The sequence below is a fragment of the Capsicum annuum genome, chromosome 10, assembly GCF_002878395.1.
Source record: "Capsicum annuum cultivar UCD-10X-F1 chromosome 10, UCD10Xv1.1, whole genome shotgun sequence".
NCBI lineage: Eukaryota > Viridiplantae > Streptophyta > Magnoliopsida > Solanales > Solanaceae > Capsicum > Capsicum annuum.
This window is the reverse complement of record NC_061120.1, coordinates 198,062,407-198,134,495: the sequence shown is the minus strand read 5'-3', so window position 1 is coordinate 198,134,495 and position 72,089 is coordinate 198,062,407. Positions and strand designations below refer to the sequence as shown.

Here is a 72,089-nt window from a genome sequence, read left to right as displayed (position 1 = left end):
GCTGATTCAGCCGATTGCATGCTACTTGATTCTAATTGGGTTGTAATTAATGATCTTGTTAAGTTTTTGAAAAAAATTTATGTAGCTACGGTTGAATTTTCTGGAGCTTATTATCCTACTGTTTGTAATATTTTGGGATATATAACTGATATTTCTGGTTTGCTCAAAGAATATAAAAATAAAGAAGGTTATGAAAATGTTGTTGGTGCCATGTTTACTAAATTTAAAAAATATTTTTTCTCGATTCCCCCTATTTCTTGGTTGGTGCTATGCTAAATTCGTGAATTAAATATCATACTATGTGCCACTTTAATACTCTTATTTATCGTAACTTAGAAATAAATACTAACAATGATTCTGAACAAGTACAACCTGATTTGTGGATGGCTACGTCTGATGCGAATGCTTACATAGATAAATTATATAATCACTATGTTGATTTAGTCGATTTAGCTGTACCGACACATATCAGTCCAACTGTCGCTCCTCATCCTCCTGAGGTGCCATCATTTTCTAAAAGGCCGACACATTGTGGTTTGCCTGATTCCTTTTATGATTTATCCTATTGGAACAGTGTCGACAGGGAGCTTACACATCAACTTATCGGGAAGAGCTTAAGTATTATCTTCGGTCGCCGCCAGAGGATTGCAGACGATGGATCAACACATTGGATTGGTGGAGGAATAATGAATCACAATATCCTGTGCTTTCATGATTAGCTAGAGATATCTTGAACATTGCAATGTCAACCGTTGCATCAGAGAGCGCCTTTAGTCAAGGGCGATAACAACTTGGAGACAACCGACACTCATTGGGAAGCAATGCAATGAATGTTCTAGTTTTCCTCAGAGATTGGATTAGAGCAGAAAGAGGAAATCAAGGAATGGAACCATAGCCGAATGACGAGCAGAAACTTGAAGAAATTATGACTTCGCGGGAGAACTCAGCAAAATCAAGTCCAATGCATGAGTTTGTCCCCACTGACTTTGACTATCCTATGCAAGTTCCCGTTAATATTAACATGGATGAGTCGAAAAAAATGATGCATAGTTTGTAGATTTTTTATTTATGTAAATTATAAATTTTGGATCATTTTGTAATTCATTAATTAACTATCAAGTATTATTAATTTATTATATTAAGTAGTATATGTTTTGTATATTATTGTATATATCTTCTATACACATGTATATTTAACATATATATTTAATGTATCCAAGTATATATGTTTTACAAATTAGTATATAACTATATATATATATATACATATTGTAGTATATATAAATGTATATTGTAGAATAGTATATATTTTATTTAAAGTAGTACATATTTATTGAATGGTGTGTATATATTTTCTATAGACGTATGTATTTAACGTATACATGTGTATATGTTTTATAAATTAGTATAATATAACTATCTACATATTGTAATACATATATATTGTAGTATATAGTTTATTTAATTTTAAAGTAGTACATATATATTGAATGGTGTGTATATATCTTCTATAGACGTGTATATTTAACGTATACATGTGTATATGTTTTATAAATTAGTATAATATAACTATCTACATATTGTAATACATATATATTGTAGTATATAGTTTATTTAATTTTAAAGTAGTACATATATATTGAATGGTGTGTATATATCTTCTATAGACGTGTATATTTAACGTATACATGTGTATATGTTTTATAAATTAGTATGTAAGTATATATATATATATACTTTATTTAAAGTAGTACATATATATTGAATGGTGCGTATATATTATATCTTCTATAGACTTATATCTTTAACGTATACAAGTGTATATATTTTATAAATTAGTATATAAGTAAATATATATATAGTAGTAAATATATATATATATATATATATATATATATATATATATATTGTAGTATATACTTTATTTAAAGTAGTACATATATATTGAATGGTGTGTATATATGTGTATATATCTTCCATAGATGTATATCTTTAACGTATACAAATGTATATGTTCTATAAATTAGTATGTAATTATATATATATACATATTGTTGTATATATATATGTATATTGTAGTATATATTTTATTTAAAGCAGTACATATATATTGAATGGTGCGTATATATGTGTATATATCTTCTATAAGTGTATATATTTAACGTATAAATGTGTATATGTTTTATAAATTAGTATATAACTATATATATATATATATATATATATATATTGTAGTGTATATATATATATATATTATACTATTGTAGATTTGTAGTATATGTTTTATTTAAAGTAGTACGTATAGTCATATATAATTATATATTGAATGATACGTATATATGTGTAATTGTTTATATATATTTTAAAAAATATAGATTGTATAATTGTAGTGTATATAGTGTATATTGAAGTGTATACAGTGTATATAATTGTAGTGTATGTAGTGTATATTGGATTTTTCATTTTTTTAAACGGGTTTGAACGATTTTTAACCGGGTTTGACCGGGTTTAGGTGGATTTAATCGGGTTGAGTTAAGTGGGCCGGTTCAGAGTTGTTTTCAACATTTTTACTGTTGAACCCAGAACCGGCCCGGCCTACCTAACCCCAACCCGAACCGAAACCGGGCCACAACCCTGTTAAACTAAACGGGTCGGTTCTGATTTGGACATGCCCAGTCCACTTGACACGTAAATAAGGTAGAATTCTAAATAAGGTATAAAATAATAATAAAGTGATACACTCCTAAATATGGTAAGATACACTTCTAAATAAGGTACAGGATATTAGAGATATATACTAAAGATTTACCTAGATATACAAAAGGAAAAAAATAATATATAAGAATTCTAAATTTAATTTGAAATCAATATGTTGAGGCGGCTGAAATCAATGATGCTTTATGCTATGTATTGCAGCAGACGAATATACAGTGAGATGAAACAGGTGAATCAACTCGGTTCAATGAACATATACACCAATATTCCAATAAATATATGATAATTTGGAATAATATTCTTTTTTTATGATCATTGTGGATCATTATTCTTGCATAAAGAACATATGTAAAATTTATCATCAAGTTGTAGAAAGATATAAAGAATTAAAGATTACATTGTTTATATGTACGTGAGTATGCTTGAAAATTATTATAAATGAGTATGAGATCTACAAAACATGAGTTAGAGAATTCAATTTTCTCTATATGTGATATAAAAAGGCTCTAGATATGTTTAATGTGTGGAGGCATTTGACATGTGATTAAAAGTCAATATTAGACTTAAAATTAGTTAATATATATTTTAATAGCATAAACTATTTGAGATAGTCAATATACCTTCACTTTAGAATTCTTAATGAATATTGTCATATTGTGTGATAATTGGAGGACCTTGGAGAAATTGGTACTATGTTGTGTATCAAGATCACACAAAATAGAGGGGTATGTATTGAGTTAATCTCATTGCATGAAAAAGTCCTAAATAAATCTAGTCAATTAAACATAAAAGTGGTCAATACCCTATTTGATCCTAGATCGAGTCAGTCTGTGATGATGAAACAATTGTGGCTAATTAATTTGTATAAACAAGCCATCGTGGCTAATTAACTTCTATAAACAAGCGTTATTGGAAGGGCCAGTAGTTGAGTTTTGATTTTCTTTAGAGAAAAAAATTGAGATATATCGATGCAAGTTGGCATCGAAGATGTGAGAAAAATAAATTTACCATATGATGGATACTTACCTTATGAGGAGGTACAATTTCTTGAAACCTAGAAAATCTTGCATTAGTAGAAGCAAGAAAATTAAAGGAGTTGAGTGGTTGAGAGATTATTAAGAGAACCATTGATTTTGCAAAATATGAGCTTAATTTGTGATAGTCAAGCCACTTTAGCTCGAGCATACAGAGATTATATAATGAGAAGTCAAAATATGTAAGTTCTTGATATGATTATGTGAGAAAGTTAATTCAAGATGGTACAACTTGTGTCACATTGGCAGAATCAAATGAATTTGACTAATTTATTTACTAAACCTATATAAAGGAAGTTGTTGAATACATCTTCAAGTATGATTATATATATAAAAAAATTCTTTAATTAGGTCCATCGATAATGACAACCGTACCTAGTTCCATGAAATGAACAGTTATGAGTTCAAAGGATAACAACAAGTTATTGATTCGTGGATGTTTCAATACTTAAGTAAGAGATATACTAGTACTGGTTATCATAGATTGGAAGGTTGAGTTCTAATACTCTTAATGAGGTTCAGTTCAAGGAATAAGTGTCTCAAATATAATAAAGACATTGGAAGAACTTCACCTATATGAACATAAAAGTGGTGCCGCTTCGATTGAGAGTTGGAGTTGCTCTCATAAATGTTCATGAATTTCTGATAACACATGGCCATAAAAGTGCTAAGCATGTTGAGAGAAAAGTGGGAATGAAATGTTTATTTGTGTAGTGTCACCGATGTTATCACAAGGAATAACACTTTCAAAAATATTAGGCCACGTGGAATTTCGATTTTATTTTGTGGCATTGCACTAAGGTATTGTTCAAATCGAAAGATACATTATTCTATATGTGAACATGACTTGATCTTTGTGACCTAATTTATATTTAAATAAGTGGGAAATTTTTGAATACTTTATTTAAATTAAATTGATAGTATAATTATTTTAATAAAAAGGGGCCTCTTACATAAAAGGGTATAACTTTTATTTAAAGAATATATCTTTTCTTCAGAGGGTGTGTCTCTTGTGAAAGGATATGTCTTTTGAAAGGATGTGTCTCTTATGAAAGGGTGTGTTAGTTGAAAGTTTAACTATATAAACTCTTCAAGTGTTGTTTTGCGTAAGAACTTTTCTTTCTTCTCAATTATCTACAAATAAATTGTTTCTTTCCCACAAAAAATCAAGTTTTTGATTTTCTGCTTTCTAATAGGATTATCTTCACTATTTGTTTGGTGTAGAAATTCAAAGGCTTATCATATCCACTAAAACTATTTGTGTTAAATCCCATAGCAGTCTCACAGAGGAGAGGGAGCAAATATATTTTTTAGGAAAGTATTTTATGCATGTTTCAAGCATCATAATTTTGTGTCTAATGTTCATATTGTCAAGTCTTTATCTTTATGTTCTTCTTCGTATAACTCTTGTGTTCATGAAACATATTTTTCAATAGCCACCACATGTAAGTTCTATCTTTTGCCCCCATATGACATAAAGTTATAGAGTACTATTTCATAAGTTAGACTAATGAAATTGTGTAATTTCATGAGACATTGTGTTTATTTTAAGTTCCTGATCTATGTTTTGAGCTATGTTTTGCCTCTACAGACATAACTTATAGAGTACCCATGAATTAGACTCGAAGTATCTCGTAAGTAAAACTTAGCGACAAAGTGTAAACTATTGGCCATGAATCGGAAGTTGTTATTTTAATTTCCAAGCGAATTTTTCAAGTTAAAGTAATTTTTTAAAAGAATTACTAAATGGGGACAAAAAATTAATTATCATACACCTTGGACACTATGCTTTATTTATTTCCTCTTCAGGCGGTCATGCGGTAAGTTAATTAATTAGGTCTTTTTCTTTTTCCCATTCAAAGAAGGTTTATAATACAGTCTTTCTTCAACTTCACACTTCAATTTCTTCAACTTCACACTTCAATTGTTTCTAGGACATTGGATATCTTCTTATAAAATTTTGTTTGAATAATAGTTTTCAAGTTAGAGTAGTAAATCAAACTTGTTTAGGATATTTAATTAAATCATATCTAAATAGGATATAGGAATAAGTATCTAGTCGACAGTCGTAACTAAATCAGGTTTTGCACTAATATTAATACAGGTGGTGCAAGTAATTTTCATTGTGGAAAAAGTACTATTTGATTTTATGGAAAATATTTTTCCTTCAGTCATGAAGTACTTCGGAAGTGTTGCTAGTATTACAAAGATTTTTCTCAGGTTGGGTACGTAAGAGATTGTTATTCTGATCAGCATACGCGTGTTAACATAGAGAATGATGAAGTAATTGCCTGCGCTCTTCAGCAGAAAGTATCGCGATTTTCACTCAAGGAATCGATAGGATCAAAATCCAATGTGTCAGTTCCTGCTGAGGATTGGATTGCTGCACGCAATTTTGCTCATAATTGCAAAGAGGAAGACAGAGATACAGTTACATCATCACAGCTTCAAAGGCTGATGGAGAGGTTGAAACTATACGATGTAGTTGAACGTAAAGTTTCTGGAGATGGAAATTGTCAATTCCGGGCACTATCAGACCAAATATATGGCAGTAGTGAGCATCACAAGTTCATGAGGGAACAAGTTGTTAAATAACTCGGGTCACATAAAGAGTTGTATGAAGGTTATGTTCCAATGGACTACGATGAATACGTGAAGAAGATGACCAAGTGTGGTGAATGGGGTGATCATGTAACTTTGCAGGCTGCTGCAGATTTATATGGTGTTCAGATATTTGTCATTACATCGTTTAAAGATACTTGCTACATTGAGATTCTTCCACAACTTCGTTATAAGTCGAACAAAATCTTTCTTTTGAGCTTTCAGGCTGAAGTGCACTACAATTCAATCTATCCACAAAGACAGGGACGGATCTATTAAAGGTTCTCTGGTGGTACGCCACACGCAAACTTCTATAGAAATTCTATATATAATGTGTATATACATAATGTAGTATATAAATAACAAACTTGTCACCAAACAACCAAAGTGGCCTGTTGTTCAGGTGGCATAAGGCTGTTAACCCAGGTTCGAAATTTGCTGACAACCTGTCTTTTTAGTAAGTTTAATCAATCACTATAGTGTAACTCTGAAAAATTTCTTGTTTTCTCGAATTCAGTATTTACTATATAAACATAATTTTTTTTCTTAATCATGTATAAATGTATAGGAGATTCAATGAACCTCTTGTCCATAAATTGGCTCAGATTTATGATTTGGAGTCTCCGATTAATTTAATCAATGAGTCTACTTGGCACCCGGAGACTCCAAATCCTACATCCGCCTCTGCACAAGGAGAGTATCCTGTTGGAGAAACAAGAAAAAGTAAAAGATGGTGGCCATGGCTAAGTTGAAACTTGAGTAGCAATTGTAGCCACTACAGGTGCGTATAAATGTCGAAGAATCAAACGCCCAGCCCTAGCAGCCAGCTTCTTTTGGAACCGAGCATAGCTTAATAGGGCTCTCTGACAACAATTTATTACTTCAGATTGTACATTAACTATTCTTTCTCTAAGGTATAATACGAACAGTTTTGCCAAATGGCTCGATACTTTAAAGAGCAAATAGCAGTTTTAGTCCTTCTATTATTGCATTAATTCCTGTATAATCTTATACTATTTGGAGCACATTAAACCAAATTAGCCAAGGATTAATTGTTCAACTAAGATGTGAAAGAAGACATCAACATTTTTCTGAATTATCAATTGATCTATCAGGCATAGGCTACTTTCACTGTCAATTATCAAAGACAGACAACTGCTCTATATAAATGAATTAGTATGTCCAAATCTACCTAAGTGAATTTCCATAAATATACATGCTCCTTATAATTGTTCTGAAAGGTCACACAATAGTCTCTATAATTATTTGTTTGGTATCTTGCTTAGGTCACACATAATTAGTTGTAATATGTTGCCGCTTCCTTCTAGGCACAAGTTGCAAATGTGTGATTGGGAAGTTGAACATCACTGAGTGTAGTTTGCATGTGAGGTGCAGTATCAAAACTATTGAGGATTACTCCTGCTATAGCTTACTCTTATTGTTGGGAGAAATTGTTTCTTGAGAAGATTTGGGTAAAGGGTCACTTCTAAAATTTATTTTAATAAACAGACACTCTGTTTTTTTTCATTTAAATTTTTAGGGTTTGGGATAACACAGTGGGATATGGATTAAAGTGTAAAAAAAAAATTAAGTTTTTGACACCCCTTAAGTTTTTTAAAAATATTTTTCACAACCCACTTTTTCATCAAATACCAAAAAAAAATCTCTCTCCTCACTCCCACTCATAAAACCATGGTCATTTCTCCTTTATCTTCCCCCAACTTTTATTTTCGATTTTTATCTTCTCTAAGATTTTTCATCTTCCACTTTAAATAATTTCACTTTATCTCCCGAGTAATTTGTGCTCCATATTGATGATTTTTTTAAATTTTCGTTTGTGGTAATTGAGTTGATTTTGAAGAAAATTTTATTTTTAAAACAGGGGTTGATTTTACTGATTTTTTTTTAATTTTTAAGTTGGTATTTTCTTGACTGTTGATGGATTATGATTATCCTTGTCGATTGCATGGTGAAATTTTTTCGCGAATTTAATTGGCTAATGTGCCAAGAAATTCAGATGTTGTTTTGTTAATAGACCGTTCGATTGATTAGGTATTCGTTTGGTTTGAATGGAAAAACTGAAATCTTTTTAAAAAATAAAACTTGATTTTACTGAAAATTTGTGTTTTTAAGTTGATAATTGTTTGATTGTTGATGAATTATGATTGTCCTTGTCAATTGCATGGTGAAATTTTTTCGCGAATTTAATCAACTAATGTGCCAAGAAATTTGGATGTGTTTATGTTAATAAACCGTTTGATTTATTAGGTATTTGTTTGGTTTGGATGAAAAACTGAAATCTTTTTTAAAAATGAAACTTGATTTTATTGAAAAATTGAGTTTTTAAGTTGATATTTGTTTGATTGTTGATGGATTATGATTGTCCTTGTCGATTGCATGGTGAAATTTTTTTGCAAATTTAATTGGCTAATGTGCCAAGAAATTCGGATGTTGTTCTGTTAATAGACTGTTCGGTTGATTAGGTATGTTTTTGGTTTGGATGGAAAAAACTAAAATCTTTTTATAAAATGAAACTTGATTTTACTGAAAATCTAAGTTTTTAAGTTGATATTTGTTTAATTGTTGATGGAGTATGACTGTCCTTGTCGATTGTATGGTAAAAAGATTTTTGAATTTCATCGATTAGTGTGCCATAAATATGGACAATGAGAACAAGTTCATTTATGATCCTAGACTTAATAGACTGTAGTCGTCTTCTTCTTACCTGATTTTCCTACAATACTTAATATTGCTTTTCCGATGACCACTGAAATTATGTAATGGATTAAAGCTTTGAAACAAGCTGAGGAGTGTTTCAAATGAGAAAAAGAGACATTGTTATTGTTGAATCAAAATGAGAAAGGGATGAATAACTGAACGTGGAGGAGTTCAAAAAAAGTCCATGTCATTTATATAGTAGGGCTACCAAAAAAGTGACCATTGGAAAAGGTCTAAAGAATATTTATGTCTTCTATAATCGATTATTAAGGTTTACTATAGACCCTATCATTGTACGCCTGAAAGAGTTGTAATTTTAAACAAGGCGCAGTTAGAGCTTCTTAAAATTGATGAAGTAAAAGAAGTATGAAGAAATACTAGACTATGCAGATTATTTATTATATACTGACACCATTATTGATTTCTACATATGATAGATATATTATCAATTTTTCGAGAAGTCGATTCACCTATTCATAGGTCTAGGATCAACTATCTGAATATATGGACAAGTTAAAATAATGACAAAAAAAAATTAAATTAAATTAAAGTATGATAATTAACACCTTTCTAATATTGTAGAACAATTTAGATATATCAATTGTGACATCAAATCATTTTTGAACATGATCAAATGATATTTAAGGCATGCTATAGTTGTAAATCGGTGAGATGAGACTAAAAATGGAAGAAATAAAATAAATTAAATAAGTACCATTGAAGCAATGCAAATCAACAAGATATCATCAAATGAGATTAGACACGTCTAATGAGTATAAAGAAGAGTAATGGTTGTGACTTGTGGGTGTTCATAAGACAAGTAGTGTTTGAGAACAAGTAGTCTTTCTCAATGCAGACGTTTGTTATGAGTAATTGACTGTTACTATCATTGCTCTTTCTTTTACTGATTTGATCTAGTGTTCAATTATTTTGTACTTTCGTATGATGATATTTAGTCATTTTTCATTGCTGGATGATGTTAATTTATTTTGCTTTATTTCTCTATTTTTTAGTCTCGTCTTACTTTCCACTAGACTCAATTGATCAATACATGACTATTAATTTAGTTTAATATAGATACATACATTTGTATAAAATATATGCACGATATCTTTATAGGTCTAGCATTAACCATCTAATTCTATTGACAAGTAAGACAAGACTAAAAAGAGGAGAAATAAAATAAACTAAATTAAAATAAATAAACATCATTCAAGCAATGAAAAATGACTAAATATCATCATATGAGAGTACAAAATAATTGAACACTCGATCAAATGAGTATAAGGAAGAGTAATGGTATTAACAACCAATTACTCAGAACAAACATCTGCATTGAGAAGGACTATTTTTTCTCAAATACTACTTATCCCATGAACACCCACAAGTCACAACCATCACTCTTCCTTATGCTCATTAGACGCGTCTAATTTCATTTGATGATATCTAGTTGTTTTACATTGCTTGGATGGTGCTTATATATTTTATTTTATTTTATTTCTCCCCTTTTAGTTCCATCTCACTGATTTACGACTATAGCATGCCTTACATATCACTTGATCATGTTCAAAAGTGGTTTGGTATCACAGTTAATGTATCTAAATTATTTTACGATGTTTGAAAGGTGTTAATTTTTATACTTTAATTTTATTTAATTTAATTTTTATTTTTTGGTCATTATTCTAACTTGTCCATATATTCAAATAGTTGATCATAAACCTACGAGTTGGTGAATAATCGACTTCTCAAGAAATTGATAATCATTCTATCATGTGTAGAAATCAACAATGGCGTTAGTATATAATAAATAATTTGCATAGTCTAGTATTTCTTCAATCTTTTTTTACTTAAAATTACATAAACATTCTTATCCTTGAATGTTTGTCCTACACAAACATTGGTGTCGTTCGAGAAAGAGTAGCTTGCTTGTGGTCCAAACTACCCGTCCTCATCTTCTCCATACTCCTGTTCTTTAAAATCTTCAAAATTATCCCACTCATGACCACCCATGCAATCATATTTCATTGACGTATCATCCATTGACGTATTATCCATTTTCGGAGGTGAGGGTAGGGGTGGGAAATGATACAAGACTAAGTGTGTATCAAGAGATTCAAGCCAACACAAGAGCAACAAGTTGAACAGCAAGGTGCTAGTGAATCGAAATAGGCCACTCACGGCATCACTAGACTTTAGATTTAGTTTTGAGCAAGAAAAGAGATGAACATAAGAACAACATTGCTAGTGAATCAAAAGAGCCCTACACGGCTTCACTAGACTTCAAAGACCAACAACAATACAATGTTAACAAAAGAGATGGATAGATAGTTTGACATACAATATTCAAGAATCTAAGAATCCTAACCACATGTAAGGACCCTAAGATTAATGAATGTTAATACCAAACTCTTACGTTGACAAAAAGGGACTTTACCTCCCTAATCACCAACGTATCAAGCCAATGATGCAACACAAGTGATATCCACACTTGGGCAGCCCTAGTTACGGATTGATGGCTTTTCCAAGCCCTACAACTAAGGGGTGTTACACTCCTCACACTAGAGAGAAATTTTGTCTTCCATCAATAAACAACTAATGAGAAAAAGACTTAAAATGTTCTATTTATATTCTATTACAAGACAAGGCAAAATAACAACAATGCCCTTAAAGGGTGAGGTGGCCATGGAGTGTATTTGGATCCAATGAAGTGACCAAAATACCCTTAATGAAGATGACCAAATCATGACCCATTAAGTGTTGTCCAAAACCATGAGTCCTCAAGTCTTCGATGCTCCAAGCAATCTTCCACACACGGCCTTGCTTGTGCTCAAAACGGGTCTTCCTTGCATATTATTGTGCCCTCGGGGTGACCAAGTCTTGAACCTTTAAATTATGACCTCCAATCATGTCTTCAAAAATTAAGGTGGCCATTTGACTTGTATTATCCTTCCCTTCTTGAAAAGAATTCGACCTCGAATCCAAACCTTGCAAGAACAAAGAGAAGACAAATAAGCATCACATCCTCATGACATGAGGGTTAGAGTTAGTATAATAAACAACATCAACATGCCAAGGAGGTACACACTTGAGATATAACTACACGTCCTTTGTTATAATCACGAGGGACTTAGAAAAAAAATTACAAAGGAGTTGGCAAAAGGAATCGACATCAAGGGGTGGTGTCCTAATTAAAAGTAAAGTCCACCTAACACATATAACAATATCACTCAAACAAGTGGACCGACCAAGAACTATCCATCTTTCACACCCTAAGAAGTTATCGGGATCGAATGGGAGACGTAACCAAGGGCTTAGGTCTCGGCCACTCTCACTTTCCCCTAGGGTGTCATCCTCGAAATTAAGCAAGCCCCCTTTATTGCTATTGAAAATATCATGAACTAAAAGAGGGTTGAGAAAGGTGTTCCATAAGTCAACTTCAAATAAAGGGTTCCCATGCATGCACTTACTACTAGTTTCAAAATTTCCACTAGGAATATGCCCAACATAAGAAACACATAAAGACGAAGTAGATGGTATTTCTAAGCACATATCACCTTCTCTTTCACAAGAGTTATCATCACGTACGTACAAACCATCACGGAAGCCAAAGGACCACAATCAAAATCATCTTCACAAAGACAATCACAACTCGGGTTTTCTAAATATTCAAGAAAATCAAGATCATCTACGCCCGGTTGATCATTTTGCTCACCCTCACTAGTTTTTGGCAATTCACATACCAGCGTAGACTCACCTTATTTTACACAAGGGTCAACTAGTGTGTGAATACTCTCGTCACTTGGTAATGGAACCTTAGTCAAGTTGTAAGTGATAGCACCAGATGGACACAAATCATTCTCACAAGGGGAATCAATTTCGTCATCTAAAGGATCAACTAGTTCTTGTGTACCTACAATAAGAGTTTGATCCTCATGTGACCTAACAATATCAAGAGTATTACAAAATGAAGACTCATGCACTCCTACACTAGGTAAAATTGCAACTACGTTCATATGAGTGTAGGGGATAACATCTTTACCTCGTAGCTCACATGAGCTACGGTCTTCATCTTGACCTATTTTTGAGTAGCCCACTTACTCCCTTGGAACTCCCATATGATCCAACCTTTCATTTATCACTTCCCACTGATGGGTAATGGCTTCAAGTTTAGCCAAAATAGCACTTGCAGCCACGGGTTCCATCGTAATTGCACCTAAAAAAAAAAGTCTACAAAATAAAACAAAAGTTAGTTCGAAACAACCTCACCACACTTTCACACACTTGATCGTTTCACACTTGGATTCACAAGTGTTGCAAGTCGGCTTATAGTTCGTGATGAGTCGAGGAGTGAGTCTACTCCTTGTTCGGAATGGATTCTTTGTTTGAAGACTCAAAGAAATAATGTCCGAACTTGAACCGAGAAATTCTACGATTCAAAAACAAGAAAAGCACAAAATAACGCTAACACGAACAAACGGGCACAAAAACTAACTAACAAGCTAGTAGGTGATTACTAGGTGGTCAATTAGTGTTCAAACCAACAAATGAAACTAAGAAACAATAAAATAAAAATAAGAAATCTAAAAGTTGAACTCAAAATGTTGCATAAACAGTAATTTAGTGATGTAGCAGTCCACTATTGGCCTCGGTTTTATCAAAATTTTACTCTCCAATTTCAAGTCTTGACCAATCTATAATTTGGAAATAGTTGATTTGGTTAATGGAGGGAAATTTGGTCTTGGAGCTTCATTTTCAAGTTCAAAACAAGACTTGACCTTCTTGGGACTTTCTCCTTGAAACAAGGTCCTTAAATCAAGAAAAGTAGGTGAAAAGTGGTTGTCAAGTCTTTTGAGTGATGTGATCAAGTCTTTCACCAACAAGTACTACAACTTGGTCTTTCACCTTTTGTGGATCTAATGTTCACTTTTTGTTTTAACAAAAGATGAAAAGGGTGAAGAACCTTAAGAACACAATAAGTCCAAGAACAACAACAATTTCAGTTTCCAACTCCACTACAACAAGACCATCAAATCGGCCAAGGTTTAGGTAACAACAACATCCAACTCGACCACACCTTGTTCATATCAACAACTTCAACAAGTTCAAGTTCAATCTTAGATTTGGACATTTTTTAGTGTTGATGAGAAAGAAACCAACACTAGAAACACTCTAAACAAACAAAAGACTACAAGTTCTAGACACACAACAAATAAATCTTGGCCAAGATAATAACAACACAATTTTCGACCAAGAACACAAAATGGACAGATTTGCACTTTTCTGAAAAAAAATTCAGTTTTCAGCCTTTTTTTTTTTTGAATTTTCGTCCAAGAGAACCCAAGATTGGTAGTGTAGGAACACAACCAGCCTTGCTCTGATACCAAAATGATACAAGACTAAGTATGCATCAAGAGATTCAAGCCAACATATGAGCAACAAGCTGAACAACAAGGTGCTAGTGAATCAAAATAGGCCACCACGGTTTCACTAGACTTTAGATTTAGTTTTGAGCAAGAAAAGAGATGAACACAAAAACAACAATGCTAGTGAATCGAAAGAGCCCCCTATGGCTTCACTAGACTTCAAAGACCAACAATAATACAATGTTAACAAAAGAGACGGATAGACAGTTTGACATACAATATTCAAGAATCTAAGAACCCTAACCACATGTAAGGACCCTAAGATTAATAAATGTTAAGACCAAACTCTTATGTTGACAAAGAGGGACTTTACCTCCCTAATCACCAACGTATCAAGCCAATGATGCAACACAAGTGATATCCACACTTGGGCAGCCCTAGTTACGGATTGATGGCTTTTCCAAGCCCTACAACTAAGGGGTGTTACACTCCTCACACTAGAGAGAAAGTTTGTCTTCCATCAATAAAAAACTAATGAGAAAAAGACCTAAAATGTTCTATGTATATTCTATTACAAGACAAGGCAAAATGACAACAATGCCCTTAAAGGGTGGGGTGACCATGAAGTGCATTTGGACCCAATGAAGTGACCAAAATACCCTTAATGAAGATGACCAAATCATGACCCATTAAGTGTTGTCCAAAACCATGAGTCCTTAAGTTTTCGATGCTCCAAGAAATCTTACACACACGGCCTTGCTTGTGCTCAAAACGGGTCTTCCTTGCATATTCTTGTGCCCTCGGGGTGACCAAGTCTTGAGCCTTTAAATGATGACCTCCAATTATGTCTTCAAAAATTAAGGTGGCCATTTGACTTGTATGCTGATGTGGAAGCTTCTTCCCGGGACCTTCCAACAACTTAAACTCGCAATATAGGCCTGAAATTATTAGAATCAACCCAAAGCATGAATAATTCCACATGTCTATCATTCCTTATGAACGTTGGATAGATTTTCCCTCTCTCATTCGTCAAGTAACTAATTACCACATCGCTTTGATCACAACTTAATTCACCGTTCTCCATTACGCTTTTAACTAAACCGGCGTATGAACCATTGCGACGCAGGGAAATGGACACTATCTCCTTAGACGAGATTTTTCAAACCCAATATTTAGGAGTCTCGTCCCATTCACCAGAAAATATACCACCAACAATCACGTATTCTATAATAGACATGATATACCTCGATGATAGTATTTAATAGACCTAAACAGTGATTTATGAGCCTAGACTTAATAGACTGTAGTCTTCTTCTTCTTAGCTGTTTTCGTGCAGTACTTGATCTAGCCTTTTCCGACGACCACCGGAATAATCCAACGAATTACAGCATAGAAACAACCTAAGAAGTGTTGAAATATTGCTATTGAGCCAAGAATCAATTTCAAAATGTGGGACTGATTTTCAAACTTTTTGTATGAAAATATGGGTCTAAAAATATGAGAAAATGACTTAAAATAATGAAGGTAATGTCACTTTTCGATGGATGCCGAAAAATTCGATGAAAAATGACCGAAAAATCGAGGAAAAATCAACAAAATGGTGGTTGATGGTGGAGAAGCTTGATAATTTTTTTTTTTGTAACTAAATATCCACTATTTATATTTTTGGACATGAACAAAAGTGTAGTTTTTAAAAAATAGAGATTGAAATGGGAGAGGGATTAAAATGTACAATTTTTAACTTGAGTGCTACAGTTGCCATTTATTTTTGTGGACCCATTAGGGTGTTCATTTTCTTAATTTTTGAAAACTAGTGTCTAAATATCAAAAATAGTTCTACAAGTGGATTTTTAGCGAAGAGCCCCTGTTTCTTGCTATTAAAAATATTTTTTTCATGGCTGGAAGGTTCACTTTTCATCTTGGACTGCTTAAATAATAATTACTATAATTTTGAACTTTCGTTACTACTTTGAAGGATTAATACCATACGTTTCAATTATTTGAAGGTTCAATGTGCTCAGTCAATTAATATAAGGACTAAAAAATGGAATAACACAATAATTCAAGGACTAAAAATGCCATTTATCCTATTTTAAATTCATTTCGATAATGCTATGATATGGTAAACCGGTGACCATAATTCATTTGACTTTGACTAATGTATACTTATATAATAGAAAATTCAGTTAAACTTATATCCACTGTCGGTAAAAATTTAATTTTACACTAGCAATAATTTTAAAAGGTAATAGCTAATTATCATATTATTTTCTTAAAAGAACTTCCTTGATTTCTTACTCGTTTTTCCTCTCTACACTCCTTAATGTTTGTAATTGCTATTTAAGCTTTTCATCTCTGTCCCGAAAAGATAATTATTGTACTGATTTTTATCTTTAAAAATTCTACAAACTATAGTATTCTACAAAGAATTAGTATCATATTTGACAAATTAAAGGATGTTTTTTTCGTCCCTATATATTTGATGTTGTTTGGATTATGAAAGTCAATTGAGTAAATTTTTTAATTATAATTTTTTAAATGTTTGTTAAGTATTTAAATTATTAATTATTAAAACTTATACGGTAATATTTTTCATAATTTTTAAATATGTAAATTTTATTTCAAAAAGCTAAAAAATGCAATGTCGTCTAATTATACGATTAAAATTAAAAGGTTTGAATCTCATAAAGTAAAAAGTATCATATAAATTGAGATATAAAATAGTGTATAAAATAAGCTTAGATTTATTTTGCTAATTTCGTAGAAGGTGCTGCCAACAGATTTTAAGATTTTGCTATTTAAGATTAAATAAAATCAATAATGGGGATAAACCAAAATTTCTTACTACAAAATTTGGGCAAAAAATAGAGTGAAGACTTTTGATATATACATATATAGAGCGCTAGTAATTACTCTAATTCTGTATGAAGTTGATTGTTTAAATGATATTGAAGAAATAGAATAGCTAAATCAATTAGTGATGAAGAAAAATTAAACACCAAGATGATCCTCCTCTATATTTTTGGTACACAAGATTATTGTTTGGGTAGAATAAATGTAAAGTTCAAGTTTTCTTTTATTACTATTTTTCGTTTATATAATTTAGATATTAAAAAATAAAAATATTTAAAATCTTACCTGTAATATGTTTCAAAAACACTCGATGGTGTAAAAAATATTTACACCGTCAATGCATATTAGTTAAAATCTAGAAAATTATGACTTTGACTTTTCAAAAAATATCTCAATTACATCATACTAACAACTTACATATGTAGAATTATCAAAAACAAAAGTACAATCAATTTTCTTTGTTAATCAATTACACAAATATATATATATATATATATAATTAATTTTCTCGAAAAATGCCCGTCTACCTCTTACCCGCGCCTTGCACGTATATAGACAAAGTTCAAAGGATAGAACAATGAAAGGTGAAAGGATTGAAGGTACTACTGAGAAGGAAGGTGGTGAGGTGACATGCAACGTATGCCATGCCAGCATCACGTGAAGTTAAGTACCACGGTGAAGAGGTATGCTCAATCCACTTTATTAACTATAGCCTATAAAGGTATATTTCAAACCAAAAATATAATGGAGAATAAAATTGATCCTAAAACTATATATCTATATATATATACTAGTTTAGATATACACGTCTCGCGCGTGTATCTCAATTTAGTGAGTTTAATTTTAAAAAATCATTCAAAATATAAAAAGCACGACGGTCTTTCAAAATATTTATTGCATTTTTTGTTTGTTAGCATCTTGACATTAGGACAACTTTTAGTTATTATCCAAAGTAGAAATTAGTCAACCGAAAAGCATATATATCTATATCTATAATATATTAAAAGTGTAAAGACCTTTAGAAAAGTGATTTGAACTTTTTGCCCTTCATTAAAAGACTCTATAATAGACAAAATCGTCTTTTCACATTCTTTCTTCAATTTTTAATATTGAATATAGTCTAAAATAAATATATAAAAAAAAATAAATGGAGAAGATTTGCTTCTTTTAGTTGAATTCCTAAATTTATGGCAATAAATTATTAAGTAAAATACAACTTCAAAGAAATTATTATATAAAATATATTCTATATAAGGTAAAGTTTAAAATATTTTTAAAAAATTGGGAAACTATTTTACATAAAATAGGTTAAGACTCCTAAAAGAAGAAAAGAAAAAAGTTCTTCCAAATATTAAATACAATTCGTATATCCCCATTAAAAAAAGCAGTGGACTTCACCCAAAAAAAGGTATTGTTTTTAGTTTAGGTTAGAACTATTATTCTTTAATTTTGTTATAATATTTTAGTTTATGAGTCTTTATATTTCTTTCTTTTTTTTTCAATTTTACAAGTCCGTTTCTAGGTTTATAAAAATACATTATTTGAGAAATAAAATTTTGTGATCATAGCTTTATTATTGAGTAACTTTGTGATTTTGGAATTTCAAATTTCTATTTATATTACGTTTTGATTCTATTGATCATAACCTTTACACAAAGCTTTGTTATGAATGTTTTGTGTAAAAATTAAGTTTAATTGTATTATTTTGACATCTTTATTATCGTATTATTTTATTATAATTTACAGGTAACAGATAAATGTCAGTCGGTTTTGAAAATTTTTTTTAGAAAAAGGTTAGAATTAATTGTAGTGTTTTGATGTCTCTACTTTGAGAATTTTTTTATGTGTAAAGGTTAGATTTAGTTGTATTATTTTAATATCACTATTATCATATTATTTTATTGTAGTTGACAGTTGATGAATGTCGATTGACGTTAAAGAAAATCTTTTGCAAAGTTTAGGTTTAATTGTATTATTTTGATATCACTATCCTCGTATTATTTTGTTGTAGTTTATAGGTGGTAAGTAAATTTCGATTGACTTTGAGATTTTTTTTTTGTATATGCTAGGTTTAATTAATTAAATTCTCCATCTTTACATGTTTAAAAAATATTGAATTTAATTATTATATTTTTTTTATTATTTAAAGAAATATTCTATTTATTGTAACGTTTAAACTTATTAAAGTGTGGTACACGCGCGAGGCACGTACACCTAAACTAGTTTGTTTAAACACAAGAAAGTTTATAAAGAAGAGTATATTCTCTTTAGACTATTCTCTTTCACCTCTTCTCTCTTTCTTAATCTCTTCTTTCATCTTCTCAAATTTCATATCAACACAATTATCCTTTTGTTTGGATCGTTTAGACTTGTCAGCTTTTTCAGAAGCTTCCTCAACTAATATGTTCAGCCCAATTAATTTCTCAATAATTTTTAATATATTAAGAAGATTTCTTGAAAGATATTTTTATCAACTAACATTTATATTTAGGATTTTATAATAGTAGGTAGATAGATTCAACTCGATTTACTATGAATAATATACTTGATCTACTTTCAAACTTAATTGGTAAGCTCAAAACTAAAAGATTCGATTATAATCCTAAATTTATATGTTCATTTTCAAACAAAAGTTATGCATATCAAGATTCAACACTTACTATAACTCTTATATTTAGAACTCAATTAACAACTTTAATTAAAGATTCAACTATAATACTAAAGAAATACATAAATAACATAATTAAAACAAAGCCAAAGTTAAACAAAGGAAGGAGGGGGGGGGGGGGGGGGGAGAAAGAGACAAACCCTTGATGTTTTTGACCATTTTATTTGATGTCGACTTGCTTATTTCTTTCAATTTTTGATTAAAAAAATTCTACTGAAAAAGAAACACGAGAAATTATCAAAAAAGAAGAATTCATTACATTGTTAATTATTTAATCATAATTTACATATAATCTTTAAAGTTATTAACTAAAAGAAATAAAGAAAGATGGAGAAGATGATAATAATGAATAAAAAAAAAAAAAAAGAAAAGGACAACTTGAGTTAATAACAAAATAAGAAGAAAAAGTAGAAGTAGAGGTATGTTTCTAGTAGTTTTTTATCCAAAATACTATAATTAAAAAGGTATATTTACTTTCCTAAAATAATGAATATAAAGAATTTGGTACACTTAAGTTTTAAATATAATGTCATGAATAAATATCTATTTTTAAATGCTAAGAAAGTATGCTATATTTACGTCTCGAGTCAATCAATAAAATTATATACAAAAATTTTTTATTAGAAACTGTTAATTAACTTTAAAATAAATAATTTTTCTAGAAAATTCTAACTTTGACTTATATACAATTAAAAAAAAACAGATAATAGAAAGGAGCTATGTCCCAATTTTGAACTACTACTTTGAATGAAAAAACATGCTTGCAAGTTGCAAAACATCATCTATTAGAGAAAGATAGTTGTTTAAATTGATTAAAAAAATTAAAATTACCTCTAAAAATACTATTTGATCATATTTTGTATATGCGATAACCATTAGAGCCTATAAAAAAAAAATACAACAAATAAAGTCTATTAACAAACATAATGATGCTATGCTACATTTCATGATTTATTCATAATTAAAATAGTTGTGTATAATAAAAAATTTAAAATAGAATTCATATAACGAAGAAGGCTATAAAACTCTAGAGATGAATGCAAGAAGAAAACTTTAATTAATCATCAATAATTAAAAATCAAAATAAAATAAGAAAAAACGTAGAAGTAGAAGAATCACACGTATTTTTCTAAGTAAAATTTGATCAAAATACTACTTAAATAAAATTATTGACATTCCTTTTTTATATAAGGTAGAATTTTATATGATTTAGAAGTTTTTATATAAGGTAAAATTCTAATTACTTTAAAAGTGTTAAATACTATAATTTCTTACATTAATCAAATAATTTTTTTCTTTTCCATACATAGATTCTTTTAAAGAAAATATATATATTTTGATTAGTAAGATTTTTTCCATAAAAGTTGTCATACGTATTTCTTTTTTCAATAAGTATAAATTTGGCTCTTAATTCCCCCCCTTCCCCCTTACGCTTTTCTCCTAAAAATTTGCATAGGACTCCCACTAAAACATTTCACCCCTACATTTAATTTCTGTTAGGTGTGAAATTCTTTCTTTTTTTTCTTTTTGTATCCTAATTATCTAAATAATAATTAATTAATATTTTTTTAAAAAAATAGTAAATGACGATTTTGTCTATTATGGAGTATTTTAGTGAAGGGCAAAAAGTTCAAATCACTTTTCTAAAGATTTTCACACTTTTAATATATTATAGATAAAGATTATAGATATAGATATATATATAAGGAAAAATTCTAATTGATTTAAAGTATTAAATATTATAAATTTTTACTTAAATTAAATAACCAAATACAAAAAGTTATAACTAAAATTAACTGTTAACACAATTTTGATGGAAGATGGGAAGGATTTTTTGGATTTTTATTATTATATTATTTTTTTGTATCACGTTGGGGGGTGAAATTTTTTTTTAATTATAATTTTTTTATTATTATATTTTATTTTTTAGTTTTCACACGTATTACTATTTTTTTTATAAAAGGAAAATATTTTTGCTTTTTTATTTTTTTGTTTCTGAATATGATTAGGTTTTGTAGATAGTGGAAAAGAAATTATATTTTTGTGAGGAAATGTTTTGTTTTTCTTGGTAATATAGTTAATATTAATATTACTTAAATAATTAAAAAGGGTGAAAAGATGATTTTGTCTAAAGTAGAGTATTTTAATGAAGGGCAAAAAGTTCAAACAATATTTCTAAGACCCTAAATATATATAAATATATATATATATATATATATATATATATATAGGAGGATCAAGAACTTGTTGATGTGGCATGCTTGATCGGAAAAGGTATTTATCTTTTTTGTGATTTTTTGAAGTTTTCTTCTATTTTCCTCCTATTTTTTAATTAAAGAATAAATCATGTACTAAATTTCATTAAATTACATAGCAATCACAGTTTTCTGTTTGGTAATACTATTAATTATGTACTACTATTAATTATGTATTAAATTTTCGTTGAGAAAACACATCTTTTCCCCCTAAACTTGTCCCCCCAACTTACTTTACCACTTAAACTTAACTTATGTTTATTTACCCCCTTAAATCTTTAAAGCGAGTTACTTTCACTCCTTAATATATAATACCACTCTCATAACGGAGAGTGCATCACACTCGTTGACACGTCAGTGCCACATCACCACCACGTTGGAGTCACGTAAATAAAATATTTTTTTAATAATTGTATGTATATATATATATTATAAATATATATATATATATATATATTATATATATATATATATACATATTTTTAAATATATAAAAAATAGTTTAAATTAAAATATAAACTCTACCCCCCATTTTCTATCTTCTTCGTAACCCCTAGTCCTACCCTTCCCCTGCCCCCTTCCCATCCACCCCCACACCTACACACACACTCCGTTCTCCCCCATACTGCCCCACCTGCACACACACCCATCCACCTTCATCCACCCAAACACAGCCACACTTGTCAGATTTTTCGATGAATTTTCACCGAAAAACTCAACTCACTTAAAAAATTCAATTAATTATCAATTTGTTCAAACAAATGAATCAAAGAAAGGTGAGAAAAAACTTATATTGGGTGTTTCTTTAACAAATAGATCTAAGAAATTTGAATGGGTGTTTAATGGAGGAAAAATGAGTATTTAATGGAGGAAAATTTTTCTAGAATTTTCTTGTTAATATTTTCCTCTGAATAGTTTCCACTGAATAATTTTCATTCAAATTATCCCATTTTTGAAACTGAAACCATCCCATTTTTTGTTTCACAGCTCTTTAACAAATGGATCTAAGAACTTTCTTTTGTTTTATTTCTCTTGCTAATATTAACAATGGAGGAAAAATGGGTGTTTAACGGAGGAAAATGGGTGATTTCGAATTGTGTTTCTTTAACACATAGGTGTTTAAAGGAGGAAAATTTTTAATTTAGTGTCTTAATGGTTATTTTTTGATGGTGTTAATGGAGGAATATGAAAACAAATTAAAGGAGAGAAGTGGTGAAAAATGTATTTGAGGTTGTTAATGGAGAAATTTGGGTATTGTTGTTGATAATGTTTTGAAGAAGAAGATGAAAAAAGTGTCTATTTTTTATTTTTTTGAATTTTTATTATATTTTAATATAATATTACTAAAATTAATTTTTTTAATAAATAAACGCGCCTTTTTAAAAAAAAATACCACGTCAGCGTTAGGGGTAAAATAAATACACTTCAAAGATGTTAAGGGGGGGGGGGGGGGGGATAAATAAACGGAAGTTAAGTTTAAGTGCTAAAGTGAGTTGGGAAGACAAGTTCAGGGGGGAAAAGATGTCTTTACTCTACCATTTATTACTTTTCCTTAAACCCCCCTTTCCACCTTCCATCTCTACATTTTTTAAAAAAAAAGATATTCATCCCTCCTCCTAATTACCATAATTTATTATCATTCAAGAATTTTTTATTTTTCCATATTTTTCAAACATATTCTTCTATCATGATTACACATAATGTAACAATTCTTTTTCTAATAATAATTTTGATAAAATACATAAAGACCCTCCTAATCTTGTCTGAGTTTTTTAAAAGGACACTTAAACTTTACTTTCGACCTATTACCCCACGATTCTTCCTTAATTCGTTGTAAATGCACCATTTTTCACTGAATTCCAGTCACAAAAAGAAAGTGAATGCACGCATCAATCAGATGCTGCCCCGTGTTAAATAATTTAATTTCATATTTTATTTATATTTTTCAATAAAGTTTTTCTTTTTATTTTAATTATCACCCCACCCCACCCCTACTCCATCCAACATCTCCTTCCCCATTCCCATCCAACAGCTTTCCTCCACCACCACCCCCATCCAGTTGGCGATTTCTCCATTTTTCTTTGGTTCTAATTTCATGTTTATGTTAATTTTGTATTTCTTTCTAATTTTGTATTGTTTTTTTTTTTGGAAATTGTGTAATGGTGAGATCAAAACTCCATTAAAATGGAGCTTTATAGTTCTTCTAAGAGGATATATATTGGGTTTTATAAAATTGTTCAAAAATGTAAAAAAAAAATTAAAATAAGAATTTGAATTGAAGAAAGTAAACATGGTGATGGTAGAGTTATGGTGATGATTGAGAGGATTAAGGAGAAAGAGAGTTATGGTGATGATGATGCTGTTGTTGTTGAGCTATGGTGATGGAGAAGAAGGTGTCAATGGGGAAGAAGACAATGGTGGTGGTGGTGGTGGTGGGGGTTGCCGGGGGGGAGGGGTTATGAGATAATTTTAAAAAGTAAATAAATATTATTATTTTTTTAATAAAAGAAGATAATTTTATATCAAATTATTTATACGTGACAATTTTTTATTGGTCAATAAAAGTCAATTTTGAGACTTTCACGCAGAGGTTCAAAATAATGTATTTTCAACGATTTAAGTAAGATTTGTGGGGTAATAGGTCAAAAATAAAGTTTAGATATCTTTTTAAAAAGTCGACCAACATAAGAGGGGTCTTTATGTATTTCCTCAATCATTTTTCATCTTTGTAATGACATTTTGGTAATTCTATTAATTAATTTTTCTTAATCCCTTCTTTTTTTCTTTTCCTTCTGTTAGGTTTTAATAAGTTTCTTTAAATTACTCCTTTCCCCCTCTATTTATCTTTTTTGTCATGATTATAAAATTGGTAATACTATTAATCTTCATTTTTTTTTTATAAAATTGTACTTTTTTCTTGAATTGTTCGTCTAAATAATTTCTACTACAATTAACACATTTAAATGCTCATTCAGTTATAATTATTCCAATGTACATTATTTTTTGTTTTATCATACATGTTATGTTATTTATTATTTTGATTACTATAATAAATACTTAAACATATCTTTTTCATTGCATAACTTTCTTCCTTTCCATGACATGATTTTCTTCACTTATATTCTTAGTTGTTTTGTTATCATTTCACTCTTTTTAATTTCGTTTGAAACTCTTTCTTTTAATTCGTCTTCCTTTTTGTTGCATGTTTCTTCCTATGATATTCTTTTTATGTAATTACAAATTTAATATGCAATTTTGGTGTATAATTTTTATAGGTTTGTAAGTGAAAGAGCATTGCATATGCCCTTATTTTCAACAGGAGTATTTGTCGAATTTAAGCTTGATGAGTGTGATGTTATTAGAGACATAATTATTAGTTTTTATTATTTTAGTTTGTCGAAAATTTGTATGTAGCTAAAGCTTATAGTGTGAATTAGAAATGTAACATCGCAAGTTAAAATGCCTTACTTTTAAGAGGCATTCTCTACGATTTCTCCAAATCGTGGAAGACCATGACATATGACTTTATTTGTGAGGAGTATTCATTGAATTCAAGCTTGATGAGTACACTATTATTAGAGAAATAATTATATATATATATATATATATATATATATATATATATAGAAACACACACACACAATTTTAGTTAGTTTCAAAGTGTGTACGTAGTTATAGTGTGAATTAGAATGCAATAATTTACTTTTTCATGAGTTAAAAATGTCTTATTTTAAAAAGCCAATCTCTACAATATCTTCGAATGGTATATGATTCTCTTTGTGGCTATGAATATGTGTATTTCATACTTTGTTTTTGACCTTTTTCTTGAAAAGTAAAGAAAAAGTGGTGATGTATATTACAATGATAGGAGAAAGGAGTAATTAACTTAGGTAACTCAACGAAGTAATGATAGTTTCTAATTTCTGGAGGAATAGAAGAGTATGAGTATGGAAAAAAACTAAATGTATAAGCAATGATAAATAGACATGAAAAAATTTATTAAATGGTAGATAAACAAGAAAAAGGAAGAAGGGGAAAAAGGGGATTCCTTTTTTAGAACATAAGGGGATTTTTTAAGGAAAAAAAGTAATGAAAATATGATGATCAGAAAATACTTTTTTGTTATAGTCTTAATATTTTGAAACTAAAGTTTTTAAAAATATTTACTATAAAAATCTTAAGAAAATAATTATAAAAGGAAGATTAAAGTTTGGAGTTTACAACTATTTCTTCTTAAGTAGAAATGCATAGAATTTAAACCCTTTTAGTTAGAAATGCGTATAATTTTTAAAGTAAAAAAAATAGATTAAAAGTATATTTTTGAAATAATGTTACTATAGCAATAGCATTATTTTTAATATTTTAATATTAAAAAAATCATTATTAATATAACTGCGCGAAGCACGGTAGGTACACTAGTTTAAGATAATAATAGTCTTTGTGAAAAGACTGCCTTGACATTGTTTCCTTAATATTAATTATGCTAGACTATCTAATAACCAGTCTTTTCCACTATATACGCAATGTAAGATTCAGGATTTATGGTAGGTGTTTGGATATGAATTTGCTGATTTATTTTTCAAAAGATAATATTTTGCTCGTGTTTAACTATAGATTTTGAAGCTCAAATTTGAAAAATTAAGTTTATGAATTAGTAACTTCTGAAACGAAGTTGTGTTTAAACTTACATTTTACTTGAAATTTTTTTTCTAAGTGAAAGTCCAAAAATACAAAAACTAGCCTAAGTCCATCATTGGAAACTTGAGAATATTTAATGTTTCATGGTCAAAGAGATCTGAAAAATAATTTTTTCAGATATACTCCAAAATCTAATATAAGTAAATTTTGTGCTATAATCCTTTTTATTGGATAGAAATTGATATCTCATGATCCTGAAGTGGTCTTATTTCTTTTTAATATCGAAGTAAATAACCATAACAAATGGAGATAATGATGGCCAAACACCAGCTCAATTTAAAACAAGATATTGAAATTGAAATTGTGTTTAAACATGCATTTAAAAAATACTGAAATTTGTGAGATTTACGTGAAAAACTCAATTTCAAGTTGAAGTGAAAAAAAATTGAATATAAGATAACAACTTTTTCTTGAAAAAAGCAGGAAAATTAAATATCCAAATGAGTCTTTAGTTTATGGATTTTGTATCAAAATCATTTTTATTTTCTAAGTTCCAAATAAATTATTTATTTATATTAAGTGAGAATTTTAAAACAAATACTACAAAATTTGAAGTGTGAATAAGAATTATGTGTTTTGTTGAACCTAAAACTTAAACAGTGGTTGTGTCTCTATTTATATGGCATCTCAAATTTTTATCACGAAATTGTTTGATCCAATTAATTTGAATTTGCACCATATAAAGTCATTAAAAAGCTTAGACACCTTTTTAATCAAATGGTTATTTTATATCTAAAACTCTAGTGAGAAATCCAAATCATTACGTATAGTTGAGGCATGAAATTCGTAAAAAAATAATAGTTTAAATATAGTTTTAATCATTAAATCTAAAATATTTGAAGATGTTTTAGAATACATAAAAATAACTCTAACATATTCTGAGTGTAAATTATTGCCCAAAGTCTATAGAGCATAAGTTAGTTTTTGGAAAGTCTGAGCTAATTAGTTTTAGCCATCATGAGCAAGTTGTTATTGTTAGCGGAAATATGTAAGAAAGAACAAGAATGGAATGTAAGCTTTGACGTGGATTGGATCAGAATGATTACATTCACCAAAGAACAATTATCTTTATATTATTAACAAAGAAAGAGAAGAGATTAATCAGTTACACCTAAAAAATCATTCTCTCAATTCTCTATTCTTACGGTGGATTTACCATGTTTTTAGGATAGTCATTCTTTTATTAGTGATCAAACTTGGGCTCCAAGCACAAAATAAAAAATATATATATATATATAAAATTCGCCCTCCACAAATTTTTGCCTACTCTCCAAGTTCACTTCCTAGCCAAGTAAAATTGGCACATTGGTTTTCCCATTCAAATAATGTTGTTGGGTTCGAAATAGACAGGGCATCATGGAAGCTTAAAGTTGCAAACCATTGTGGTGATAATTTAGAAGACACATAAAACAATACTAAAAAAACTTAATATTATTATATAATTTGGCCAATTGGCCTACATAATAAAAAAAAACATAAAACTATTGGGAGAAAATCTTCTCCCTAAACTAGACTCGTAAATGACTACATTGCGGATGCTACTGTGTTATTGTATGAGAATGAGGGTCTTCTATTTATAGAGTTCCAAGATCTTTCCAATCCAAAATCTTTCCTATTGGAAAGAGGTTTGCCAAATATAAAAGTTGTTTATATTTTCCTAAAACGTAAAAGCAATTATGCTATTATTTTTATTTTCCTCATGCACTAAAACCCTAACAAATGTTTGATACAATCTTTTTCTAGGTTTGCCAGTCCTAACTACATTAGGTTTTGCCCGATTATAAATAAGGATTCTAGCAATTTCCATGTTGTGAGAAAGTGTGACAAGTTGTGGTTTTATGGACAACAATTCGAGTTTATGAATAAAATAATTTCGTTAAGATTTTTCTCTCAACTTGTGCTGATCATAATGAAGTCTATTTGTGGTATAAACAATGGTGGTTCTCTCAGAAGTGTTACTCAGTATTACAAGGATTTTTCTCAGGTTGCGTACGTGAGAGATTGTTATTCGTATCAGCATACGTGTGTTAACATAGAGAATGATGAGGTAATAGCCCGCGCTCTTCAGGAGAAACTATCACGGCTTTCACTCCAGGAAATGATAGGATCAAAATCCAAAGCGTCATGGAAGAATTGCGGTTTTGCTCTTGATGAAAACACAGTTACATCATCGTTCTATTGGGAGCATAGAAGGCTGATGGAGAGGTTGAAAGTATATGATGTAGTCGAGTGAAAAGTCTCTCTGGAGATGGCAACTGTCAATTCAGGGCACTTTCAGACCAAATATATGGCAGTAGTGAGCATCAGAACTTGTGAGGGGACAAGTTATCAAACAACTCGAGTCACATAAAGATTTGAATGAAGGTCATGTTCCAATGGACTACGATGAATACGTGAAGAAGATGATCAAGTGTGGCGAATGGGGTGATCGTGTAACATTGCAAGCTGCTGCAGATTTATATGGTATTAACTGTTAAGATATTTGTCATTACATCGTTGGAGGACACATGCTACATTGAGATTCTTCCAGGAAGTTACAAGTCGAACAAAACCATTTTGTGGAGTTTTCAGGCTGAAGTGCACTACAATTCAATCTATTCACAAGCAGATCATCTTGTTGGAGAAACAAGAAAGAGTACAAAATGGTGGTGGATTGCTACATTGATATTCTTCTACACCCTAGGCGTATTTAATTTGTTCATGTAATAATTATTCTACTTATCTACTAACTAATCTTTTCCACTGTATATGCATAGTAAGATCCAGGATTTATACAAGGCGTTTGGACTTGAATTTGTTTATCCAAAAATAATATTTCGCTCTTGTTTGGTTATAGATTTTGAAGTTGAAATTTGAAATATTAAGTTTTTGAAGTAGTGGTTTTTGGAATTTGAAGTTGTGTTTGAACATATCTTTTACTTGAAAAAAATTTGAAATTTGGTGAGTGGAAGTTCCAGAAGCACAAAAACTGGCCTGTGCCCATCTTTGGAAACTTAAAAATATTTTTAAAGTTTCATGGACAAACTCTAGCTTCAAGTTAAGTTGAGAAAAGATACTGAGATTGAAATTGTGTATAGACATACATTTTATTTGATTTTTTTTTTTGAAATTTGTGAGGTTTACTTGAAAAACTGGATTTCAAGTTTAAGTGAAAGAAATTGAATACAACCAAAAAAAGCAGAAAATTTGTATGTCCAATCGAGTCCTTAAGTTTATTGATTTGGAATCATAATCATTTTTACTTACTGAGTATAAGATGAATTATTTACGCACATTAAATAAGAATTTTAACACAAATAAAAGGTTTGAAGTCTGAATCAAAACTAAAACGGTGGTTGTGCCTCTATGTATATGGCATCTCAAAAATTATACGATCCGATTAATTTAAATTCGCAACAACTTAAGTCATTAGAAAGATTAGACACTTTCAAACTTAAATTCGAAAACTCTAGTGAAACATCCAAATTATTACGTATAGTTAACGTATGAAATTCGCAAAAAAATAATAGTGTAAGTGTGTTTTTGATCATTAACTCTAAAATATTTGGAGAAGTTTTGGAATAACACAAACACTAAATCTGAAATATTCGGATTGTAAATTATTACCCACAGGGCATAAGTTAGGTTTTGTAAAATATTTCAGCTAAATTTTGCATCTAAAGCAAAGAGTCATAACGTAGGTAAATTGAAGGAAAGGTGTCTTTTAAGTCTTGAATGAAGGATTGGTGACATTGACCAACTTAAAGGGTCAAACATCATTAGGAAACTTGATTAAGTTAATTGTGGACTTGATTAATAGTTTCAAAACTTTCTAATCTTTTCAAACTACTGTTTTTTATTTTATCCAACAGATTATCTATCTAGTGCAACATATTAACCATCTGATCCAACAGATTTGTCAGATGATGCAACAAATAAACCATCTGATGCACCAGAGGAACCATCAGATTATAATTCTGATGCAACAGATTAATCATCTGATGCAACATATTTATCATATGATGCAACAATTTAACTATCTGATGCAACAGATTAACCACATGTTGCAACAGATTAAGCATCAAATAAAAAATCTGATGCAATGGAAGAACCATCAGATTAATGATATGATGCAACAGATGAAGCTACTGTTGGATAAAATCATATTAACTCTTCCAACAGGACATGTCCTAGACATGATTTTTCCAACTGATCATTTATCTGCCGCGATAGACGACCCAATGTTGGAAGAAATCTAAACAATATTGACCATTGATAACTGTTCCAACAGATCACTTATGTGTTACAACAGATGTGTAACCTGTCGCACAGACCATTCATCTTTCTCAACGGATGAGTGATATATTTTATATTGTCTCAGTCGTTGCTGCAGGTTAGTTAACTGTTCTGACAGATCACTTATATGTTGCAACAGATGTATGATCTATTGCACAGACCATTCATTTTTCTCAACCGATGAGTGATATGTTTTGTATTATCGCAACAAATTACTCAGTTGTTGCTACAGGTTATTTAACTGTTCTAACAGATCACTCATATGTTGCAATAGATGATGTTGCAATAGATATGTGATCTGCTGCACAGACCATTCATTTTTCTCACTAAGTGAGTGATATATTTTGTATTGTTGCAATAGATTACTCATCCGTTGCACCAGGTTATTTAACTATTCCAACAGATCACTTATGTTGCAACAATGTGTGATCTATTGCACAGACCATTCACCTGTCTTAAAAGATGAGTGATACATTTTGTATTGTTGCTAAAGATTGCTCATCCGCTACAACAGGTTTCTTATATGCTGCAACAAATATACTACTTAGTGCAATAGATAGGTGATCTGTTAGAACTGTTATTTTACTGTTTTGCTTGTTAGATTTACTGTTATCCCTTTTTAATGATGCATTAATCAACTATAATATGTTTTTTTATGTTCCTATTTATTTTAGATAATATGGCTCCCAAAAGAACAAAAGCCGAATCAAGTCTAAGTAAAGGAACAAGTGAAGTAGCTAGGCTACATCCACCACTCTATGAGCTTACTTTTCAAGCGTTATCTCAATCAGGAGAAGAATCTGATAAACATGGGGAGGAGGAATATTTCAAAAGAGATGATCTAAATGATAATAGCCCTTCCACCGAAGAGTTGGTCAAAACTTTCAGCATTGATCGTTATCCTATAAGAATGCAGTGCAATGATGCAACAGATTTAACGGGTGATTTTGTGGTTAAGTCAGCCATGGAAAAATATTTTGACGCCTTCAGAAAAATACTTCGATAACAAAAATTGGATGCTTATTTCAGGGACAGGTGCTTTGGAAAATATCTTGATTTGCTGGAGGACAACATGCTCGTTTCTAAATAAAAATGGTATATGAACTTCTCAAGCGTAGTTTATGTATGAAAACAAAGATAAGATGAATGAGGTATGGATAAACTACTGTGGCATGCTTATTTGTTTTGGTTGGAAGGAGTTTTCCATAGTTACTGGACTAAAATGTTATCCTCCTTCTGAAGTTATACCTATTCTAACCCCAAAAAAGTACCCCACACGCCCAAAAAAGGCAAAGGCAAGTCGTGTGATCGTGCTGACCTGGTGTCCATTGTTGGTCCAAGCTTCAAAAATAAAAATTTAATAGAAGCGTTGAAAGGTAAAGAACTTTCAAAGAAGCACAAACAGTCGTTGTGCTTGATTTGGTGTACATAATATTCTTTGGGTGAGAGACATTAACAACAACTTAAGCGTTGGTTTAATCAAGCTCTCCGAGGATGTTGAGGCGTTTAATAACTATCCTTGGGGTTATGAAAGCTTCAAAATGACTGTCCAATATTTGTTGACTCCATTAGCGCCAAAGACAATTAACTATATGGCTTTCCATGGGCTTTCATGGTAAATATTTTGTTTCTTTCTTTTACTATGATATCATTAATTTTTTTCACTCAATAATAGTTTTGATTTATTGGCATTATTTTATAGGCTTGGGCGTTTGAAACCATTTCTCATTTGAGACAACAGGTGAACTACCAGGAAGAAGTTTCCTATCCAAGAATCTTGAGATGGTTGTCTGTCAAAACTGATAAAAATGTAAAATTTCTTGATCTCTTCAACTCCCGAAGGATGTAGTAATTATAATTATAATTAAGTTTTTATTTTAATAAATGATTTTTTTGAATGATCTAATCATCATTCTAATATATGTTATGATTTATGTTAGATTGTGCATCCGTTGCTAGTTCCGACCAATCGAGAGTTGAAGATGCTATTTTTTCTTATTTTATGGTCTATGCAAACTTTATCGGACTCTAAGGTCATCGACAGAATAAAAATAGAATTGTTTGGAGCAACAATCATTACAAGAAAAATAATTTTAGAGGGTGGACTTGTTGTTATTGATAGTCTTAGTGGTGATGGAGATGTTGGTGGTGGTAGTGGTGCTGCTGTTGGTGATAATGATGCTCCTCTTACAGTATTTAAAACAAACCATTATGAGTATGATCGTACTAGTTATACAGATTTTGCCTCTCCCAGCGAATGTTCTGCATGCTAATGTCAAGACTGCAGGGCGAAACATGATGTAGTGATTAATGCTATTAATACATTAACTGCTTCTGTAAAGGAATTGATATCTAAGAGGGGTGTCATTCCATCAAAGAGGATTTTATTCCCATCCACTCTATTAGATATTAAAGTTAAAAGGAGAAGGAAAGTGATTTCCAAGGCATTATCAAGCATCCAAAAGAGCGAAATTGTAACTCCTCTATTCGTGTGTTGCACTGAGCAATGTACAATGTCCAAAGGAGAGCAGCACGAGCTGAACAAGGTGAATATATATGTCTTCCAACTAACAAACATACACATTTATGTTTCAACGCATGATACATCTGCTGAAAATTATCAATCAGATATATGCATCTGTTGCAATAATTGACTAACTTATTGGACCAGATAAAGTACATATTGCGACATATGTGTCATCTATTTTAGCAAATCAAAAAGCTTTTCGTACCGCTTTTATTTGTACCAATAGATGACCTATCTGCTGTAATAGATGAGTCATGTGTTGCAACAGATGGTTCATCCATTGGAAATTATCATGCAGGTCTTCCTCCTATAGAAATTTGACCCATCAGTTGATTCATTATTGCAATAAAAATATAATTTGTTTGGGACAATTTAAAATATGAGGTAGACCTGTTTGATTTGCTAGAGCAGATGAATTATCCTTTTTTATTTTGTTGTATCTCTGTGATTAGCATTGACTGATTCTGGCTTTCCAGGTGGATGTAAAAGCTACTGCTGAACAACATTGACAATATACTACTCTACTCTTTTTATGGAAATACGAAGAACAAAAAGCACAAAAACCATATGTAAGAGATAATAAAGATTCATGATAAGTAAAGCCAAGTTCCATAGCACCGCATGAAGAACAACTTGTCCATATTGAGTATATCTTTATAGCTTGAGTCTATCAAAGTAATAACCTCACCCCTCCTTAGGACTCCTTGGCATCAATACTTAAATTGTTGATGTATTTCTTGAGATCTGTACCCATAATATTTTTTTTATATTTTATTTATTCGTTGATTTTATTTCAGCTAATTTCTTAAGGTTTCGATTTATTTTATTTTGTCTATGAATTTTATTTTTTTCTTAGATTTGAACTTATTAATTGAAATGGAATACTAGATTCAAATATTGCAACTGATAATATATCTGTTGCAACATACGTCACATCTGTTGAAAATTATCGAACATATTTGACATATGTTGCAACAGGTAGGTAATCTATTGGAATTTATCAAATAGGTCTTCCCACTGCTGCAACAGATAGACTTAGAAACACCGACATAATGCAACAGATAACCAACCTATTATAATAGATAAATTATATGTCAGAACAGGTAGAATATTTGTTACAACAAATGGAGAATCTGTTGCATTATAAAAATTCAATTTTCATTGGACATAAAAAAATTGCCACTACATGTGAAAAAGTGAAAGTGAATTGAAATAAAAAAGGTGAAATCCATCGACAGTGTTCGGTTCAAACACCTAAAATAAAATAGGCATCAAGTACACAGTGATCATTTTAAACACATAAAATAAAATAGGCACAAATGTGTGAGTTGGCACTTTTTGCTGACTTGGCATCTGATTGTGCCCTCAACGGTCAATTTCCCCCCCCAATGTCTTATATATTCATCTTCTTCCTAAAATATAACCCTAAATTTCCAAATCTTCTTCTTCGTCATCATCTTTTTTTATCTATCCAAATTCTTCAAATTATTTGCATTTGGTCTTTCTTTTCTTTATTTATTTTTTATTTTTTCCCAACTGAGCTTGACAATGTCGAGCACATCTTCCACTATTTTTTGTGATAATAATTTTTGATATTGTAAGTGCGGTCATGAAGCTCTATTGAAGACTTCTTGGACTCAACAAAATTTAAGTCGTAGGTTTTTTACTTGTAAGATTTTAAAGGTAATATTTTTTTTATTTAATTAGTTGATTAATTATTGACTTGTAATTGTTTTGTAATTGTGTTCTTATTTTTATAGAAATTGGGTGGATACAATTACTTTGATTGGTATGAGGAACGACAACCTTCACAAGCAAATCGTGTAATCTGGGGTTTGTTGAAGAATGTCAGGGCTTCTGAAGAGAAACAAAATCGAGCAAAAAGATACTTGTTGCCGTTATTGCTACTGGTTTGGTGGTGTTGGGCACATGGATTTTCAAACCTAATTGCTGAAATTTTCATGGTGGTGTATTTGCTACTGGTTTGGTGTTGTCGAGCACATGTATATTCAAGCGTGTAATTGTTGCAAAATATCAAACAGATTTAGGCACATGTTGTAAAATTTAGGTCATCTATTGGAAATTATCAAACAGGTCTTTCCTCTATTGCAACAGATTAGACTTAGATCAGATAGAAATAACATCGGCATAATGCAACAGATGACCAACTTATTACAAAAGATAAACTATTTACCAAAACAGATAAAATATATTTTACAACAGATTGACAATCTGTTGCATTATAAAAAAACTCAACTTTCATTCTATCAAAAAAATTTATTGCCACTACATGTACATGTAATTTAAAGTAAAGTGGAGTGTGACTCGAAATAAAAATTATTATTTCACATGCTCTCCTATATACATAGGCTCCAAGCATCCAGTTAGTACCCCATAAGCCCAGACCTCTTGCAGGTTTGCCACAGTGTTGTCGCACAGAAAGGTCGTTGGCTCGGCTATTTCTGTGCCGGTCAGCAAATATTTAATGTGTGCAAGAGCGTGTGCCAACATCATTTTTTGGAAGGATTATGTCGTTGTTTCGATCGCTATAATCTCATGATTTCTTCATCAACGCTTCCTTTGGAAAATGATTCATCAGTTTACTCTCCCTCAGCAAGATGGGCAATAACTCCATCGGTGGCTCCACGAGGAAAAAAAGACCGACATCATCGATGATAGGTTCATTACAGTCATAAACATTGATCTTTCCCTCCTCGAGTAGTATCTCAACATCCTGATAATGTATGACTTTCACGCTAATGACTACAAGAATCCTCTTTACCTCGGTCCAGCTTTTGCCGTGCGGATTTTGCCTCTCCTCTCTAACATATTTTATTATTTTTTCTTCATCCCAGTCCAACGTAGAAGCTAAGAAATCAAATCTCACACCACAGTCTAATGCGACATTATTGAGTTAATCGTACTTATCCTTGAGCTTATTTTAGAAGTCGAGGTCCATTATCCTATCGGTAACATCATAAGCTTCCGGGTACGTTAATTGCCTTTTTCTCATGAGGCAGAGAATTTTGTCAACATGCTGTGATATAAGAAGACAATTTTTAAATAGGTTAGTAATTGTAAAGATGGTCCATCTGCTACATAGGGCTCTCCAAATCAATAATCCAACGCAACTTATGCAGCAGATGGATAGTAAGTTGCAACAGAACCACTACCAGTTGCAGTAGAATACCAAGCTGTTACAATAGATTTCACATCTGTTTCATATCTTTTTCTTCATGGGGTATATTAGATTAGAAGTCTAGGTTAGGAAAAGTAAACTTGCCCTGTCCTCGTACTTCATACACATATCTATCATAGTATAGAAGTCTTGGGGGAAAAAAGGAGGCCTGGGTAATCTGGTGCGCCTGGCTTGGCATTCTTGGCCTGTCGCAAACCCCTCTTCTCTTTGGTCCCAAGTTTTGCGTATATGTCCACCTTCTTCTTGAATGGCCCCTGAACTTCAACAGGTTTTTGAGAGGAAAGAGTTGCAATTGTTTTTTATTTCCGATAGAAGAGTATGTCAGTTATTGCTCTTTTCTTCCTCCTAACCAACAATGTAGCAGTGTATCGCTCCCTCAAATTCTTGGACGGTATGACACCTCTCTTGGATTTGAATTCCTCGACAACTTTAGAGATAGCCTCTATTTTTTCAAGAGTTTATCCTGGATGTCCTTGCACTCTTCGCATTTGCAACGAGGACACGAGGGTAAAGAGGGGTAATAGGGACTGTGTAAGGGTGAAACGGGATATTTTCAAATATATTTATTTTTTCTTGAAAATAAACATACTCATCATCACGAGTGGTAGCAGCATCAACATGCCTGCCACCAACACCAACAACTCCACTAGAAGAAACACCTGGATCTGCCTTAGTTGGTTAGTCATGAAGAGCCTCAACATTTTGCTGACCTTGCCTAACTGTTGTTCTTATGGCTGTTGCTCCAGCCAATTCCCTCTTTATTAAATCCACCATTGGGTCTGCTATAGTATCAACATGACTTAGAGTAATATAAAAAGTCATCAATGACTCCTCCTCAATAGGCACAATCTGTGGATGAACACTCTAGAAAAAAAGATAGATACATTTAAATCATATAATATAATAATTTTTACAGTTGTGTTAACATTTTAATAGTCAACTTCTGTAATAGATTAATAATATGTTGCATCAGCTTATACATCTATTGCATAGCTTGCAGTAGATGGTTAAAATCCATTTGAGTTGGGTTCAGAGAACCAGAGCAACATATGGATAATATGATGCAAAATATCAATCATCTGTCACAATAAATTACCAATCTGTTGCACCAGTTGCACAAGTCAGGTAATCTATTGGGTTACATAATATGCAACAGATGATCTGTATGGGTATTAACAATATGTTACATTAGATTACATACCTGTTGCATAATTTGTAGTAGATGGTTAATCTATTAGGAGTCGGTTTCAGAGAACCAAAGCAACAGATGGGTAATCTAATGTAAGATATTAATCATCTGTTGTAACAAATTATCTATCTATTGCATCGATTGGCATAAGATGGGTAATTTGTCACAATAGACATCCCATTTGGTGCATCAGATATAACATCTGTTGTACAAGATATAACATCGATTCAATATCTTTCATTGAGTAAAATTATTTTGCTTAAAGAAGACATGTTGCATCATCTGTAGGGTTAAAGATATCATCCTCTTTAATTTTGGTGTTTTTCTTTTCAGCCAACCACCTAAACATCCTTGGATGAGAAACCTCATTCGGGTAATCCATTACCTGCTTTCGGAGGGGAGGAATGGCTTCAAATGCCCAAGCCTAATAAATGTAAACAGGAAGTAAGCAAAAAAGTCATAATAACTATATTCAATATAACTTATGGATGAGTTGAAATAGTGATTAATTTTATCGTGAGATCCCAAGGAAAGCCCTATAATATGGTTGTCCCTGAGGTTAGCTTTGTTAGTAAATATTGGACAGTCAAGTAGAAGCTGTAACATCCCCAGGGACAATTGTTGAATTTATCAAAATCCTCAACACTCACCAACAAATCATCTTCTATGACCTTGTTGACGTCCCTTGCCAATATAACCGAATGATTAAACCAAACTAAGAACAATTGCTCCCTGTACCGCTTAGGTATGGTTTTATCCATGAGATCTGTCAACAAATTTGATGCTTTGTAGCTACGTCGATCAATGTCAAACAACCCATCTATTTTTTCTTGTGTTTTCTTGCTTTGGATCTTTTGCAGGGTGTTCCCTTAGCGATAGGTGATTCTTCTGGATGATGGCATCTCAAGCTTGTCACTATGGCAAACTCTTGCAAGCTAAAACAAATCGACATGCCACAGTAGTTGATCTAGATTTTATCCATCTTTTTGTTTCCCCCACATACTTGATCCTGCGTTTGAGAAGACCATATACCATTCTCATTGGGAAACGGGCAGGGGCATCCTCAACCAGCTCAAGAAAGCATCCAAAGAAGCTCTTCTTAAAAAGTTCGTCTATGTTTTCATCCTTTATAATTTTCCTAAAATGAGTGAATTTACTCCCCATCTGACATTTAGGTACAATTTGACCAGTTAGTTCTTCTTCTGCTTTTTTTGTCATTTATTGGTGTCGCAAATTGAAACTTGTCACTACTAAAAGTTTTGATAGGATCATGCTGGGATTTCGATATTAATTCATGCCCCATTCATGATCCATTATCATCATGTTGATGATCATTCTCTTTCTCTTTCTCTTTCTCACTCTCTAATTCCTCCTCTTTCTCACTTTTATTTTTTTCATCACCGTCTACATACCTTTGTACACCTCCCTCAATGTTTTCATATCTCTCCTCAGCTTTACTTTGTTTCCCTGACTGAGATTGTTTAGGAAGCTCCTTCAAATCCCTCTACACTGTAACTTTTTTTTGGGTGGTCAGACGTTGGTCCATTTTCACTTTCTTTTCTTTTGGAAGACATGTTTTACCTACAAATAACAAAAAAATAAAAAATATATTACAATTGATGTATGCATAAATTTAATAAAATACATTACAAACACCACTAATAATGACACACCAACAGCCACCACCACCACAAATACCACTAACCAATGCCATAAGCACTACAAATACCGACACCATCGATAGCCACCACCAACCAATGCCACCAACAGCCACCACTAGTGCCACGATGATAAAGACAACCACCACCACCACCACAAATACCATCCAACAATACCACGACAGTCAACAGAACACTACGATAAAAACTAGGGTTTTCTTGAGTTCTTACGATTTTACTATCAAAACTCAAAATTGTAAACCCATTCTCGAAGATAATACAACTAAAAAATTTCTTTTTCATCATTAAATTAAAAGCCCTTATTTTTTAGAAAAAAATAACAAATATAAAACTCTTCTAGAACTCTGTTACCTATGAAGACAAAGAAAACGACTGATAAAGCAAGAATGAAGTCAAAAATAACACCAATGTGGTCGGAAATGAGAAGAAAATTGATATATTATGAAGGGTAGAGCAATTTGTTGAGTGGTTGTAGTTGTTGTCTATACTGTATAATTGAGTGAGAAAGAGAAAAGAGTGAAAACTCGAGATTTAAAATGATGAAATATTTTTCTCGCAAATGGATGATTTGTATGGGTTGATTTATATTTTGGAAAAGAATGACAAGTTTTAAAAATGTTAATTTGTTCGAATTAATCTCAATTATTTTTTAAAATTATAAAAGGTATGCGTAATTTTTAACCCTCTTATCATGCAATTGCCAAAAGACTCAATTGAAGTTTTAGTTGACCCTATGAACTCACCCACCCCCGTTCCTAGTTTAATCAATTTAGGTATATGAGCTCAATTGAAATTTTTTAAAAATAAATGTTCATCATGTTGCATCAGATACTAATCGGGTTGATAGATGACTCTGATCGGGAGAAACGTAATACCATCTCATCATTCAATTTTCCAAAGACTCAATTGAAGTTGTAGTTAACTCTATAATAACTCACCACTGGTCCTAGATTAATCAATTGAGGTATTGTCTAACATATAAGGTAGTAAAAATCAGTTCGATCGACGACTCTGGTCGGGAGGAACACAATACCGCCTAATCATTCAATTGCCTAAAGACTCAATTGAAGTTGTAGTTGACCCTATGAGAACTCACCCATAGTCCTAGATTAATCAATTGAAGTATTAGTCTAACATATGAGGCAGTAAGAATTGGTTTGATCGACGACTCTGGTCGGATGGAATGCAATACCATCTCATAATTCAATTGCATAAAGACTCAATTAAAGTTGTATTTGACCCTATGAGAACTCACCCCTGTTCCTAGATTAATCAATTAAGGTATTGGTCTAATATATTAGGTAGTAAGAATTAATTCGATTGATGACTCTGATCGGGAGGAACACAATATCGTCTCATCATTTTAATTTCCCAAAGACTCAATTGAAGCTGTAGTTGACCCTATGATAACTCACCCCTAGTCCTAGATTAATCAATTGAGGTATTGGTCTAACACATGAGGTAGTAAGAATAGGTTTGATCGACGACTCTGGTCGAGAGGAACGCAATACAGTCTCATCATTTTAATTGCCCAAAGACTCAATTAAAGTTATAGTTGACCCGAGAATTTACCCCTGGTCCTAGATTAATCAATCAGGGGTCGTTTGGTAGAGTGTATAAGAACAATGCAAAATATATCGTATTAGTAATTCTTGTATTAGTAATACTTGTATTATTTATGCTTGTATTAGTTATGCATATATTATTTCTTTCTTATACATTGTTTGGTTTGATGTATAGGAAATAATACATCTTACATAATTTCTATAAATCTTTGATTTTGTACACTTTCTTCCAACAAAGTTCTTTTGTTATTTCAAACATAATTAATATTATTGAACTATTATATAGAGGTTTAGGATTAATTGCAAGACCTTCAACTTTGCGTAAAAATATTACATTGACAGATTAACATAGTCGAAATAAAAATAAAATACAAGACGTAAAATTAAAAATAGTCTCAACTTTTTTTTCAAATCTTTTTAAAGACTCTCGAAGAAAAGAAAAAATATGTTATGTTATAGCTATTTAAATCAACCATTCATTGTTGTTTATTCAAATAGTGGGAAAAGAAATTGTGAAATATTTTGAAAAGATTCACTAGTGCAAATTAAACTGGCGGAAAAAGGAATGGTGAAATATTTTGAGTGGGAAATTGAGAGGTATTAAGGTCATTTAATAAGTTAATGCATGTGTTTAAAGTCTTTGTATTACTAATACATAGGAAATATAGTGTATTACTATATTACTAATATACACTTCAATATTGTGTACCGAGCTTTGGATATTTTCAAACAGAAATTGTTATTTGTTGCACTTAGATGTTGTAAGACCCTTTTTTTTAAAAGCAATTTAGGTATTTTCGGTCAGATATAAAAAAATTTAAAATACTAAGGCGGTAAAAAGTATACTTGGATAACCAAAAATCTCTTGAGTGAGTAGTCTTATCTAGTCTTTTCAATGTCACTGTCTCCTCGTGCCCCTCAAAAGTCAAACATTGTTAATGAATTTTTAAAATCCATATCTAGAATAATAATATTTTCTTCAGCCATAACATAAGTAAGATTGAAGACTCAACTCAACTCATCTATCACTCTTTCTTTATTTTTTTTTCTTTTTTTCTTTTTTTTCTCTATTCTTTTGGATGAGGATCCTTTCGAATCTCAACCGATCAATATCTTTTCTCGACTGAACTGGATGTTCTGATCCCTTTGCTTATTTCACATTGCAGGTATGGTTCACTATTGCTCTTTCTGTCTCGTCTTTTTTTTATATGTCATTTAAATTAGATATTTACATCTGTTTCTATTGATGATTTACCCATTTACCAGTTTTCTATTTATTGAGAAAATTGAAGGAAAGGTGACTTTTAAGCCTTGAATGAACGAAGTATTATTTTTATGTCTATTGCAAAATGCCTCATCGGTTGAATAGATGGGTAATCTGTTGCATCAGATTGGTCATCTGTTGATTCACTCAATTTTGTGTTACCCTTTTGTACAGATGGAGAAACTGTTTGAAGAAATCAAACTAGTAGCAATGCTGGTATGGTTTATTCCAACAGATTACCCATATATTGCAATATGTCATCTATCTATTGCAACAGATGCCTTCAGTTGAGCAGATGGGCAATCTGTTGCATCAGATTGGTCATCTGTTGATTTACTCAATTTTTTATTACCCTTTTGTAATGTTTTTTTTCTTCTTCTCTTGTTTGACATCAAATGTATTTCTCTTGTTTGTTGATAAAAGAAAGTGAAACTGGATCCATTTTTGCCCGACCAGTATTAAAGGCTAGTGTAAAGATGGGTTCAGATGAATAAGCTGCTTACAGATGGAACCACTTCATATGTGGAAGGTATGTATTACTGATCAACCTATCGTGAAAACACACATCCAGTACAATGATTTTGTGAATATTTGTTCTTTACCTATTAGGAATTAATTTTTCAAACAAGATATGGCATTTTACAGTTAAGATTATTAGGTCTGAACTGGTAAGGCTGAGGGACCAAGTAGGTGGTGACGATACCCTATTATATTTTAATGACCATTTATGCTCATATTTTTGTGTTAAGTTTGGGGAAGGGTTCAAGTTTTTGGTGGTAGTGTAAATATCCAATAGTGATTGGACTGGTTTTAAAGGCTCAATGAACTTCTTGAAAGACTTCTGAAGCCTCACACTGCAACAAACACCGATGCAACCAATCGAAATTTCCCTGGTCTAAATTTATATGGATGGATTACTGGAGAACACTATTATACAGTCGTAGGTGCTTGAGAGAATATCTGTGTGGGAAGGGGGAGGTTGAGAAGGCCATATATCATCTCAAACCTTATCTAAGAGGAAACACAGGGTAGGAAGGAAAGTGTAGCGAAATTGGCTGATGAAATTGACATGAAAAATGAAAAAACTGGATGAGTTACGAATGTGAAAGCATATCCAAAAATGAAAATCCATCAGTCATTAAAGTAAAAGAATAATGATCAAGAGGATTGGAGCTGGTCACTTTGCTAGAGATAGAAACTAGCGAGTATGGCCTTAATGAAGACCCACAAAGTGTAGGACCAGAACTGTAAGGAAAAAGTTTTGCAAGCATACGAAATTGATACGATTGTAGGTCGGAATTAAAACCTGAACCAACTACTCATGAATTAAAAATATGGGATCAAGCCAAGGTGGTAATTCCCCAAGTTAAACTTACATCCCATGCCTCCTGTTTATGGCTCTGTTTAGGTCAAAGGCAGTGGAAACAACAAGGCATGAGATTTCTGCCCAACTTCAGACCTTTTAATTTCTACTTCCATCGATTTAATCATAGCCACAAACAGAAGGCCTTGTATGCAAGTTTAACATGAGAAATTGCCACCTTGGCTCGAACCCGTATTTTTAATTTAGGATTAGTTGGTTCAAGTTTCAATTCTGACCGACAATTGTATCAATTTTGTGTGCTCACGAAACTTCTTCCTTAGAGTTCTAGTCCTGCACTTTGTGAGAGTCTTCATTGAGGCCACACTCACTAGTTGCATTCTCGAGAAAAGTGTCTAGCTCTAGTCCTGTTGACCATTCTTCTTCTTTTTCAACGATTGACGGATTTTTATTTTTAGATACACTTTCACATTTGAAGCTCGTCCAGTTTTTCTATTTCTCATGTCAATTTCATTGGCCAGATTCGCTAGAATTTCCTTGCTTTCTCCTTGTGTTTCCTCTTAAACAAGGTCTGAGATGATATATGGCCTTCTCTACCCCCTTCCCGCACAGGTATTCTGTTAAGAACCTTCTACTGTATAAAAGTCTCCTCCAACAATCCATCCATATAAATTTGGAAAAGGGGAATTTCCATTGATTACATCGTTGTTTGATTCAGTGCAAGGCTTCGGAGGCCTTTTAAGAAATCCATTGAGCCATTAAAACCGGTCCAATCACTATTGGATATTTACACTGCCTCCAAAAACTTGAACCCTTCCCCAATCTTGACATAAAAACATGAGCATAAACCATCATTAAATTGTTATAAGGGATCGACACCACAGTCTTGGAACCCTTCGACCTTATCAGTTTGCACCTATCAAACTAAACTATACAATACAAGATCTTGTTTGAAGGATCAGTGTCTAATTGGTAAAAAACTACATTCACAAAATCATTGTACTTTATGTGTGTCTGTCGCGGTAGACTGATCAATAATACATAACTCCCATGCATGAAAGTGGATCCATTGCACGCACCTTATTCTTCCTACTCCATCAAAGATACTACAGTATTATTTATTCATCTGCACGTATGTGATGACTATTAAAAAATAGGTGTGAAGAGTCGTGACTTTTTTTAATACATTTAAAACAGTTGATGAATCAAAAACTCCATCTATTGCAACTGATGAATCAACTGTTGGAAGAAATCAAAATATCTCCTCCAATATATGGTCCATCTGTCGCAACAGATAATCCATATATTGCAATAGATTATTAATCTATTGCGACAGAACAAACATTATTTATTCATCTGCACGCATGTGATGGCTCTGAAAAAAGAGGTGAAGAGTCATGAATTTTTATCTAACACATTCAAAACAGCTGATGAATTAAATTCTCCATCTGTTGGAACTGATGAACCAGCTGTTAGAAGAAATCAAAACATCCCCAACATTTGGTCCATTTATCACAATAGATAATCTATATGTTACAACAGATGGTAAATTTGTTGCAGCAGATGGACGATCTGTTGCAACATCTCAATAATAACGGTTGTTATCAAGTCTTCTCAAAACCATTTAGAAGAGGTAAAAAGTATTAATGTAAATGAAAAAGTCACAATTTTCAAAGAAAATAAAATGCCACCAGTTTGAATGATGATATTCTGTGCGACACAGTGCGGAGCTTTAGAGGTAGGTTAATGAACTGCAGATGGAGTTGGTCGCCATGAGAGCGATGATGTTCAGAGAGATGCAGAGGCTGATGAAGGCCCTGCTGCTATGAGTTGATTGGCCAGCTATAATTAATGATGATGATGATATAATAATAATTACAATGTATTTTTTTAGCGTATGTATTTTAACTTTTTTGTATTGGATCTATACTTAATGCATTTTATTTTTCGTTTAATAAAAAACTTATTTTTAGTCGATTTTGGCTTTTTAATTCTTATACAATTTTCATTTTGTCTATTTCTTCTTCTAAACATTTTACATGTTAACGTGTCAACAGTTGGAGGTAAGGAGCAATTTTTTATCTTGGCTTTTGAGTTCTTTCAATAGATGGACCATGTGTTGGAACAGATTGGTCATCTGTTGGGTTTGTGTTAACAGACTATCCATCTGTTATGATAGATTTATCATCTGTTGTTGGAAAATATTCCAGTTTTATGGAACTAACTGTGTTGGGTTCTTCCAGCTAATGTCCATCTATTTCCACTGATGGGTAATCAGTTAAAAATACTTGTGGTTTGTTGTATTTTTTAGTTCATGTTTTGCCTCTTTTTATTGATGTACAAGATATTAAAAAGATATTTTATATATAATAAATGATAACATTACATTAACAACAATGAGTTAAATATATAAAGGTCCACAACAAACAACTATACAAGTTCCTGCAATTACAATGATCAAGGTGAATTACGATCTGGGCATGTAGTTCTTTTGTGGCCAACACGCTTACATATGGAGCACTTGTTTCTTCTTAATGAAAATAATTCTCCGACTCCATGCCTCCTCTTATATGGCTTTCTTCCCAGTTTTATAGTGCTTGGGTCAATATATGGAGGAGGTATTAATCTCCCCATAAGCTCTGCAGGAACAACCCAAGATTCTTTGGGAAGCACCAGAGAAATATGCCCACTATATGCCATTTCATATTTTTCCATCGAATAATATTGAGTGGAGTGCTCTTAAACTTCAGTTCCATATTTATGACCGTATTGAGCTCGGAGCACTGGCATAGAATATGGACAGGGTATTTAGTCCAATTCAAAACTCCACACATACAAGATCTTGTTTGAAGATTGACCGTGGCAACATCACCATGAACGATGATACTGAATTTGTAATCTGCTATTTTATGAGGTAATAACCTATTCCCCAAACTGACGTTCGTTGATATTATTCTTTTGATTACGAGAATAAATTGGGTTCTTGTTTTTGGGCACTTGAACTGCTCATGCCTTTCTTTAAAAAATTTGCCATACTTCTAGCTTATATTTTCAAACATAGACTTAATGGGAAATTCTCTTTCATCGCCAAACAATGAATTCACAGATTCAACTATGTTTGATGTCATAATATTGTACCTATACAAAAGAATCACTTAGTACGACATCATACTAAACTTATAACTCAAATAAGACATTAAAATTTATGTACCTATTTGTCGGACAGAATGCCCGAGTCCATCTCTCGAAACTGACACGCACGAGAAATTCTGCTACTTTGGGATTCACATCCATTATTTGATTGAAATGTTCTAAAAACTCCTCTCTACTGTATGTTTTAGCTGCTCTATAAAAAAGGGTCACGACCCTTTCATTATGATATCTGGTCTGAATGTTCTCTCCAAGATGCCTGATGCAATAACCAAAGTAAGCTGAAGGGAAGAAACGTGAACCCATCTTTGGAATACTTGGATTCCTATCCGATACAAAACACAACTATTCGGTATCTTCAATGCAGCTTTGTAGTTGTTTAAAAAAATCCATAAGAGGAATCACATTCCTTGTCCGCTACACAAAAAGCAATGGGAATGATATAATTCTCTGTATCCTGCGTCACCACCGCTAGAAGAACTCCATTATACTTGCTCCTCAAGAAGGTACCATCGACTGCTATGCCTTTTTTCAAATGTCTAAAACCTTGAATCCATGCACCATAGGATACAAAAAAGTACTTGAACTTTCTGTTTTCATCAAGATGCAATGCCGTCTTACTTACGAGATTTGTGGACTTAATCATGTAATGGTAGGCATCCAGGACTGCATTCTCATTCTCGAGTGTCCCCTAACCAAGTCATTGGAGACCTCCATGGATGTATATATCTTCTAATAACTGATCAGAATACCCAATTTCGTAAGGAGTTGATTGGTCATAACCCTTGTTGAACGGCCTTTTCCATCGGGGAAACTACTCTGTAAATATTCATCTAGGACCTTTGCTGTGGCGTGGGGATTATGGCCCGAGATGTGCTCCGAACCACATGTGTGATGCTTTTCATATTTATGAATGACGAATCTCTTAGAACTTGCGTACTTCACCACTCTCAACCACCTCTTGCAGTTCAAATTAGCATATTTAAAGCAAAAGACACTGCTCGAATTAATCACCTTCTTTATTATGAAATCTTTTTTCAAGAAAGAAATAAACAAAGTGGTTGATAGTTCATTCTTGTCCTGGAATGACATTCTAATTAAAAAACTGGGCCCGTCGTCTTGAAGATTTCCAGGCGGACGTAGGTGTTTGATCATCATCTGACTATTCATGTCTAGATCATCCAACCTATCATCAAATATGTCTTGTTGTTGTTCTTATTCTATGTTCTGGTTCTCATTTTCTCTTATCTTTTCAACCACGTACACCCTTAACACTGTCCTGGATGAATCAATAAGATAAACACATAACTGAACCTGATCGGTTATCTTGAAAGACAGTACTCTCTGATTTTCAAAGGAGTTGTGCATGTAGCTGATGATGAGTTCTTCCAATTGACAATTCAGTCCATAATAACTGATGATTAAGTTCATAAAATCATCATACAAAATATCACTTTGGACTATCATAGCTATTATCTCTAGCATTTCACCCTCGTTTCAATGCCATACATATCGATTGCTCTTCTCGATCTATTGACCATGACAATCCACCCCTATTGTTATTGATCCCTCCATTAGTGGTACCTAAATAAAGTCATTTGTTAAAAAAATTTAATAGTGATTTCATAGTGTCGTAAATGAATCCCAACAGATATGTAATCAGTCACAACAGGTTACTTACCTGTTGGGATTCATGTTACGCTCCTGAAGCTGATTTCAATAGACTAGTCATCTTTTATAATAAATGAATCATATGTTGCAATAGACTATATATCTGTTGGGATTGATGTTACAGTATTGAGGCATCTTTGAATCTAATTCCAACAGATGCGTGACATGTTCCAACAGATAATTAACCTGTTGAGACAGATGACTTACCTATTGCAACAAACTATGATCTGTTGGAATCAAGGTCAGGTTCTATCGCACCAGGTTACTAATATATTACAACAGATCTTTACCATCTATTGGAATCGAGTATGGGTTCTGTTGCAATAGGTTAATAATCTGTTGCGACAGATATTTACCTTGTTGCAATAGACAATACGTCTGTTGGAATCGAGTTCAGGTTCTGTTGTAACAGGTTAATAATCTGTTGCAACAGATATTTATCACGTTGCACCAGATAAATAATCTATTTAAACAGATAAATCATCTGTTGCAACAGGTGACCCATCTATTCGATTCATGGTATGTCCTATAGAACCATAAATATGAATCCAATATATCAGTCTTTCGTTGAAATAGATGTCTCATGTGTCGCAGTAAATGATTTATCGATTTAAACAGGTGGATCATATGTTGGATTCATGATTGGGTTCTATCCATTGTTTGAAAAATAGCACAATAGCAGTTACCCTGATGAAAAATTCAACTAAAAACCATAATTTGACTTACCAAAGTCTCCTATGAAGTAATGGAAAGTGATGTACGAAACAATATTTAACCTAAATAAATTGGTCAAATAGCAACAGTAGCGGTAACAACAACAATAACACAATGGTCAACAAGAAGAAGATGAAGATAATAATGAAGTAGAAGATGATGATAATGAATCAGAAAATGATGAATAAAGGAGCAACAACAATGAACAACAAAAATTACTAAGAGAGAGAAAATAACAATGAATGAGAAGAGAGAGAAAGATGCCTTTTTCCCCCTGTATTCCATTTTATTAGGTAAACATTTGGATCAAAGTGTAAATTTAAAAACTTGTGGGCTATTCTCAAACTTACCAAACTTTCTTAATCCATAATAAAATAATTGTCATCTCCACTCAATTATTAAGACTTGTGTCACCTGCACCTCATTTTAAAACTTTTTTGTCACCTGTGGCCCAAAGCCCCTCATAAAGTATATCATAGTTACATTGTAAATTATTTCCCATGGTTCATAAATTGTTAAATTAATTTCCAAGCATTTTTTTTAAGTTAATGTCAATTTTAAAATTTTTTGTTGAGTGGGAAAAATAATTCAAGAACTAACACTTTGGGACACTACGTATAATTTCCTCTTCAGGTGGTCACGCAGGAATTAGGCCCTTTTGTTATTCAAATAATGTTTGTGATACAATCTTTCATATTCAACTATTCCATCACCGCGTGTATAAACTAAATTAGGAATAAGTTTTATAGTCCTACATGTAAAGTCCTTAATTTTGATGATTGACAAATTGTATGTAAATTAGATGTTGGGACCTGTTTCCTGGAGATTTTGTGATGACAAAACTGCTACCACTTAGGAAACAAGTTGGGCTCACCTGTTACTATCACGGTCAACTGTCACAGCTGACATAATAAGTTTTACTTTTTCTTGTAAAGAAAATAAAAGTAACCATAATTACTTTTATTTTTCTTGAAAGGAAAATATAAAACTTTTCCATATTTGACTAACCTCTTTCTTAGAGGAAAGGTTTTGAAACTCTATAAATAGAAGACCCTTCTTCTCACATCATAACACAACAACATCCACAATGTAGTCGTTTAAAGAGTTTTATTTAGGAGGAGATTTTCTCCCAATAGTTTTTATGTTTTTCATTATTAGTTTTTCATATGTAGGTCATTTGACCAAATTATATTAATAATATGTCTTTTTATTATATTTTTACTTGTCATCTAAATTATTACCGTCTTGGTTTGTAAACTATAAGATTCTGCATGATGCACTGTCAATTTCAAACCCAACAAATGGTATCAGAGACTATGGTTCAAAGATCTAGTGGTTTGGTAAAATGAGGTTGAAGACAATTTCAAGGAAGCTCAAAAATAATTTGCAACCAATTTGATGATAATAAAGATATATGTCCAAAAAAGCTACATGTGGAGAAAAAAGTTTCAAAAAATTTTCAACAATCCTAGTGCTAATCCATCTTTAAAATCAACGTCAATTTTCAACCCATGTTTATGGGCTCCAATTTTCATCCCATACTTGCTTTAATGCTTGAGCTCCTTTCAACTCATGCATTTACTTTTAACGCATGAGTTCCACTTTTAACTTGTGCTCACTTTCAATGCACAAGACTCCACTTTCAACCGTGTTTACTTATAGCATAGGGCTCCAATAATATCAACCTATGCTTTTATTTTTAATGCATAGGGCTTCAATTTTAAACCATATCAATTTTTAATCATGGTAAGCAGCAGTGATATATGAAGATCATGTGAAGAAGGAGGATCAAGAATATTTTGCCAGAAAATCAAGCCAAAAGGGGAGATGTTTTTGTTAGAGTTTTTGCCCTGATTTTCTTACCAAAATTAAGTTTTACTTTTTCTTGTAAAGACAATAAAATTAAACATAATTACTTTTATTTTCTTAACATGAAAATATAAAATTTTTCATTATTTGGCTAAAGGTTTTGAAACTCTATAAATAGAAGACCCTTTTTCTCATAGCATAACACAATAACATCCACAATGTAGTCATTTAAAGAGTTTTGTTTAGGGGAGATTTTCTCCCAATAGTTTTTATGTTTTTCATTATTATTTTTTCATATGTAGGTCGTTTGACCAAATTTTATTAATAATATGTATTTTTTATATATTTTTACTTGTCATCTGAATTATTACCATCTTGGTTTGCAAACTATAAGCTTTCGCATGACGCCTCCTCAATTTCAAACCCAACTCCTTTTTGCTTCAATCAATGGAACCTCTCCTAGATTTTCTTGTGTCATACGACATATTTCTTATCTTTCTCAACAAGAAAATCAATGCTTCCATATTCTCACAACAAAATATCTTTCTGAAGTTGTGAATCAAAGACTACACTTTGCAATAGAGATCTAATTGTTCATCGAGTTGTATTCTTACTTCCTTGTTGTATTTGAGTCTTTTTTGTATTGTTCTTAAGAATTTTCCTATATTTTCTTATGATTTGTCATAGGTGTTAAGGTGAAAACCTTTTTGTTGTAATCACCTGTAGGTAGGTGATTGTTCAGGCTAGAGTTAGCTTGGTGTGCCTAGTTAGAGTTAGCTGGAGGTTAAAGTAGTAAAGTTACTGCTTGTGTTTCCTTGTAATAGAATTATTTCTAGAAAACAAAAGATTAGGGGGTTAATCCTTGGAGTTTGTATTTAAGAATTTTCTTAGATATAGTGAAACTTAGAAATCCTAAAGGCAGGTCATGGTTTTTTCTTCCTTGAACAAGGAATTTCCATATAAAAACCCCTGTGTCTGCTATTTATCTTTTTGTGCATTTTCATTATTCCATCTTTCTAGTACTCTCTATGTGAGTTCATCTGGAAACAGGCCCCTAAGTTGAGGAGCAACCCACTGCAACTCTTCACTAACTAAATAGGATTAGGAATAATATAAGAATAGGTTTTCTGGTCCTAATTATTTTTGGATGATTACAAATAAGTATGCTATAGCTATTTTCACATTTTGATAAAGTGTGACAAGTTGTGGAGAACTGTTCGAGTTTATGAATAAAATATTTTCATTAAGATTTTTCTCCCAAGTTTGAATTTTTTTAATTCTACTATCTCTAATTCAAAGGAATTTATATTGATCATAATGATGACTGTTTTGTGGTATAATCAATGATGGTTCCCTCAGAAGTATTACTCAGTATTACAAGGATTTTTCTTAGGTTGGGTACGTGAGAAAATGTATTCCGATCAGCCTATGCATATTAACATCAAGAATGATGATGTAATTGCCCATGCTCTTCAATAGGAACTATCAAGACTTCCACTCGAGGAATCAATAGGATCAAAATCCAAAGCGTCATAGAGGAATTGCAATTTTTCTCTTGATGAAATAGAGGATGATACAAAAACAGTTACATCATCGTCCAATTAGGACCATAAAAGGTTGATGGAAAGGTTAAAAATATATGATGTAGTCGAACTTAATGGTTCTAAAGATGGCAACTGTCACTTTGTGGCACTATCGAACCAACTATATGGTAGTAGTGAGCATCATCAATTTGTGAGGGAATAAGTTGTTAAATAGCTCAAGTCGTATAGAGAGTTGTATGAAGGTTATGTTCCAGTGGTGTATGATGAATACGTAAAGAAAATGATCAAGTATGGTGAATGGGGTAATCATGTAACATTACTGGCTGTTGTAGATTTGTATGGCATTATGATATTTTTCGTTGCATCGTTTTGGATACTTACTACATTGAGATTCTTCCACAAAGTTACTAGTAGAATAGAACCATTATTTTGAGATTTTAGGCTGAAATGCACTATAATTCAATCTATCAACAAGGATAGTGTTAGGGTATACCCTATTGGTTTACTTGTTTTAGACTAATAGTTGCCTATCGATGAAATAGGTAGTCCAACATGTTTAAATGAAACTAAGACTGTAAGTAAATAACATAGTGATTTTCACATGGAAAACACCCAGCTCAAAGAGGTGAAAAAAACCACGACGTGTGCCTCTACAGGATTTAACCCCAACTTCACTAAAACACTTGAGCCTCAACTATCAATGAATTACAAGGCTCTTGTAAACTAAGAATTAAACTCTAACTCCTATTTCTACAAAACATACGAACCTTCCCAAGGTAAGTGTTCCCAAATCTTTGAGTTTCCCAACTTGAAGACAATAATCCTACCTCAGTTTATACTCCACTGAGACTAGAATTAAAATAACAATATAACTCAAAACCAATCTTAATACATAAAGTCTAAGACAGCTTAACTCTAAATAATAGGAACAGGTCTAATTGTGACTTTTTCAAGATGGTGAACTGCATAGAATTTGCTAATATGTTGTTGTCTTTGTAAGCGTGTGAGTGACTGCTAACAACCACTCTCCAAATAGTCCTTTATGTCATCAGTCTTCTATATTCCATTGGACTTTTCCACTTATTAGTGTTTGTTGTTTATTCAAAGTCTTTCTTCAAGTCAATTTGTTTGTCTAGGTAGAAATCCTTCAATAACTTAACGTCAAGTGTTGAGTTTTACTCGTCCTCAAACTCTTTGCCACCCGTGATCAATATTGTGAATATATCAGAAGAGCTTATCCATTCTTGACTTCAAGCGAACATGTCTGTACCTCCTAGTGAGATCTGAACCCTGTCTTCATGTAATTGAACCAGCTGGAGTAACATTTTTCATTCATATGTCAATCATCAAAACATTATTGATCTAACAAATTCCTCCTTTTTAATGATGACAAACCACTACCTTAATTCAACCACCCTGAAACACTTAGTCAAGCGAAAGCACTAGAAAGAAACAAATTAGTCATTAGGTTATAAACATTTGCACAACTCATCTTCCCCCTCTTGACATCGTCATAAAGATAGTTCAAGATAAGCCAAGACTAAAAATAGACATCTAATAATCCATGGCCACTGAGGCTATCATTAAGACAAGAAGAACATGAAAGAAAGACAAAGAATACATAAAAGTGTACAAATATTGAGGTTAAAGAGCAAAAGAAGCCATTTCATGAGACCACTAACACATGATAACATATAATATTTTCAAAAACACCAAGATAAAATAGCTATAAAAAACAATCCTAGGGCTCTAAAATTTGGTGGAGGTGGAAGAAACAGAAGGAAGCAACTGGGTCAACCTGCGAACAGTTTTAACATCTTTAGCTCATTCGTGACCAAGATTAGCCTGAAGAGAATCAATTCTGGTAAGAAAGATTTCTCTCTCAGCCTCATGAGCAGCCCGAGCTATTACTAGTTCAACATTCTTCTCAGCATTTTGTAACACCCCATAGCATTCTTAACTTAATACTACTCTTAGTAGCATGCATAGAGAACTTACAACTTGAAATTTTCTAAGTGATAAAAGACTTAGTGATATTTTTGAGCCCTTAACTTTAATGATTTTTAAATTAATATTCTCTACTCGAGACGTATATTTTTGAGTTGATTCATGTTCAGAGGTGTAAAAGATATGTCTTGAAAAGGTTTCAGATTATTTGGATGAGGTTTGGGATGTGTTTGGATTTCAAAAATAGTGGGTCACCACAATTACACTGCATCACGGTGCCAATAGAGATGGACCACTTGGTGCATCATGGTGAGGTCCCAAAACTAGTTTCAGTTGTGAATTTGAATTTTGAAGGGCAGCCTCATCTTTTTTCCATAGCCCCAAATCATGATAATAGTAGATTAACTCAATATGCCCAAAATTACAAAATTTCTCTCAAGAACTAAACCCTAACTCTTCCCCAAAGATCAAGAATTCAACCTCTAAGCTTAAGATTTTAATAAAAGAGTTAATATTAGGGTTCCAATCTACAAACTAAACAACATAAGGTATGCGGCACTATCCTTAAACTCCATGGACATGGATTTTATTATTTTATCAAGTGTAAGGGTTTATAATCATGTTACAAACTAAGGGTTTGAATATTGATTCAAAAAACATTTCATGAAATCATTTTGATGAAAGTATATATATTGTATTGAACTCTTTTTCATGGAAATTGAATTATAGCCCCTTATTCTTATACGTTTACAATTTTGAGAAGTTTAATTGAGAGCATGAACAATGAATTCCCTCTCTTGTTATGAAACATAGTGTCTATTTGTACTGTGAGTGATTTTGAATGCATGAACTAAGGTTTGAAAGTGAATTCCTTAACATCATAGTTTTTGGCATGGTTTATGATGTGATAAGAGGGATTTTTCTTACCATAACAATACTCTTTGCATTTAAAGAGAAGAATTACATATTTTGAATGAGATGGGTTGTGAAATGGATATGATATGAATGACTTATAAGTCTGGGTATGATGATACCTTGTGATGACATGCCCTTAACATATTAAGCATTGAATGAGTTTGTACATAAATTATGATATTTAAAGATTTAGAATTGGGCCTAAAAAAGGTAGATGGTTACCCAAAAAAGGCATTTGAGTGTAAGGGCTCATCACTGGAAATCAAGTTTTTCTGATTCGGGTGATATGATTGGATATGGACTTGTATACTTTCCCTCGAGGCACTGGTATACTAGAATAGTGATTAGGACCCCAATCCTTGCGACAAACTTGGATTTGGGGGCTTGGCCGATGAGTAAATGGCAGATCCATTTAGCCTGTGGGTACAAAAATATAAGATGTACCATCTATCTCAAGATTAATACAAAGTGTTGAGTCATGATTACAAGAAAGTATTTTGAAACTCTAAATTATGCCCATATGTTTTACTTATCTTTTGTGTAATATTTTACGAAATGCTCTCATTTATATTGTGTAATAAAAATGCTATTTTGGATTATTTCACATACTAGTACAATCATATTGAACCCCTATATTTTAGGGACCCCTATATTTTAGGGATCTGAGGCTTAGTCCTGGAGTCCCGCTAAGCAGTAGATTGATTTGTCAAAAGTTTACAGTTGGTGAGCCTACCTTATTTTGGAAGGCCTTGTTTATGGAATAATGTCATTTGATTTTAGTTCATGGTCTGACTGGGGTCCTTGTCCCAGTATTTAGACAGAATTTATTTTCATATTAGCAGATATTTCGCAGACTAGCGATAGAAGTTCTTGAATATTTATGAACTTGTATTCGTATTTATTAGTTCAAAATAGAGAATGGCCACGATTCCCTTTTGTTGTGTTCTTTTTTGCATTTCTTTATAGTTTATGAATGGTGTACATGATTGCCAGATAGAAAAGGGCGCTCGGGCCTTCATGGTTCTGGATGCTCATTGTAGCCAGGGCCTCAGTTTGGGTTATGAAAAACTTGGTGTCAGAGCATAGTTCATGGTCCCTGGGTGACTATGAAATTACATTGGGTAGAGTACCTTTTATAGGTGTGTAGAGCGCCACACTTATAATGGGGAAGCTACTATATGTTTAGGAATGTCTCTCTTTATTTCATGTTCTGGTTTGTGCTATAAAGTATGAATGTCCTCTAATCAATGACTTCCTATATTTCACAGATTGATCATGCCTCCCCATAGATCCAACGAATAGAATACCCAAGCTTAGGATATTAGCCCTACTCATGGGATGCAAACCCATAATAGAGCTCGAGCCCCAGAGTTTGTTGCCACTCCCGGGGTCCCTCCAGCTCAAACTAGTCCACCTAGGGCCCCTCGATCTGGAGTTAACCATACTCAGCCTTCCCAGAGAGAATCTCTAATGTTGAATTCCAACAGTCTATATATATGATTTCTCAGCTTGTGGTTTCTCAGGCCTGTCGATCTGAAGATGTAGGTTCTATGTCTGGTTCATTTGAGATTACATGAGTTAGTCAATTCATGAGACTGAACCCACCTATATTTACTGGTATGAAGGTTAAGGAGGACCCCCAAGGGTTTATTGATGAATTGGAAATTTTTTTTAGGGTTATTCATATGAATGAGGTTGAAGGGGTTAAGTTGATAGCCTACCAGTTGAAGGATGTAGCCAACTAATGGTATAATGAGTGGGGAATTTGAAGGGTAGAGATGTTGAGCCTTTTGTGTGGGGTGAGTTTGTGAGAGCTTTCCTGGATTATTTATTTCCCCAAGAATTGAGGCAAGTAAAGGCAGACTAATTTATGAACTTGAAATAAGGGAAAATGAGTGTTAAAGAGTATACATTGTAGTTCACCCAACTATCCCATTATGCTCTAGAATTAGCGGGTAATATGAAAGTTCGTATGAGGAAGTTTGCATCTGGTCTCTCGAATGATCTGGTGTTGGAATACAAGGAAGATATGCTTAATAAAGATATAGATTTCTCCAGGTTGTCCATTCATATGCAGCAGATTGAATAGTAGAAGAAAAGGATGGCTAAGGTAAGGGAAAAATAAAGAAAAGCTAAGAGGGCTTGGTCCACATATCAGAATAACGGTCAGCACCAAGGTAGCTATTGGGGTAATAGTGGTCAAAAAAAAGTTTTGGAGTTATGCTCAGTCTTCATCTAGCACCCCAGTGCCCAAACCTCCAGTTGATCGGCGGTTCTAGAATTTTCATCCTAACAATGGATCAGGAGTGTAGGGTACTTAATCCCAGGGGAGGGCGACCCAGTTGTTTACACTATATCCTTATTGCGGTATTTGAAGAACCATCCAGGAAGGTGTATCTATGGTGAGCATGTGTGTTATACTTGTGATCAGTCAGGTTATTTCAAGAGGGACTGCCCTACCGTTAAAGGAAGTGTTGAAGGCACTAAGTCCCAAGAAAATTCCACAGCCCCACCCCCACTCAAGGTTGCTACTTCAGCTACCGGAGGCAATCGCAGCCAGTTATATGCTTTATCTAACCACCAGGATGCAGAGGCTTCGCCAGATGTTGTTACGGGTATGTTATAAATTTTCTCTCATGATGTGTATGTGTTACTTGATCCTGGGTCTACTTTGTCTTATGTGACCCTTATGTTGCGGTTAGTTTTGGTTTTGAGCCTGAAAATATTCCACAGCCTTTCTCTATTTCCACTTTTGTTGGTGACTCTATTGTGGCTAGGAGGTGTATAAAAATTTTATTGTGTCTGTCTATCATTATGATATTGTGGCAGATCTTGTAGATCTTGATATGATTGACTTTGATGCTATTTTTAGAATAGATTGGCTCCATTCGTGTTATGCCACATGAGACTGTAGAACCCCAAAAGTCACTTTCTTCTTTCCAAATGAATTAGTGATAAAGTGGGAGGGGTATTCTTTAGCACCTAGGGGGAAGTTCATATCTTATCTCAAAGACTGTAAACTTATATCAAAGGGGTATTTGTACCACATTGTTTGAGTCAAAGCTTCTAGTACTGAAAGTCCTTTCCTCCAATCTAATCCCATAGTTAATAAATTCCCATAAGTCTTTCTCGATGATTTCCTTGGGATACCACCTGATAGAGAGAAAAATTTTGGCATTTATTTGTTGTTGGAAACCCGGCCTATTTCTATCACGCCATACAGAAATGCTCCTATAAAATTGAAAAACTTAAAAGAATAGCTGAAAGATCTTCTTGACAAAGGCTTTATTCATCCTAGAGTCTCTCCTTGGGGTGCACCTGTACTCTTTATGCATAAGAAAGATGGTTCCCTCCATATGTGTATTGATTACCATCAGCTAAATAAAGTCACAGTTAAAAATAAATACCCTCTTCCTAGAATTGATGATCTTTTTGACCAACTTTAGGGTGCAAAATATTTCTCTAAGATAGACCTTCATTTGGAGTACCATTAGCTGAAGGTTAGGGAGGTTGATATTCCCAAAATAGCTTTCTGAACCTAATATGGCCACTATGAATTCTTAGTTATGTCCTTCAGACTAACTAATGCCCCCGCAACTTTTATGGACCTAATAAATAGGGTGTTCCATCAATTTCTAGATCTGTTCATTATAGTCTTCATCGATGATATTTTGGTCTACTCTAAGAGTGAGGAGGAGTGTGCTAATCACCTCTAAATCACCCTTCAAACCCTCAAAGATCTTGAGTTATATGCAAAGTTTTCCAAGTGTTAATTCTATCTAGTGCTATTGATTTCCTGGGGCACATCATTTCTAGTGAGGGGATTAAGATTAAACCCCAAAAAGTTGAGGCGGTGAGAAAATGACCCAGACCCACGACTCCAACCGACATCCAGAGCTTCTTGGGTTTGGCAGGATATTATAAAAAATTTGTAGGGAGTTTTTCCTCTATAGTTTCTCCACTTACTAGATTGACTCAGAAAAAGGTAAAATTCTTATGGCCAAACACTTGTGAGAATAGCTTTGAGAAACTGAATGAAAAGTTGACTACCGCACCAGTTTTGACGCTTTCTGAGGGTACAAAGGGCTTTGTTATATATTGTGATGCATCCCAGGAGGGATTTGGGTGTGTGCTTATGCAGCATAGAAAGGTGGTGGCTTATGCATCTATGCATTTAAAGGTGCATGAAAAGAATCATCCCACCCATAATTTAGAGCCCATTCTGATGTAGATTAAGAAAGATGTTGGTCAACAAAAGGTAATGGTGTTTGAAATTAACGGTGATGGGATTTTGAGGTATCAAGGTAGGCTATGTCTGCCGAATATAGATGAGTTGCGAGAAATAATTCTTGATGAAGTTCACAATTCCAGGTATGTTGTATACCCTGGCTTTACAAAAATGTATCCTAACCTTAAGGCTATTTACTGGTGCAATAATATGAAAAGAGGTGTTGCCAACTTTGTGGCTAAGTGTTTGAAAAGTCAACAAGTTAAGGTTGAATATTTGAGGCCAGGTGGCACTTCCCAATAGATAGCTCTACCTATGTGGAAGTGGGAGATGATCAACTTGGACTTCATTACAGTACTTCTGAAATCCTAAAACCAGTATGACTCTATTTGGGTGATTATGGACAGGATAACCAAGTTTGCTCATTTTCTTCCAGGGCGGATGAATTATTTGGGGGATGATTATTCTAAGCTATATATTCGGGAGATAGTTCGGTCGCATGGCGCTCATGTGTCTATTATATTTGATCGAGGTACACAATTCTCTTCATAGTTTTGGCGGTCTTTACAGAGGGATTAAGACACCCAGGTAAACCTTAGTACCACCTTTCACCCTCAAACGTATAGGCAAGAAGAACACATCATTTATACATTAGAAGATATGTTGAGGGTTTCCGTGATTGACTTTAAGGGTAGTTGGGTGGATCATTTGTCGCTGATAGAATTTGCCTACAATAATAGCTACTATTCCAGCATACAGATGGCTCCTTTTAAAACACTTTATGGGAGTATATGTTGGTATTTAATTAGGTGGTATGAAGTGGGTGAAACCCAGTTATTTAGGCCTGACCTTGTTCATCAGGCGATAGAGAAGGTGAAGATCATTAGGGAGCGACTTAAGATAGCTTAGAGTCGCAAAAAGTCCTATGATGATGTTAGAAGGATAGCGTTGGAGTTCGAGGTTGATGATTGGGTATTTCTAAAGGTCTCCCCTATGAAGAGAGTCATGTGATTCGAAAAGAAAGAAAAGCTTAATCCTCGTTATATTGGACAATATCAGATTGTGAGAAGGGTTAGTAGGGTTACTTATGAGTTAGATTTGCTCGCGAGTCTGACTTATATTCATCCAGTATTTCATGTATGTATGTTGAAAAAGTGAATTGGAGATCATTCCCTGGTGTTGCCTATAGAGGAGGTCAAAGTGAGAGACTCTCTGTTATATGAAGAAGAACCCTTTGCCATTTTGGATCACCAAGTTCAGAAGTTAAGAAGTAAGGAGATAGCTTCGGTTAATGTATTATGGAAGAATCAAAAGCTGAGAAAGCTACTTGGGAGTCGGAGGAGGACATGTGTGCAAGGTATTCGACACTCTTTGAAACCATGGATGATGATATTGAAGGTACAAATAATATACTACTCTCTTTCTTTTTCCTTAATGTTCTGGAGATCGTTCTTATATGTGTTCTAAGTCCTCATTCGATGAAGAATGATCCTAGGGGGGATAATGTAACACCCCCTAGAATTCTCAACTTAATACCACTCTTAGTAGCATGCATAGCAAACTTACAACCTGAAATTTTTTAAGTGATAAAAAAACATAGTCATGTTTTTGATCCCTTAACTTCAATAATTTTTAAATTGATCTTCCCAACCCTGAGGCGTAGATTTTTGAGTTGATTCATGCTCAGGGGTTTAAAAGGGATGTATCAGAAAAGTTTTGGATTTTTAAAATGAGGTTTGGGATGTGTTTGGATATTGAAAATAGTAGGTCACCGCGATTGCACCGTGTCGCAGTGCCAATATCAATGGGCCACTTGGCGCATCACGGTGAGGTCCCAAAATGGGTTTTCATTGCAAATTTAAATTTTGAAGAGCAGTTTCATCTTTTTCCTATAGCCCCAAATCATGATAACAGTATATTAACTCATCATTAGGGTATTATATGCCTAAAATTACTCAATTTCTCTCTAAGTTCAAGATTTCAAGAAAAGAGTCAAGATTAGGGTTCCAATCTTCAAATAAACAATATAAGGTATGTAGGACTATCCTTAAACTTCATGGACATGGATTTTATCATTTTATCAAATGTAAGGGTTTATAATAATGTTGCAAACTAAGGGTTTGAATGTTGATTCAAAACCATATCATGAAATCATTTTGATGAAAGTATACATATATATATATATATATATATATATATATATTTATATATTGTATTAAACTCTTTTTCGTGGAAATTGAATTATAGCCCCTTATGTTTATACGTTTATAGTTTTGAAAAGTTTAATTGAGAGCATGAACAATGAATTCCCTCTCTTGTTACAAAACATAGTGTCTATTTGTATTGTGAGTGATTTTGAATGTATGAACTAAGTTTTGAAAGTAAGTTCCTTAACATCATGGTGTTTGGCATAGTTTATGATATGATGAGAGGGAGTTTTCATACTATAAAAATACTCTTTTCATTTAAAGAGAAGAATTATATGTTTTGAATGAGATGAGCTGTGAAATGGATACGATATGAATGACTTGTAAGTCTAGTTATAACGATACCCTGTGATGACATTCCCTTAACATATTAAGTATCAAAGATTTTGTACATAAAGCATAATGTTTAAAGAACTAAAATTGAGCCTAAATATAGGTAGATGGTTACTCGAAGAAGGAGTTTGAGTGTAAGGGATCATTGCTGAAAGCCAAGCTTTGCCGATTCGGGTGATATTATTGACTATGGCCAATGTATACTTTTCCTCAAGGCACTAGTATACTAGAATACTGATTAGGAACTCAGTTTTTCTGGCAAACTTTGATTTGGGGGGCTTAGCCAACAAGTAAATGGCAGACCCATATAGCCCATGGGTACTAGAAATGTAGGGTGTACTATCCATCTTAGGAGTAACATTAAGTGTTGATTCATGATTACAAAAAAGTATTTTGAAACTCTAAATTATGCCCATGTGTTTTACTTATCTTATGTGTAATGTTTTATGAAATGCTCTCATCTATGTTATGTATAAATATTCTATTTTGGATTATATCGCATACTAGTACAATCGTATTGACCCCCTATGTTTCAAGATCTGAGGCTCAGTCCCGAAGTCCCGCTAAGCAGTCGATTGATTTGTTAGAAGTTTGCAGTTGGTGAGTCTCCCTTATTTCGGAAGGTCTTATTTATGTAATAATGTCATTTGATTTTAGTTCATGGTCCGACTAGGGGCCTTGTCCCAGTTTTTAGATAGAAGTTGTTTTCGTATTGTTAGAGATCTTGAAGACTAGTGGTTGAAGTTCTTGATTGCTTATGAACTCGTATTCGTATTTATCTGTTGAAATAGAGAACGACCATGATTCCATTTTGTTATATTCTTTTCTACATTTCTTTACACTTTATGAATGGTGTACATGATTGACAGATAGAAAAGAGCGCTCGGGCTTTCATGATTCGGGATACTCATCATGGCTAGGGCCTTGGTTCGGATTGTGACATATTTTCAGATCTCTCTCGTTCTAGGTCATTTTAAAGAGTAGCAATTTGAGCAAAGATCTTCATTTTTTCAGTATTATGAACAACCCATGCAATTTCTAATTCAACTTGAGTAGCTTCCAAGTCAGTAGTCTGAATATTTTTGGATCGTTCTCATTCCAAATAAGCTTTCAATTCTAATTCCGCAAGAATATTTCTCAACCTTTGCATAGGAGTATCAACACTCCTCATTAAAATAGGTAGTGCCATATGATTCTTTTGATTATGGAGGGCCTCAGGGGTTTCCTCAATCTCAAAGTCTATATCTTACTTAGTAAGGAAATCTTGAGTAGCCTCAAAATCGGAGGAATCGTAGGGAACAAGTTTTGCAATCTGTTTCTTGGAAGGAGAAGAAGATTTCGGTTGAGAAGTTTTTGAAGAGGATGAAAATTTTGAAGTGACTTTGGACTTTGAGGTGGAAGATGGAAAATGAAAAGCTAAGGGTTTAAAAATAGGATGTTTCACCGATTGGCCCTTTCTTATAAAACAAAGCAACACATCTGGAGAAGGAGAGGTAGGGGTAGGAACAGGTGTTGCAACATACCTCTTTTTATTGGCGTGAGGTGGAATAGTAGAAAATATTGAGAAAGGATTTTAAAAGTTAGTCTAGTCAGAAAAATCCGATTGCTTGTCGGGGATTATTATAGGAATGTGACTTGTACTGTTGGTAGTATCATGAAAGCACTAATTGGGTTAGGTGAGATTCACTGGTGGTTTGGATTTGGTTGATCAAAAGAAAATGAAGATAAAGCCATAGAGCAAGACGGAGAAACACACCTTTTACAAAGAGGGAGAGATCTGTGTGAGTGTTGATTTTTTGGTAAGGCAATTTGTGGTATATAAGGTGTGACGATATAATTGTAATTAAAGATGAGGTCTAATGAGAGTAGGTTGGCCAGCTATGATAGGAAAACTATGGCAGTGTTCTTGAAAAAGATGGACTCTCATGATTTGGTTGTTACAGACTTGAGTAATTTATGGACCAAGTAAGCTTAGCTGTTTCATCAAGCTGATTTTAGAAAAGATTAATGTAAGATCATACTTGGAAGGTATCAAAGCACAACTAAAATCACTTTTATGAACTGGTATCCCTACACATTTTAATAGACAACTTAGTTAAGTCATTCATGATTCTGGAATTAGGACACACAACTTAATGTGCAAGACTAAATTACTCAACATTTTTAGTTAGGACATAAACAAGAACTGAGAATTCTAGTCAATCATCGAAGGGAGTTTATGCAATATTAATCATCCATAATTCTAATATGTTATTTTCAAAGTGCTCTCTGCCCAATGCCTTAGTAAAAATATTAGCAAATTGGTCCTCAGTAGAACAGAACATGATAGATATAATACCCTTTTCAACATTATCTCTAAAAAAAATGGTATCTAATATCTATGTGTTTAGTTCTTTTATGTTGCTTAGGATTCTTTGCAATAATGATTATACTTGTATTATTACAAAATATAGGAACACATCCCATATCCATACCAAAATCCATGAGTTATTGCTTAATTCACAATAATTGAGCACAACATTACCCAATAGCAACATACTCAGCCTCAGCAGTGGACAAGGTTATTGAGTTTTCTTTCTTAGTGGACCAGGTGATTATATGATTCAAGGAAATGTGCCATACCTGTGGTGCTTTTTTTGTTCACTAAGTAGCCTGCATAATCAGCATTAGAGTAACCTACCAACTTGAAATTACTACCTTTAGTATACCAAAGACCAAGATCAGTTGTTCCTTTGAGATATCTAAAGATTCTCTTCACCGATTTAAGATGAGATTCCTTGAGATTAGCTTGAAACCTTGTACACAATCCCATACTGAATACAATATTGGGTCTTCTTGCTATGAGGTAAATCAGTGATCCTATAATTTCCCTATATAAATTTTGTGCCACAGATGGACCTGTTTCATCTATATCAAGCTTGGTGGCAGTAGCAATTGGAGTATTGATCTCTTTCGTTTCCTCCATAGAGAACCTTTTGAGAAGTTCTTTGGTATACTTTTATTGATGAATCATGGTTCTAGTAGTTGTTTGATTGATTTGCAACCCTATGAAAAAATTTAGCTCGCCTATCATACTCATCTCAAATTCACGACTCATGAGTTTGGCAAAGTCATGAGTCATATTGATGCTTATGGAGCCAAAAATAATGTCATCATACACTTGCATAATCAACAAGTCCTTCCCATTAGTTTTTAAGAAGAGAGTGTTGTCAATTTTACCTCTAGTATGTCCATGCTCTATAAGAAATTTTTACAATCTTTTACACTAAGCTCTAGGAGCTTGTTTCAGTCCATACAATGCCTTGTCAAAATCGTAGACATAGTTAGGAAATTCCTTACTTTCAAAACCAGGAGGTTGTTTCACGTAAACTTCCTCCTTCAGAATACCATTCAAGAATTCACTCTTTATATCTATTTGGTAAAGTAAGAATTCCTTATGGGCAACAAAATCCACCAGAAGTCTAGTAGCTTCAAGTCTTGCCATAGGGGCAAAAGTCTCATCAAAGTCTATGCCTTCTTACTGATTTTAGCCTTGGACCACCAATCTTGCCTTGTTCCTTGTAACTGTTCCATGTTCATCAATTTTGTTTCTGTACACCTACTTAGTTCTAATTACAATTCTATCTTTTAGATATAGAACCAAGTGCCAAACCTTGCTTCTTTCAAACTGGTTTAGCTCCTTTTGCATAGCTACAATCCAATCAGCATTAAAAAGTGCTTCATCCACCTTCTTTGGTTCAATCATAGACAACAAGGCTTTGAAGGCACACATTCTCCTTAATTCGAATCTTGTGGTGATTCCTAAGGTAAGATCGGTGAGAATATTTTCTATTGGATAAGACCCCTAGCACTTATAGCTTTTTGGAACCAGTCCTTATGAGCTACTGAGACCACAGTGAGTAATTTGAGTCAGGGTCATTGTAGTTTTAGTTTCCCTTATCAACGTGTCTCCAGTAACAGTTCCCCCTATCGAGGTGCCTCTAGGTTTAGTTTTTCTAGTAGATGTACTGTGTTGGTCGACCTGTTCTTCAGAGTCACTTTCTTCCACCGATTAGTCTTAGCACAAGATTCGTCAAATACTACATGCACACTTTCTTCAAAACAATTTGTTCTATTATTTAGGACCCTATATTCCTTACTATAATGTGAGTGTCCTAGGAAGATTCCTTCATCACTTTTAACATCAGATTTTCCCTAATTTCCTTACTATTATTGTGAATGAAACACTTATAGCCAAAATTTCTAAAGTGAGAAATATTTGGTTTTCTTCCTTTTAGTAATTCATAGGTACTCTTCTCTCGACTAGGCCTGATCATGCATCTAATTATAATGTATGCAACAGTAATGATTGCCTCAGCCCAAAGTTTTTTTTGAAATATTTCCTGCAAGCATCATTGTTCTAGCCATAGCTTCCAAAGTTATATTTTTACTTTCCACTACTCCATTTTGCTGAGGTGTTCTAGGAGAAGAGAAGTTTTGATCTATACTATTAGTGAAACAAAATTCTAAAAACTTGGCATTTTCAAACTTTGTACCATGGTCAGATCATATGGAAATAAGGGAAGTGCCCAGTTTCTTTTCCATTTTCTTAATGAATATAGAAAAGATGTCAAAAGGATCTTCTTTGGAAACTAAAAACAATGTCCAGGTAAATCTAGAATAGTCATCAACAGTCACAAAGACATACCTTTTGCAACCTCTTCTTTAAAGTCTCATTGGTCCAAAAAGATCCATGTGGATCAAGTCAAGGCACTTAGTTGTGCCAACATGGTTCTTTGATTTGAAAGAGGACTTTACCTGCTTCCCCCTTACACAAGCACTACAAATCTTTTCTTCTTTGAACTTGGTTTTGGGCAACCCCAACACCATATCTTTGGAAGAAAGTTTGTTTAATTGTTTCAGACTTGCATGTCCAAGTCTTCTATTCCAAAAGAGGGGATTATTCTCTATTGTACTTAAATATGTCAGCCTTGTTTCGAGCATGTTTATTATATCAGCTTTGAACACATTCTTATGTCTTCTTTCCATAAGCACAACCTCCTTGATATCCATTGTTATTACCTTAGCACCTGCAGAAGTAAAAATTACTTTGTTACCTTTATCACACAGTTGTGATATGGTTAGTAGGTTGTGCTTTAGTTCTTCTACAAAGTAAACATCTTCCAGTGCCCTTGATTTAGAGGTTCTAATTTTTCCAATTCCTGCAATGTTTCCTTTTTTGCCATCACCAAAAGGTACTCCCCCTCCACTTATTTTGGAGAGTGAAAGGAATTTCTTCTTATCACCAGTCATGTGTATGGAGCATACACTATCTAGGTACCAGTGCTTCTTACTTCCTTTCACTCTCTCCTACAAAAGAAAATTAAGGGTTAGATTTAGGAACCCAGACAAGCTTGGGTCTTTTCTTATGAGTAAACGAATGAATTAAGTTTTTATGGCTCACTGAGGCAACAGGTTGTGTGACCTGTTCCTTTGACCAATTTGACTTTTCCTTTTGTTAGTTTAGGCTATCGTAGAGTTAGATCTCTTGGCCAGATTTATAATCCTTGATCTGCTTTTGGCGGCAACTGGACACTCAGTAGTTGGATGTCCATAATTACCGCATATGTAGCACAAATTATAAGTAATGTTAAATCTTTTGTAAACCCCAGTCCAACCTTTTCACTATGAGTTTTTCACTCAGTTGGTGAACAAATTCTGAGGAATCTGTCCACCCGTTTTCTCTTTCAAGATCAAGTTTCAGTTTAGAGACTTGACTTAATTTGTTTACCTTTTCCTTTTCATCACTATATTCTTGTTTGAACTTAATTAAATCAAGTTCAATTTTTCCTTGTTCTTCACTTTTGACCTTTTTCCCTACTCCAGAACTAGTTAGTTCGAAGATTTCAAATTTTAGAGTCAGATTTGAAGAATCAAGTTTACCAACATATTCCTTAAGAGTGTGATTCTCCTTTTCTAGAGTGTTTTTCCAAGCTTCTAGATCAGTAAAGTCAAATTTTAGACTTGCAAGACTGTTGAACAACTCATCTTTATCAGAACTTAATTCTTGGAAATCATCAATTAGAGCACTTATTAAGGAAACAAGTTTTCTTATAGAAAATAAATGAAAATTTTCTTTTAGGCTTAAGAACACTTACCTTAGAAGACCATCTTCTTCTTCTTCTAATTCTGAATCTCCAAGAGCCATTAGTGCAGTTTCATCAATTTCTTCATCATTATTTGATTTATCTGAATCATATCCCAAGTGGCTACCATAACATATCTTTCTTCTCCTTTTTCTTGACTTTTTCCTTCATATCCTTCTTAGCTCTTTCCTTTTTCCATTCAATTTCCTTGATAGGACAGTCCCTAATTTGATGGTCAGTTTTACCACACTTATAACATCCAGTAGGATTGTCATTGAAACCTTTTTTTCTACCTATTCCTTTCTTCTTTTTTTAAGAATTTACTGAAATTCTTGGTTATGAAGTCAACTTGTTATTCATCTAGTTCAATTTCTTCATCACTGTCAGATGCCTTCAAAGCCAAGGTTTTCTCAGGAGCTGCTACTTCTTTTTTTATTTTGTCAATTTGCATTTCATACATTTTTAGATTTTCCACTAGTTTATCCAAAGTCATCTGAGTGAGATCCATTGCTTCCCTAATGGCAATAACTTTAACATCTTAATTGGACTTAGGTGATACCCTCAATACCTTTTCAACTTGTTCCTCAACAGGGATGACTTTTCCCAAGTAATTTAATTCATTTGTTAAGGCGGTAAGTCTTGTCATCATCTCATGAAGAGATTCATTTTCCTTCATTATAAGCACCTTATATTCAGTGAAAAGAAGAGCAATTCTAAACTTATTTACCTTAGAGGTGCCCTCATGTGCATTAACCAAGGCATCCCATATTTTCTTGGCAGTGGTACAATTTGACACTCTGTTGAACTCAGGAGGACATAGTCCACACACTAAAATGTTTTTTGCCTTCGTATTCTTCCTTAAGGCAGTCAAATCATCAGTAGTAAATTTAGTTCTCACCTTCTTAACTTTTTCACCATCAACTAGTTTTATTGGAATAGTTGGACCATCAGTGATCCTATCCCATAATTTGTAATCTTCACCTTAAAGAAATATTTCCATCCTAGCTTTCCACCAAATGAAGAGAGATCCATCAAAGAGTCAAGGTCTAGTAGTGGATTGACCTTCACTATGACCAGTAAGTGGTGCAAAATTCATTATAGTGATCTTTGTCTTAGATGCTAACTTTTTGTAAGACAACCTTGCTCTGATATCACTTGTTAGAGTACGTGCCCTACTGGTTTACTTCCTTTATCCTAACAGTTGGCTATCGATGAAATAGGCAGTCTAATATGTTTCAATCCAGCTGGGACTGTAAGTAAATAACACAGTGATTTTTACGTGGAAAACACCTAGCTTAAAGAGATTAAAAAAAACCACAACCTGTACTTCTACAGGATTTAACCCCACCTTCACTAAAATACTTGAGCCTCAACAATCAACAAATTACAAGACTCTGGTAAACTAAGAATTATACTCTAACTACTATTTCTACAAAACACACCAACCTTCCCAAGGTAAGTGTTCTCAAGTCTTTGAGTTCCCTAACTTGAAGACAATAATCCTACCTCAGTTTATACTCCACTGAGACTAGAATTAAAATAACAATACAATTGAAAACCAATCCTAATACATAAAGTCTAAGACACCTTAACTCTAAATAATAGGAACAAGTCCAACTGTGACTTCTTCAAGATGGTGAACTACACATATAATTTTCTAATGTGTTGCTGTCTTTGTAAGTGTGTGAGTGACTGTGAGAGTCACTTCCTCTATTTAACAACCACTTTCCAAAGATTCATTCATGTGGACAGTCTTCTATATTCTGTTGGACTCTTTAACTTATCAGTCTTTGTTGTTTATTTAAAGTCCTTTTTCAAGTCAATCTCCTTGTCTAGGTAGAAATCCTTCAACAACTCAACGTCAAATATTGAGTTTTACTTGTCCTCAAACTCTTTGCCACCCGTGATCAATATTGTGAGTATATTAGAAGAGTTTATCCATTCCTGACTTCAAGCGATCTTATTTGTACCTCCTAACGAGATCTGAACCCTGTCTTCATGTGATTGGACCAGCTTGAGTAACATATTTTGTTAACATGTCAATCAATGAAATTTCATTGATCTAACAGAGAATATCCTACTGGATAAACAAGAAAAAGTAAAATATGGTGGTGGCCCTGGCTACATTGAGACTTGAGTAGCACTTGCAGCCAGCTTCTTTTGGAACCTCAACTTTGGATTGTATATACACTATCCATTCAGTTCTATCTGTCCAAAAATAGATTTTCACTTTTACTTATCATTTTTAACATATCAAGAAACTACAATGATTTTTTTCATGTTTTATCCTTAGCATTAATTACTTATTCTTAATCATTTTTCAAGACCTAATACTAAACATCAATTCATAGGAGTATTATGGTAAAATACTCATATCAATCATTATTTCTTAAGGAGAGTGTTGTAATAACTCAGACTTTTAATGAGGGGTAAATGTGTAAGTTAGCCTATATTATTAATATTAATAGAATTAAAATGAACAATCCAAAAGTCAAAACCTATTTCCTTTCTTAGCTTTTCATGACTTAGGACTCATTTGTTTGCAATTAATAAAGGTCTGAATCTTAATGATTCAGACTTCAGACCATTAAGTGCATTTGTTTCTCATTAAGATTTTGGCTCTTAATAGGTTTGAATAGGTCTTAATCATTTGATCTAGAACTAAGTCTTAATAATTAAGAAGTATTCTTGTGTTTGATGATATTCACCACCACTCTATCTATTATCATCAGTCACCATCACTAACCTTCTCCGCCTCTACCATCATTGTCAACCACTACCTGGCCACCAACCACCTCCACTATCACAACTACCATTCATAATCATAATTGCTACTAACCTCTAAAATTTGACCTTGAAAGAGGAAACAGGTTGACAAATTCCTCAAGACTTATTCATAAGCTGAGTGAAAGAAATCATAGTGAAAAACTAGTTTGGGTTTTCACAAAAGTCATGATGCTTCTTAAGATTTGTGCTATATCTGTGGAAACCTTTGACATCAACCACTAAATGTCTAGTTACTACTAAAAGCAGATCTAGCAATCTAAATCTAGCAAATAAACTATCTCAGACCATGAAAAAGATAAGTAAACCTGGTCAAAGAAATAGGTCACGTAACCTATTGCCTGCATGGGCTAGAAGAAATTTGATTTATCCATATACTCATAAGAAAGGACCCAAGATTGTCTGGGTGCCTAAAGTTCACCCCTAATTTGTTTTGCACGTGTAAGTGAAAGGAGGCAAGAAAAATGTGTACATGAATAAAGCTTGCTCAAGGCATAAGAATGAAAGCAAATAAAGTTTCGTTCACTTACCACATTAAAGGGGGAATGGATCTTTTGGAGATGGCAAAAAGAGCACCATTACTGGAGTTGGAAAGATTGGGAGAACTAAAATAAAATCCTTTGAAAGATGATCGGATTTGTAGTGCTCGTGTAAGGGGGAAGTAAGGGAGATCCCCCTTCAAAACAAAGAATCATATAAGTACAACCAAGTGCTTGACCTAGTTCGTATGAATCTTTG

At 32.8% G+C, this 72,089-nt stretch overlaps 1 protein-coding gene across 1 annotated transcript; it reads left to right on the top strand.

Moving 5' to 3' along the window:
* The first annotated feature begins 29,280 nt into the window (after positions 1-29,280).
* LOC124887862 lies at positions 29,281-58,300 on the top strand. The gene is made up of 3 exons (XM_047397782.1): positions 29,281-29,368; positions 57,621-57,732; positions 57,979-58,300. The coding sequence occupies exons 1-3, from the start codon at positions 29,281-29,283 to the stop codon at positions 58,298-58,300; spliced, it is 522 nt and encodes a 173-aa protein (XP_047253738.1).
* The last annotated feature ends 13,789 nt before the right edge of the window (positions 58,301-72,089 follow it).

Excerpts from the sequence above, each read along its gene's own strand:
- LOC124887862 (XM_047397782.1), top strand. The coding sequence starts at position 29,281 with ATGGACTACGATGAATACGTGAAGAAGATGATCAAGTGTGGCGAATGG. Across the intron at positions 29,369-57,620 it reads AGCTGCTGCAGATTTATATG|AATTAGCGGGTAATATGAAA; the intron begins GTATTAACTGTT and ends ATTATGCTCTAG. Across the intron at positions 57,733-57,978 it reads AAAGATATAGATTTCTCCAG|GAGTGTAGGGTACTTAATCC; the intron begins GTTGTCCATTCA and ends ACAATGGATCAG.